This window comes from Sarcophilus harrisii, chromosome 2 (assembly GCF_902635505.1).
Source record: "Sarcophilus harrisii chromosome 2, mSarHar1.11, whole genome shotgun sequence".
NCBI classification, from domain to species: domain Eukaryota; kingdom Metazoa; phylum Chordata; class Mammalia; order Dasyuromorphia; family Dasyuridae; genus Sarcophilus; species Sarcophilus harrisii.
This window is the reverse complement of record NC_045427.1, coordinates 35,751,586-35,823,674: the sequence shown is the minus strand read 5'-3', so window position 1 is coordinate 35,823,674 and position 72,089 is coordinate 35,751,586. Positions and strand designations below refer to the sequence as shown.

General features: G+C 40.3%; 1 protein-coding gene across 1 annotated transcript; it reads left to right on the top strand.

Annotated features, from left to right (window-relative positions):
• The first annotated feature begins 37,357 nt into the window (after positions 1–37,357).
• On the top strand, positions 37,358–51,110 carry SLC20A1 (solute carrier family 20 member 1). Its single transcript, XM_031949893.1, has 11 exons — positions 37,358–37,446; positions 37,859–38,394; positions 38,551–38,691; positions 38,785–38,870; positions 44,160–44,256; positions 45,691–45,810; positions 47,115–47,381; positions 47,606–48,164; positions 48,263–48,448; positions 49,126–49,210; positions 49,991–51,110. Exons 2-11 carry the CDS (start codon positions 38,055–38,057, stop codon positions 50,150–50,152), a joined length of 2,043 nt encoding a protein of 680 aa, XP_031805753.1. The 5' UTR covers positions 37,358–37,446; positions 37,859–38,054; the 3' UTR covers positions 50,153–51,110.
• Positions 51,111–72,089: the final 20,979 nt, after the last annotated feature.

The window sequence follows — 72,089 nt, the reverse complement described above, 5'->3', positions numbered from 1 at the left end:
GCCTGAATACTCTGACTTTCTCAACAAAATGAGAGAAAAGGCCATTTGTGAGCAGAGAGGATGTTGGGGGAAAAAAGGAGTTTTGAAAGGGCTGCTATGTAGAATTCAATCAGGGATGATTAAGGCTTGCTGAGTAGCAACCCCATTAAAGTTAAATGGCTTTTGGCTTGAGTGGTGATCACCAACTTAGTCCTTGTCTAACTATGGTTGAGGTTTGTGGAAACTCCACCCCCTAAACATGGCATTGGGAATCTTGGGGCCTAATCTAAACATCCTGTGTGAGGGGGTAGGGGAAGGGTGTGGGGACCGTGGGTAAGTGTGTTGACGTCTGTTTGTATCTCAGTGGAGGAAGTGGGATCCCGTGGAAAGCAAATGAGATTTTTGTTTTGATTTGTTTTGTTTTGTTTTTCTTGATGGTTATTAGGTTTATGACAAATATTTGAATAAACAAGAAAAATTAAAAAGTAAAATCATGCATAAAACTACAAGAAGCACATTGATTTCAGAATCAGGGTTGGAGATCTAGGATCTGCTTTCTTACTGACTGGGTATCCTTGAAGAAATCACTCAATTTCCTTACCTGTTAAAAAAAGAAATAATTATTCATGTTTTCAGATTACCAAATCACAGAGATGGAAAATGAGAGAGGTCTTCAGTGGCCCCCCAGTTTAACCCACTCCTGAAAAATTCACTTGTGTGTCATGTTATCTTTTCCCTCATATCACAGTCTTCCTTGAGATCAAAGGACAAACAACAATAATCCTTCTCTACCCAGCAGCATGTAAGGCTTTCCCCAACATTGCCACGTCAAAAGAAAATGGCCATAAACTAATAGCTTATTAAATGAATTGCAATAAAAAATAATTTGTAGCAAAAGATTATGATAAATAAATTGCAATAAATAAAAGATTGTAAAATAAAAATAATATAACGTGGAAGAATTACATTGGTCTCTTCAGGGACTGAACAAAGTCCAAGTCTACAAGGTACCTTTGTCATTTCTCCTTGAAACTCAGTTTCCTCTTTTGTAAATAATGGGGGGCGGGGGGGGGAAGTCATACTAAATGGCCTCTGAGGTCCCTTCCAGCTCTTGACCTTTGATTTAATGTCTTTCCCTTGCACAAGACTTTCTTTTTTTTTTTTTTTATTTAATAGCCTTTTATTTACAGGATATATACATGGGTAACTTTACAGCATTAACAATTGCCAAACCTCTTGTTCCAATTTTTCACCTCTTACCCCCCCCCCCCCCCCCCTAGATGGCAGGATGACCAGTAGATGTTAAATATATTAAAATATAAATTAGATACACAATAAGTATACATGACCAAAACGTTATTTTGCTGTACAAAAAGAATCAGACTCTGAAATATTGTACAATTAGCTTGTGAAGGAAATCAAAAATGCAGGTGTGCATAAATATAGGGATTGGGAATTCAATGTAATGGTTTTTAGTCATCTCCCAGAGTTCTTTTTCTGGGTATAGCTAGTTCAGTTCATTACTGCTCCATTAGAAATGATTTGGTTGATCTCGGTTGCTGAGGATGGCCTGATCCATCAGAACTGGTCATCATCTAGTATTGTTGTTGAAGTATATAATGATCTCCTGGTCCTGCTCATTTCACTCAGCATCAGTTCGTGTAAGTCTCTCCAGGCCTTTCTGAAATCATCCTGTTGGTCATTTCTTACAGAACAGTAATATTCCATAATTTTCATATACCACAATTTATTCAGCCATTCTCCAACTGATGGACATCCATTCAGTTTCCAGTTTCTAGCCACTACAAAAAGGGCTGCCACAAACATTCTTGCACAAGACTTTCATCTACTTTCTCTCTCTATCTTGTTTGTACCCAAGTAAGTTTATTTTGTTTCTTCTCTTTGAGGGCTGGGACTGTCTCTCACCTTTCTGGAGACCTGGCAGATGAGAAAGCATTAATGGGTGCTTGTTGATTGACTGAGCATCATGATAACAGCTAGTATTTACATAGCTTCAAAGTTCACCAAGCATTTTAGTAGTGTTATCAGTAGAACCATCTTGGTTCTCCAGACTTAGTTGAAATATCTCAGCTTGCCCCCTGACTCGGCCCCTCCTGGCTCCTTTTGCCATAGCCCACTTCTTAGAACTTCCATGTTGGGGAAAGGCCCTGACATCCCTCAATCTCCGGTATCTCCACCATTTTCAGCTGTCCTTTTACTTGTGGTCTCTTTGTGTTTTGTCCACTCCCCCAGACACCTTAGAACAGTGGTTCTCAAACTTTTGTTTTCAGTATCTTTATCCTATTAAAAATTATTGAGAATCTCTCCAAAGCGTTTTTGTTTATCTGGATTATATTTATAGACATTTACCATATTGGAAATAAAAACTATTTTTGAATTTGTAGACCCTCTAAAAGTGTTTCAGAGATCCCCAGGATTCTCTAAACCATACTTTGAGAACCACTGCCTTAGAATGTGAGTTCATTGAGAGCAAGAACTGTTTCTGTCTTTCTGTCTCCCCATTACAGAGTAGCCAGGTGCCAGGCTTGGAGTCAGGAAAACTCATGGGCCTCAGACACTTACTATTTGTGTGATCGTGGACAAGTCATTTAGCCCTGTTTCCTCATCTGTAAAATGAGCTAAAGAAAGAAAGGATAAACCACTCCAGGTTTGGAAAACCCCAAATACGGTCATGAAGAATCAGACACAGCTGAACAGCTCCCTCATTAGATCATAAGCTCCTTGAGGGCAGGGATTGTCTTTTGCCCCTTTTGTATCCCTAGTGCTTAGCACAGTGCCTAGCACATAACAGAGACTTAATGAGTCTTTATTGATCAGTTGGTTGATTTTCTCTTTCTCCCCAGAGCTTAGCACAGTCCGGGCACATCCTTCTTGTTCAGTGGTTAAGTTGTATTCAGTTTTTCCTGATCTCATGAACCAAAGGGGCAAGGATAGTAGAGTAATTTGCCATTTTCTTCTCCACTAAATAAAGGCATATGGAGACCTAGTAATGTGTTAAAGGTCACACAATTAATAAATAGTATTTGAGGCCATATCTGAACTCAGGACTTCCTTATTTCAGGCCCAGTATTCTAATCATTGAGTCATCTAATTACCCTTTTGGGGAGGCTAATAAATGTTGGTAGTTCACTGACTGATACTTACAGCCACCTTAATCTTATGATCTTATGATAACCACATTATTTTAAGATCTTTAGCAAGGGGATCCCCCCCACCCCAAGGCAGTCCATTCTATTTTTTATTATCTTTAATTGTTAGGAAGTTTTTCCAAGCCTCAAGCCTATAACTTGAATCCATGACACTTCCACCCATTACTGCCTCTTAGGGCCAAAATAAATCCATTCCTTTTTTTCATAGGTCAACCCTTCAAATACTTGAAAAGTTACCATATCCTTTTCCTACCCTTTTAACCTTCTCTTCTCTGGCTAAACAATAGTTCTGATTCCTTTGGCTCCTGCTCACATAGCAGGAACTTCTGGCTGACTTCTTAAGGATTTCTCCAGTTTATCCAGGTCCTTAGTGTGATGTCCAGATTTGAATACAGCACTCACTAGAGACTGGTCTGATCAAGGCAGAACAAACTTCTGATTCTTCTTTTACCCTAATACCATATTAATTTTCCACTGCCAAATCTCAGTTTGTGATATAGCAATGTCAGTGGATAGAGCCCGAAAGATCTGTTTTCAAGTACCACTTCAGACACAAATCAAACAAATGATAACTTTTCAATGGCCCAGGCAACTCCCTCAAACCCTATATTGTACAATATTTTCTGATATGCAATGGTAGAGCTCCATAGCATTTCTACCAACAAGAAAAAAACAAGACAATGACACTGCTGACTTATATTGAGGTTGGACTCCATTAAAACTATCAGATCTTTTTCAGATGAATTGCTGTCTAGAGATGCTGCCTCTATCTTGTACTTTTGAAGTTAATATTATAAACACAAGTGGTAGTCCAGAAGACCTGAGGTCAAATGTTTGAACACAAATATATATTATATAAGTCTTTTTAAAAAAATTTAACCTATTTGAAATATTAAATTTCAATTTCCTACTCTTCCAAAATTGTTTTGAAGCCTGTTACCTATTGGGTCAGGTATCTGTTGTAGCTTTGGGTCATCTGCAAATTTGAGAACCTGTGTTATCCACATCTTTATTTAAGACCATGATGAAAAACTATTCAGCAGGACATGAGTCCAATAGAAGCAAAGATCTCTGGGCCGTTCTGATGGATATCTTCTTCTAAACCGAGATGGAACCATTAATAAGTACTCTTTGGATGCAGCCATTCAATCATTCCAAGTACAGTAGTGTTGTCATTATATATTCTTCATCTCTTTATCTTTTCCATATAAGCACAAGGTAGTTAGGTGGTAGAATGGGTAGAGTGCTGGACTTATTATTCCAAGGGAACATTTTAAGGGAATGATCTAAAAATGAATGGAGTTTTAGAAAGACTATTGTTTTATTAGTTGGAATGAAATGTTAACCCCAAATTGTATTTTGTGACCTGCTCCTTGTTCAATATTCGTATAAATATCAGCTTTAAGTTACTTTGCATTAAAGAAATGGCCAAGGGTCAAGGATAAGATGTGGTGGGGATGACAATGTCAGTTTGGACATTTTTCTCTGAAGCAGAAAATAATTGAATTTAGAATATCAAATGCTTTAATATGATATTAACGAGAAACATTTATTTCTGGCCAACCTAATCAAAAAGAGGGTTCAGAATTAATACTTTTTCTTTAATATTATCCATGTAACTTAGTCAATCTTCATGATTCTCCAATTTAATGCTTATTTACAACAGTAATTGCTACTGTTTATATAGCACTTTGAGATTTGTAAATACAATAACCCTGGGAGGTTGGTGCTATTTTTTTTTTTTTTACAGATGAGGAAATTGAGGCATGAGTTAAATGATTTGCCTCAGGTGACACAGCTAGTAGGGGCACCCAGATGGTACAGTGGATAGAGGGTCAGACCTGGAGCTAGGAAGATTCATCATCCTGAGTTCAAATCTGTTCTCAGATATTTGCCAGCTTGCCTCAGTTTCCTCAACTGTCAAATGAATTGGACAAGAAAAAGGCAAACCATAAAGCTTGCCAAGAAAACCCCAAATAGACTCAGACAAAACTGAAAAATGACTAAAAATAACAACAAACCTGAAAAAAAGAAAGATCTTATGAAAGGTAGCAGATTCCTGGCTTCATTATTTGCTTTCCTGGGAGGGGCATCTCCAAAAAGTTATCTTGCAAAAATTGTGTCAGCTGTGAAAATCCCACCTCCTCAGAGCCCCTGCCTCATCTGCTTGGAGAGGATGGATGAGGGTCATTTCCTACCCCAGGCTGCAGGACTTTGTTATACCAGCACTCTCTCTTCCCCTACCTTTCCAGTTTATTTAAGCATTGTCTTCCACCATTAGATTGTAAGTTCCTCGAGGACAGAGGTCTTAAACCTTTCTTCCTGTCTCCAGCTTTTAGTATATAGTATGTGCTTAATAAATGCTTATTAACTATGAAATATCATGAAAAAACTAATTTGTTCTATCTAGAGCCACAAGCCAGAGCTATGAGCATTGGGTGCTATTGAACAAACTTAGGTTCAATGGAAGGAAAAATGATCCCAAAGTAGGGTGGGACTACCCCTGGAGGTGGTGAATTGCCCGCCTTGGAGAAGATTAAACAAAGCCTGGAGGACGATTGTCATTAGGTTGTTGACCAGGTTTTCAGCCAGGTACATATTGGAGATTTGAGGTCACTCCCTTCCAGATCTCAGACTCTGCCTTCCTGTTCTCAGGTGAGCTTACTTGGCTCAGCCTGTGAACTGCAAGGCTGTTCCTTAGCAAGGCACACTTTGCTGAAGACTGGAGTTTAGATAATTCTCTGAGACCAGAGAAAAGGTTGATGCATCTCCTCCTCTCCTTGCTACCTATGCACCTTCCTCTCTTCCATCCCAACAGTCCCTTCATGAAGGTCAAGCATTAGCCCTGGTGGGTAGTTCCCAGGAATGGGTGTGAGCCTATGGTAACCCAACACTGTCAAAACAGACAGAACTAGTCCTTTGGTCTCTAAGCATAATTAGACAGACAGGAATTGGGAGTGGGTAACCACAGGGAAGTTCTGGAGATAAGTAAGGACCACCTTGGCCATTAGTCATATCATCAAGATACGCTATATTTCTCCATGTTTTTCTACCCATAATACCAACCATGGTTCTATGATTTCCACTAAAGAAATGACAATAGATATGATAGTATTGGGAAAATGAAGACCAAAAAATGGCCTAAGAAGGATCCTTATCCTCAGGTTTGGGCAGAGCTGTTTTAGATGTCAAAGAAAAAACATTAAAATATATTTTGTATTTTAGGCATGAGTTTGTAAAAAAAAACAAAAAACAATTTTATCTAATTTAACTTTAATATCAAAATAATTTCTTAGAAAAAAGGTAAAAAAAATGACAGTTTCCCCATGCCCTCTACCAAGATAATTTTAGGTAATAGTTATAGGACTCTCTAAGAATAAAATCACAATGAGTGAAAACAGAGCTTGGGGGTCAATATTTCATTAGTTGAATAACAAAGGCACCATCCTGTTCCCTTCTGGATCACTCCTTTCTGAGAAATCAAAAGGATCCTCCCAGAGTTCCTATCTAGAATTTCTTTGACTAGGAGGTGGAGAGGGTACCTCCCTTTGAATGGAATGAAGGACATTTTCCTATGATAAATTTTAGGCTAATCAATGGTGGAGATAAAGAAAAGGAGGCTGCCCTAAGAATGGTCAATATCCCAGTCACTTCTGACATGGGAAAGACATTATCTTATTTAGACAAAAAACTTCTTCTTCCCCCTGAGCTTTGTTTTCATTGTTTTTATTAAAAAATCTTTCACTACCCCCTCTTTGACCTATCCTTGTTTCAAAGTCTGGAAAGAACCATTTATAAGACCAGAAAAAATATTATTTCCTAATCTTCAGTTTCATAAATAAAACTTTTTAAAATTTTAACATGCTCCACACATGTAGAGCATAAACAATTGGGACTTTTTCCTTTCCCAATGAAATCAGAGTGAATCACAGGTTTGCAACTTAAAAGATCCTTGGCTGGCCATCTGTTTGTGTGTGTGTGTGTGTGTGTGTGTGTGTGTGCAATTTTCTATTATTATAAATACATATTATTGTATCATTAATAATCATTATTTTATTATATCATTATAAATCCATATTATGTGTATTTTCTATAGTCATAAACTCAACACCATCAAGTGCATCTTTGAGATTCCTTACTTCATTTTCCATTCTTTTTCCATTTCACAGATTTATCTGAAGTCAAGTGATTGGTCCAAAATCACAAGACTAGAAAGTAGCTCAGCCAAGATTCTGTATTTGGCCTCTGATTCCAAAGCTTATATAGTTTTGACTGCTTTGCTTCTTGTGATGAAGAGGTGAAGAGAATGAAAAGGGGAAGAAGGAGAGGAAGAACCTCCCAAAAGGCACCCATAAGTAACACTAAAAATTAAATCAAAAGCAACGACCAGTGTTGGGTCCAGAGGACAGATAGTGGAATGTACTTCCTGCTTTTACAGGATGAGCTGGGGGTATGGCCTAAAGTATTAAGTACTTTTTATCAGTCTAGGTCAGTGCATTGAAAAATTTCCTGTATTTTGGGTAATCTTTTTGGTAAGGGAGAGGACATGGGGGAAGGGAAAGTATTGGAAAGTTAGCTTTCCAATGCAGCAGTACAATGATCCAATCAGATATGGCCCATGGAGCTCCATTCTCTGAACATATATAGTCTCTTTCAATCCAATTTTTTTTTTCTAGCTGGAGTTATTCCATCTGGAATAACTGGAATGGAGATAACCATCAAGTTATTTCACTAGAGCATCCATGCCTTAACCTTTTGATCTCAGAATCCCTTTAAATTCTTAAAAATTATTGTGGACCATTTTCCTCCACCTGTTGCAAAAGTATTTGTTTATAAGGGAGTTAGATTATTTATCATATTAAATATTAAAACTTCTTGGTATCATGAAAATAATTTTGACAATTGTTTCCCTTCTGGCCACACTCATTTGGACTTCTTGGACATCTCCATATTGCCTTCAGAAATTTCATCTTTGGGAAACCTTATCATCTTGTAAGTATGGATATCTCATCAGTACCCTTTGCCCCTCTGATTGGAAAGTGAAGCCATGAGTTCCAAAGCCCCTATTTGAGGAGAGAGCTCTTGGGAACTAGCTCATTTCCCACCTAGCTGCACACATTTGGACTTCTTTGGACATCTCTATCTTCCTTCTTATGATGAAGTTGTGACTTGGATTTATCATGGAGATGAATCATATATATCTCTGCTGTCTCCTCAGTAATGTCCCTGCCCCAACCTGGGGTATGGTTAGTATATGTTGACCATCTTTCTCTGGAAACCACAGGTTCTCATGGTATCCAAGTAATGATGTCCAAATAATAATTTCCTAGAAGCCACAGAACCACGATGTGGAGGAAGAAACTTGACCTTGTCCTAATACTTTGTGTTTTGTGGATTGTTCAAGGTCTGGAGTAAACAGCTGATTCTAGAGACCTTAAGTTTTTCTTCTGGATTGGTGACTTGTAGGAGATCCAAAAGACCACAGTCTGGCATGGTACTATGAAGATGGCGGGGAGGGGGACCTTATAGGAAGGTGAGACTCATCAGAAGAAGAGATTATTTGATTTCTTAGCAACCTCCCATGCTTTTCCCTTGTGGGGGAAGGAGGCAAAGATACTGGAGTGTTTTGTCATTTCCTTCTTCAGTTCATTTTACATTTGAGGAAATGAGGCAAACAGGGTGAAGTGACTTGCGCAAGATCACACAGCTATTAATGTCTTCTCTCTTTTTTTTTTTTTTTAGTGAACTAAACCTGAACCAAATTATAATGTTCCTGAGGGATCCCCTAAGTTGGGGGCATAGGCCAAAGGCAAATTTTAGATGGGAAGGGAATAAATATTCATCAAGCACCAACTATGTGCCAGACACTATGCGGAGTGCTTTGCAAATATTATCTTATTTGATCAAGTTGGCTGACTCTTCCCGTAGCTTCAGTTCTGGGTCATAAGCTATAAACCTTCCAACCAACTCTACTTACTGAGCTCTGGAACAGTGAGAGAGAGAGAGAGAGATAGATAGAGAGAGAGAGAGAGAGAGACAGAGAGACAGAGAGAGACAGAGAGAGAGAGACAGAGACAGAAACAAAGAGAGACAGAGACAGAGAGAGACAGACAGAGAGAGAGACAGAGACAGAGACAGAGAGACGGAGAGAGAGAGAGAGAGAGAGAGAGAGAGAGAGAGACAGACAGACAGACAGACAGAGACAGAGAAAGAGAGAGAGACAGAGAAAGAGAGAGAGAGAGACAGACAGACAGACAAACTATAATCCTATTAAGGTACTGGCTCACCCATCATTGGATTAAATAGTTAAAAAAAAAAAACAAAACTCCAGCTCTATCAGGCGATTTTAGGGAAAAAACAGGGTCCCCAGACATGACTAAGGCCTGGTGCTGGGCTGAAATAAAACATAAAATTAAGCAGAAACTTGCCTCTTCCAGTCCACTTCAGCCTTGGAATCTGCTGGTCTCCCCAAAGGGCTTTCTGCACAGCTTTTTCAGATAGAGGAGAATAGAGTCTGGGATTGGAGATAAATAGCTCAGGTTTGACTGAGCCTTAGGAGAAAGTCTAATCCTAAGGGAGGTGAAACTTAACTCAAAAGCCACTATGGGACTTTTCTTCACAGGAAGCTCCCTTTCAGATCCAGGACTCCTATGTACTTAGAAAGCAGGGAGCCTGACCCTCCAACAGGCTTAAAAACTGGTTGAGCCACAGAGGATTCAGAGCAGAGAATCAGGGAGCTAGCTGAACAACAAGGTAGAGTGGAGGGGGATGGAGGGTTGGAGGAGAAAAGGGAGATCTGACAGGCTTGGAATGCTGCTTTCCTGAGACTGAGAACTCCTTGTCCATAAATTTGAGGTCAGCCTCTTCCCCATGGCTATTTATGTGAACCAGGCAGGGGAGGTGCATTTGCTCTCAAAGACCAGTTGTTGTTTCAGACTAAGACATTTGTCCCTGTTCTGCTTAGGAGAAGCTGCCCAGGGTGGGGATAAGGGGTAGATCCTGGGGGTGGAGTCCCTTGGACCAGTCTTTGGTCCGCCTAAGAGCTGAGTTGCAGAGTGTTCCCTTCCCAAAGGGAAAGGCTTTCCCTTCTCATGTCGGACTGAAAGGTTTTCATTCCCCTAAAGGCAGGACCACACCACTTAACCAGGGGCATATCCACTTTATTTCTGCAGAGAGTGTACTCTGGATGTTCCTATCCCACCCCTTTCCTAGCCCCTGGAGAAGTGGGTTAGGGAACTGAAAACAAGGCTGTCTAAGAAACCTTGGGCAACCCTACTCAGAAACAGGGCCAAACGTGGTAATGTGGGATTTGGCACCAGAAGGATCGGGGTGCAATCGGTCTCTGTTCCTTACTACAGGTGTGACTTTTCTAAAGTTACTGAACTCTCAGGGCCTCAGTTTTCTCATCCATAAAATGAGGCATTTCTGACAAGATGGTCCCTAAGGTTTCTCTAGTTCTATAACTCATGATCGGCTCCCAGGTGATATTTATTTGTTTCCCTTCTCGAGCTAGAATGTAGCAGAGGGATTCTTTTCTGTATAGACATTCCCATCACCCCCATTCAAAGCCTTCTTTAACCTCCCGTCACCAACCTCGGTTCACTCAATCTTCATAACATCTTTTGAATTAGTTCCCTTCTCTCCCTATACATTTTCAGTTATCCTACTTACCACCTTTTGTGTTGGGTCACCAACAGTGTGCTGATAAATGTTAATAAATGGCTTTCAAAGGGAAAAAATATACCCATCACCCATTTAAATGTTCTCTCTGACTATTCAAAAAATAATAAATCAAGCCCTTATTTATAACAAATCGATTTCTAAGGTGTAAATGATCTCATTAAAAATTTAACAATCACCTCCAGAGACCTTTAGAGTTAGATCCAACATATCTCTGTCCCATTTCCCCACCCTCCAGGAATACAATCCCAAACTTAAGGCATTCCACTTAAATACACTTTGCTCAATGATGTCTTCATTTCTATTTGAAAACCAAGGACAACTAATTCTGAAAACTGGCTCAGGAGCTTCACTAAATGTGGTGACCTTTAATCTAGATAACCAGAGGAAACAGTTACCTCAGAATGAAGGTATCTCCCAGAATTACCTGGTCAAGAGCAGCAGCAATCCTCCAGATACTGGGGCCCACTCTCTCACAAATAGACAGGTCAGTGGGTGGAGAGACCCATATGTTGGGAACACCTTTTTTTTTTTTTAAGATACCTCACACACACTGTACTAGAGTCCCTCTGATTCTCTCTCATGAGTTTCTTGAATCCCTCTTCTTAGGGCATGGTGTCTGTGCCGGCTAAATCCCTCTTCTGGGCTAGGTTTAGGGCCATCTTCTATCAACTCTGACACTCTGGTCCAAATGACTACTATGCTCTTTTGGAAAAGCACTCAGCTCTTATAGGGAAAAAGGTTAAAGTTGCAGAACCAGGAGAGAACACAATACATTATAATAGCAACATTTTGTGATGATCAACCAACTATGACTGACAGCTCTTCTCAGCAATACAACTATCCAAGACAATTACAAATGAAAAGTAATGAAAAATGCCATCTACATCCAGAGAAAGAAATGGTGAACTCTGAATGCAGCAGATCAAATCCTATTTTCACTTTTTTGTGAACATAATTAATATGGAAATATGTTTTACAAAATTGCACATATATAACCTATATCAAATCCCTCACTACTTAAGGAAAAGAGTAGGGGAGAGAGAGAAGGAAAAACATCAGAACTCAAAATTTTGTAAAAATGAAGGCTAAAAATTGTCTATACGTGTATTTTTGGGGAAATACAATTTTTTTTAAAAGACTGGAGAATGAAATTTGGGATTGTACTGAATTATATTGTCTTAATTCTAGCAGAAATATCTAGGAGTCTCTAGATTTGGAACCAGAGAGCCATTCAGTGATATCCTGGGGTGGGGAGTGGGTAGAGTCATTGAGTCATTGTCCAAGAGAACCTAATGACTATATGAGTCATGTAAAACTCAAAATTATTTTGATTAATAGACATTGAAAATGGGTTACTAAGATTGAAGTAGACTTGATATTAGTTATGCTGGTGATAATAATTGTACTGCTTTGGTCTTTTGTTTTATGATTTCACATGTCACCAAGGTAACCAAGAAGACTTAAGCATAAACATCATAAAACAAAAGACCAAAGCAGTACAATAATTAGGTCTTCTTGGTTACCTTGGTGACATGTGACTCTCTCTTCTCAAAACTAGTCCAGTATGGACCCTCTAAGTAGTTTGATCTGTAACTTGACATTAATGCAATCTGACAATGTAATTATGATTATGAATTTGTGAAAAACTTCACAGATTTGACTTATAAATGATTCACAGAGGGAGTGGCTTGCACACTCTTTCCATAAAGCAAAAAAAAAAAAAAAAAAGGAGGGGGGGAGAAGCTGGAATTGAGTAAATTAAGGGGATTAGGATAGCAAGTAAGTAATTAATATTGGGAATCGAGTGAACCACACTGCCTCTATCTTGTGACTCAATCCTAGAACTAGTTTAGTATTTATTCAGTTATGAGTCTAGTCCAACTTGTGTCTTGTGAAAAAGCTTTATTCAATTGTGAGAACTGAGAGAAAACCTTACTGCATTGTTTGAACTTAGCTCTGTGTAGCTGAACTGAACCATCTCTACGTACTGTTTAGAATCCCTTAACCAAAGGTTATGCTGACCAGAAACTCAGAGCCAAAGATTGGTGTAAGCAGTTTCTTAACAATTGTACACAAGTGATCCATATGTCTTTTCTGAAAACTGGTCCTGTACTGATCAATTAGTCATTGTTTTCATGTTACCAGGTATTTGGGAAGTGGGACATCTTTGCTGAATTCAGGAAATTGCACCTGTTTACTACCCACCTCAATCGAAAGACCCTTAACAGATTTTTCTGACTATTCCCACAGCTGCTAAACTTGTCAGTATGGACTCCTGGATCACCTGAAGAAGGTGTCTATTCCAAAGCAGATGGCAGAACTCTTCCAGGATCTCAAGGTTCATCTAATACAGATCTAGAAGCAGCCAATATACAGATGAGACAACGGACTCAAGGTTCTAGATGAGAGTTAAGTATACTGGCCTGGCTTTTTTTCCCCTCTTTCCTTTTGTTATATGTCCAACCACCAAGGTCTTGATTTAAGCATGTATTAGTATTTTTTCCCTCCTCATTCTTGGCTTCCCCCTCCTATCTTCTGCTTGTATTAGACGATGGCTAGACAAGACCTCTTCTTCACCCTATAGTTTCCCCATGTCTCAGCATCTAGAGTCTAATGTCCCTTAAATAGGAACCCCCCACTAGGGGCTCATCTCAATGGCTTCCTTTGACTTCATGGCTATGATATTCCATTGATGGGAAGAGGGAAAGAACAAGAACACCCCCCCCCATACCTTTGCTACCAGAAACCCTTTCAAGAACTGGCTCCCTCTCAGCGCTCTGCTGCTGGACTTTTAGTAGGATTGTTTATTCTGATTATAAATCCTTCACCCTCTGATTTATCTATTATCAGTGAGAGGTTTGAAAATTGATCCCGAGGTAGAACAGGATCACACCAATTGCGAATTACTTTGGAATAATTTAGTGTTATTTGTTGTATCCCTTAATAGAATGTAAGGTTTAGGGTATCAATTGTCCTTCATCTTTGCATCCCTAGCACCCCTCACAATGTCTGACCCATAGTAGGAGCTTAATAAAGTCTTGCTGAACAAGTGGAAATACTCAGGGGATAATAAATCTAGACATGGAAAGGACTTTACTGGTTATCCTTTTCAACCCATTCATCACTTTACAGATTAAGAAATTGAATTCCAGAAAGAAGTGTTTAGCATGTAGTAGGTGCTTAATAGGGGTAGCTAAGTGGCAAAGTAGAGTATAACAATGTAATAAACAATATTACAACAATAATATAATAACTCTGAAAGACAGGAATTCTGATCAGGGCAGCCTAGTGGCTCTGGAGTCAGAAGGACTTGAGTTCAAATGTGACCTCAGAAACTTACTAGCTGTGAGACCCTTCACAAGTCACTTAAGCACTGATTACTACCAAAAAACCCTGAATCTTCTAATGACAAATTAAATAGTACTCATAATGAAACATGCTACCTACCTCTTAAGAAGGTCAAGGATTTAGAGTGAAGATTGAGAATTTTTGTTTTGTTTTGTTTTGCATATGGCCAATGCAGGATTTTTTTTTTTTTGCTTGATTCTATAGTTGTAATATGGGTTTTCTTTTTCTTTCTATCTCAATTATAAAAGGGAAATTTTTGCTGATTAAAAAGAGATAAAAAGCTTTCTAGCAATGAAAATTTTTCTAATAGTATACTATTAGAATTAATATCAGATTCTTTTTGTACAGCAAAATAACGGTTTGGTCACGTATACTTATTGTATATCTAATTTATATTTTAATATATTTAACATCTACTGGTCATCCTGCCATCTGGGGGAGGGGGTGGGGGGTAAGAGGTGAAAAATTGGAACAAGAGGTTTGGCAATTGTTAATGCTGTAAAGTTACCCATGCATATAACTTGTAAATAAAAGGCTATTTAAAAAAAAGAATTAATATCAGAATTATATACTATTATAACTACATATTATTAGTATTATATATCAATTGATATTAAATCAGCTTCTTGAAAGCAGAAGTTTTTTTTCTTTTTTGTCTTTTTATCCTTTTGTCTAGCACATTATCTGGTATACAGTAGGCATTTAAATGCTTGTTGGATTAAAAAAAGAAAATGGGAGAGGGTATTTTGAAGGAGAGAAGAGGATAAACTGGAGTTGTTATGAAGATTAAGTGAGATTAATAGGATACTCTTTTGAAAACTTATATAAATATAAAATATTTTGTTTTTGTTTAATGTTGACTAAGTCACTTTCTGAATATATTTTTCAACTTTCTCATTTTTAAAATGAGGGAGGTGGACTGGATGACCTTTCAAAACTACTTCTACAATGACCTGAGTCTTCTGTCCTAATTATTCTTCATTTAATTCATATTCGTTGTATTATGTTCTCTTTTGCATTTCTTTGCTTCCTGCAACACATTCTGGAAAACAGTTAGATGTATTATTCATTTCTGTCATAACCTTTTCTTGAGGTCCTACTGAAACTTTTAGGGGCTACCCATGTTGTTGTTCAGTCATTTTAGTCATGTCTGACTCTCTGTGACATTACCATGGGTGTTTTTTTGGTAGCAACTTGACATTTCCTTTTCTAGCTCATTTTACAGATGAGGAAATTGAAGGAAAGGAGGTTGCCTATACTCTCCTCCCTCCTCTTGTTCAATAAATTCCAGTGGCTCCCTATCATTTCCAGTATCAAATACAAAATCTTCTGTTTGGAATTCCAAACCCTTCATAACTTAACTTTGGTCTCTAGGTGATCCAACACCACTGGTCTCTACCCTATTTGACCAAGATATTCATCTCCTGCCTCCAGACATTTTGACAGACTATCCCTCATGCTTGGAATCCTCCCACTCCTTATCTCTGCCTTTGAGCTTTCTTCATGTCCCAGCTAATATCTTACCACCCAGAAGTTTTTCCTAATCCCCTATTACCTTCTCTATATTGATTATATTTAATTTATCTTGTACAGGTTGTTCACTTATCTCTCCAGTTAGACCGTGAGTTCTTTGAAAAAAGCCTCCTGTTTTTTCCTTTCTTTGTATCTCCAGAGCTTATTACAGCTCCTAACACACTTATGGTTGAGTCATTTTGTATCCAAATCTTCGTGATCCATTTGGAATTTACTTGGCAAAGATACTTGAATGTTTTACAATTTTTTTCTCCAAGTCATTTTACAGATAAGGAGACTGAGACAGAGTTAAGTGACTTACCCAGAGTAATGCAGCTAGGAAGTATCTGAGGCCAGATTTGAACTCAGGAAGGTGAGTTTTCCTGACTCCAGGTCTGGCATTGCGTCCAATGCCCACCTTGCTGCCCGCACATATCAGGTGCTTAATAAAATGTTGGACAGGGCTTCTCTGACGATACCAAATGCTTGTCCCTCTCTCACAAAACCACTTTGCATTTTGTATATACTTACATATATACATGTTGTCTTCCTCAACAGAGTAATTATAACAGTAATCATTATTGATATACTGTGTTAAGCCTATACCACCCAGCTACTTCTTGGAGACATTTAGACTGTGCTTTTTTGGAATACTCCTGTTCATGTCTTCTTCATTATGGAAAATTTCTTTGGTAACAGTTTCTATGACGCAAGAATGCATTACTAAATGCTCATTGTGTGCTTGGTGCTGTAATAGTCCTTACCTGGAAAAATTCAACACCTCCAAGATATGTCATAGGAGAATGAAAATAGTCAAATAGTCAAATGGGGAAACATTTATATAATTTATAGAAATTATATATGTACATAGATAATATTTATGAAATATTAACATTTATATAATTCTTTAAGAAAGGTTTGCATGATTTGGAATTATGCTCAAAAAGCTATCAAACTGTGCATACCCTTTGACCCACCAGTATTTCTACTGGGCTTATATCCCAAAGAGATCTTAAAGGAGGGAAAGGACCCACATGTGCAAACATGTTTGTGGCAGCTCTTTTTGTAAAGGCAAGAAATTGGAAACTGAGTGGAGAGAAAGGAGGGAGGGAGAAAAATTTGGAATATAAAGTCTTACAAAAACAATGGAAACTGAGTGGATCCCTTGGGGAAGGGATAAATAAATTATGGTATATGAATTATATTGTTCTATAAGAAATGATCAGCAGAAAACAACATAACATTCTCATGCTTTTTGATGATATTCACTTGTATTTTGTTTTCTCACTCATTTTCTTTCCTTTTTGATCTGATTTTTTTTATACAGCAAGATAATTGTATAAATATGTTTACACATGTTGTGCTTTAACATATATTTTAACATGTTTAATATATATTGGATTACTTGCCATCTGGGGAGGGAGTGGGGGGAAGGAGGGGAAAATTTGGAATTCCAGGTTTTGTAAGGGTCAATGCTGAAAAATTATCCATGCATATGTTTTGAAAATAAAAACTTTAATAAAAAAAGAAAGGTTTGCATATGTAAATGCAGAATTACAGTTATACTACATGTACAATTACAGAAATACAGACAAGGCACTGTTAGAAATGGCAGAAAGAGATCATTGTCCTCAATCACATGAGTGATAGGAGACTCAACACATTTGTTTGACTGGTTACAATGTGCACTCAATTAACAGGTATTTATTAGCTGTCTACTCTGTGCCAGGCATTGTGTTTGGTATTGAGGATAAATACATGAAGAATGAAAGAACTCTCTTATGTCTGAATGTTAATTCTAACGAATAATAATGTATAAGGTTTTCTGTTGGACATTGACAAGTGCCTCACTGAGCCTCAATTTCCCCATTTGTAAAATAAGGATGACAAAACTTTTACCCACCTCACAATGTTAGGAAGAAAGTGTTTTGTAAGCCTCATGACTAATCTACCTATATACATGTGTTATTGTTTATTACAATACATGTGTCAATCAATCAATAGTGTTTATTTAATCAACAGCATTTATTAAGCATCTTCTATGTGTTGGAACCTATGCTAGAGACCAAAAGCAAAACAGTCCTTTTTCCTCAAGGAGCTCACTTAACAGAGAAACAACAGATACACATAAATAAATACCAAATATATGCAAGGTAACTACAAAATTTCTTCGCAGGGACACTAGTGAGAAGTGGTATTTAAACCGAACTTTATAGAGATTCTAAGAAAGCCGAGGAGAAGAATTCTAGGTGGGAGATGGATTGTCTTTTATGAGGACAATCTGTTGGAACATAAAAGTGTGAAAGGGAATAATATATAATGAGACTAGAAAGGTAAACTGGAGCCCCACCATGAAGGGCTTTAGATACTAAAAGGAAAAGTAGATTTTCCAGAATCAGTAAGGAGCCACAGAGCTTCTTGGGCAGGGGAGTGACACGAGCTTTTAAAAAATCTCCTGTTCAATGAGAGGATCCAAATCAGTTCCAATTGATCTGTAATGAACAGAACCAGCTACACCAAGAGAAAGAACACTGGGAAATGAGTATGGACTGTAACATAACATTTTTACTCTTTCTATTATTGTTTGCTTGAACTTTTGTTTTTTTCTTCTCAGGTTATTTTTATCTTCTTTCAAAATCTGATCTTTCTTGTGTAACAAGATAACTGTATAAATAAATATGTATACATATATTGTATTTAACATATACTTTAACATATTTAACATGTATGAGACTACCTGCCATCTAGGGGAAGGAGTGGAGGGAAGGAGGGGAAAAGTTGAAACAGAAGTTTTTGCAGGGGTCAAAGTTGAAAAATTACCCATGCATATGTTTTGTATATAAAAAGCTATAATAAAAAAATCTCCTGTTGATATCTTTTATTTTTATATTCCTTCATGTATAAATATATTTATTCTCTCTCTCCTAATCCAGGAATCAATCATCTCGTAACAAAAATTTTAACCAAAAGAGAATTAAAAGTTAAGATCAGCAAAACCAACCAACATATCAGCAGAACTGGACAATATACACAATTTATACATTATTCCTTTTGAAACTTGAATCCTGAGCATCTTGCTTCTTTGACCAATCTTAAGAAAGCATAAATGCTCCTGAGCCAAGAGAACATTGTGTACAGTAATAACAAGATTATGTGATGATCGATTGTGATGGGTTTGTGTTTTCTCAACAATTTGGTGATTTGAGGCAATTCTAATTGACTTGGGATGGAAAATGCCATCCACACCTAAAGAAAAGTAAGGAGACTGAATGTGGATCAAAGCATAATATTTTCACGTTTTTGTTTGTTTGTTGTTGGTTGGTTTGTTCTCTTTCTCATGTTCTTTTCTCTTTTGGTCTGATTTTTTTTTTTTTTTTTGCACAACATAACATATATGGAAATATTTAAAAGAATTGCACATATTTAACATGTACTAGATTATTTGCTATGTTAGAGAAGGTGGAGAGAAAGGAGAGAGGGAGAAAAATTTGGAATATAAAGTCTTACAAAAACAAATGTTGAAAACCATATATGTATTTTGAAAAATAAAATATTATTTAAACATTTTTTAAAAAGAAATGTCTGTTCCTGACTTAGGACTTCCAGATTATAGTAAGACCTTCATTCTCTTTGTATATGAATGAAGAGAGGTGGTTCTGGGATTCTAACCCAACTATTAAGAATCTTATTGCACCTTATTTAACTCAGGGGTGGGTCTCCTGGTTTCCTTGGATTTCCTTCATATCCAAGCTGATATCCTATTAACCCTCTTAGTAGAGAAAGCATGTGATCTGGTCCAAGGATGTCCCTTAGTGGTACAATGCTCCCATAAGGATAAGGCTCTATGGTAATGTCACCAGACCCAAGCATTTTCCCAGCACAGGTTTGCAAAGTATGAAGTAACTTTGTTAAGAGAATAGAATATCGGCTTATATCCCAAAGAGATTTTAAAGGGAAAGGGACCTGTATGTGCATGAATGTTTCTGGCAGCCCTCTTTGTAGTGGCCAGAAACTGGAAACTAAGTGGATGCTCATCAATTGGAGAATGACTGAGTAAATTATGGTATATGAATGTTGTGGAATATTATTATTCTGTAACAAATGACCAGCAGGATGATTTCAGAGAGGCTGAAGAAACTTATATGAATCTGATCCTTAGTGACATGAGCAGGAGCAGGAGATCATTATATACTTCAACAACAATACGAAATATGATCAATTCTTATTGACGTGGCCATCTTCAGCAATGAGATGAACCAAATCAGTTCCAGTAGAGCAGGAATGAACTGAACCAGCTACACCCAGAGAAAGAACTCTGAGAGATGACTAGGAACCACTCCATAGAATTCCCAATCCCTCTATTTTTATCTGCCTGCATGTTTGATTTCCTTCACAGGTTAATTGTACGCTATTTCAAAGTCCGATTCTTTTTGTACAGCAAAATAATTGTTTGGACATATATACATATATTGTATTTAACTTATACTTTACCATATTTAACATGTATTGGTCAACCTGCCATCTGGAGGAAGAGGTGGGGGGAAGGAGGGGAAAAGTTGGAACAAAAGGTTTTGCAATTGTCAATGCTGAAAAATTACCCATGCATATATCTTCTAAATAAAAAGCTATTTAAAAAAAAGAAAATAGGATATCACCCCAAACATTGTTCTGCTCTCAATCCTGCAACACTGTTCCTCATCCTACCTATCTCTGGTACTTTTTGCATGACTATCCCTCAGTTGTTAACTTAGCCAAGAAGACTTAGTGATCTTATAATGTTCATCTTGAGAATCCAGGTTGTGTTTTCCATTTTGATGGCTCTTCCTTTATGAAAGATGGTGAGTGTTACACTAGAATCTTTGTAGGATCTACACTGGAGCCTCTGTTCTCTGACCGTAACATAGTTTAAGCACTTTTATTGCCCCCTGACCTAAGAGTACTGAGCTGATCAGTCTCTCTCAAGCTAGTCACTTTGCTGCTGAGAAGAGTGCAAAAACACAGAATCATAGAATAGGAAGGATTCTCAGTGGCCATCTAGTCCAACCCAAATATATCCATTTTTTTGAGCAGCTCATTTATTTATGTACCACCTGGTACAGTGAGTGGAACACCAGGCCTAGAGTCAGGAAGACTCGTGAGTTCAGATCTGGCTGACACTTATTAGCTGTGTCACTCGGTAGTTCTGAGGAAGGAATGTTTTCTGGAACCAATTTTACCCATGGGGGAAATTCCTCGTTCTCATCATTAGAAATCTTCAGCTAAGAATGAGTGGATTTTGAAAAATGTTTTTATCAGTATTTACCATTTACACTGACTCTCACTAGGCTTTGGGTATTTGTCAAGCCATCTATTGCAATGGGGATTCTTAACTTCCTCTGCCAGGGGAGACTAGGCCCGGGCCATTGTTCAGGATTTTGCTTACACAAACGGAACTGACCCCATCTCTTGTGAAAATGCCTGAGCAAACGCACTGCAGAATTAGCTGCTCTAACAAGTCCTTCTCACATGCTTCATCTCCGTGATGTTCCACAATCTACTGACCCCTCTCTTCTCCAATGGCTCTGGTTTTAAAGGACAGCATCCCGTTCCCTACAGATGCTGAGGTTAATACATGGCTGAATAAGTCTCAGGGGTCTGGTGACTGAGGAAGGTAAGCGGCTCCTCCCCTGGAGTTTCTGCCGCCATGAATGCCTTTTCATTCATAAGGGGGCCATTATGGCACACAAGGGATAATTGACTCAATTAGGCAGCAGTTTATTGCTTCAGGCATCACCCCAATAGCATTGCACAACAGCTACTTGTCCAACTTGTCTAGCTTTCAATTAACATGAGTTTCAAGCCACCACTTTTGTTGGCTGTCCGTTCGCTTATACTCCTTTGAACACTTGCCAATTAATTTTGTTAATATGCCCAAAGCAGATCATTATAAACACTGTTTTTCATTGTTGACAAGCCACAATTACCTTTTTTTATACTAAAGTTTCCATCAAGGAAATTGTGCTCAGATATGACCCACTTGTCTGCATAAACTCTGATAAGGGGTCTCATTTCATCAATTCTGTTCTCTTTCAAGTGTATTTTTAATCTTTGCATCATTCCTCTGTTCCAAGATCCATACCATCCTCAAAATTCTAGCCAAGTTAAACATGAATAAGGATATGATTGATGAATTTTACTCTGAAACCCATTTAAAATGGCCTGATGTTCTCCCTTTGGCTTTGTTCTATCAACATAACAGACCACGGTGGGAATTACATATTTCTCCTTATGAAATGTTTTTTGATAACCCTCTTATAAATGTAAAACCTTTTCCTTTAGAATATACATACTTGTTTTGAGGGGGAGGAAGGCAGGGATGCTTCTGTTGCTTCCTATTTGAATAGATTCGAAAGAACAATAATACAAACTAAATCTTTAGACTTTTCATTACCTGACTTCTGTCTTTGTGACACCATTTACTTCAGGAATAGGTTAACTGATGGCATTTGATGTGCTTGGGAAAGACCATTCCAGGTTCTAATGACCACTTGCACTACCATCAAGGTTGGGGAAAAGGACTCGTGGATTCATTGCTTACATGTAAAATCTGTGCCATATTCTAGATTATGACACTCTCTCAGATCCCTCTGGAGGTTTTTCTAATCCTAATAAGACTTTTCTAGACAGGAATGCTAGTATTCCATAGGAGGGTTCCATGGTCCAGATGAAAGGAAGGGAATCAATTTAAAAGATATCACAGAATCACAGAATAGGAAGGATTCTCTGCAGTCATTTAGTCCAACCCAAATATACCCATTTTAATGAGCAGCTGGATAGTACGGTAGGTAGAGCACCAGGCCTGCAGTCAGGAAGACTCGACTTCAAATCTGACTTCAGACACTCACTAGCTGTGTTACTTAGTAGTTGTGAGGAAGGAATGTTTTCCTGGACCAATTTTACCTCTGTGGGGAATTCCTTGCTGTCATCAATGGAAGTCTTCATCTAAGAATGAGTGGATTTTGAATAATGCTATTATTGGTATGATTCCAGATAAGTCATAAACTGTATCATGCTGAAGCAACAGAGCCACGGAGACTTTATGGGAAACTTAGTAAATTTATTTTTACCATTCTGATGATAATAACATATTTTCTATTAACTCAACTTTTTTATATAGCTCTTAATATTTCCAAATACATGCAAAGATAGTTTTCAACATTCAAAACTTTGCAAAATCTTTTGTTCCAAATTTTTCTCCCTCCCTCTCCCCTAGACAACAAGCAATCCACTATAGGTTAAACATGTGCATGTCTTCTATACATATTTCCATATTTATCATCTTACATAAGAAAAATAATATGAAAAAGCAAAAATAAACATAAGAAAAAACCAAAAAGGTGAAAATATTATTCACATTCAGTCCAGTCTCCATAGTTCTCTGAATGGATGCAAATGGCTCTCTCTATCACATCTATTGGAATTGTCTTGAATCACCTCATTGTCTATTGCAATTGATTATCACACAATCTTGTTTATGTTGTGTACAATGTTATCTTGGTTCTATTTACTTTGTTTAGCATCAGTTCATGTAAGTCTTTCCAGGTTTTTCTGAAATCAACCTGCTTGTCTTTTCTTATACGAAAATAATATTCCATTACATTCACATACCATAATTCATTCAACCATTCTCCAACTGATGGGCAGCCATTCAGTTTCCAGTTCCTTGCTACTACAAAAAGGATGCTATAAATTTTTTTATATGTGTCGTTTTCCCTTTTTTATGATGTCCTTGTGATACAGTCCCAGTAGAGACACACTGGATCAAAGGGTGTGCACAGTTTCATAGCCCTTTGAGCATTAACTCAACTTCTCAAAAAAAAATAGTGACTCTCCCTCAATTTTTTCCTTTGCAATAGTCACCTATAATGGCCAAGATCTAATTTATTACGGTATACAGGGATTTCTGAGTTACCATGGGGTTGTGAACACTAATTCCTAATCTGGGAATGACTGCAGTGATAAATTCTATTAGGAATTTGTCTGGTGAATTTGAAAGACATGATCAGGATACAGCTGCAGACATTCAGCTCACCATAGCTGCTATCTCTGGCTTACAGCAGAACTTGGCTCTGTAGCTCATATAGCTATAGAAAACTGAATGACACTAAATATTCTCACTGATGCACAAGGGGGATCCTGACCCATTACTAATCAATCCCGTTGGTCCCATATTAACTATTCAGATGACATCATCATGAACATTTGTGAGCTCCAAAGAATTTTGAATGATGCTCATCAAATAGCCCATGAAACCTATGTCACCCAGGTATTTGGAATTGGTGGGACCTTTCCTCTTGGTTTTCTTGAATCACCTCTCTGCTCTAAAGTAGTAGAATTTTATCATTTATTTTATATATTATATATGGATATAGTATTATATATTATATATTTTTTCATATAGACTAACTATTCTGGGCATTATCACCCTTTTCTGGCTGTGTATTGACTGCTGTACTACATGTGTCTCTAAAATGACCTCAAGGTTGATTTTGATATTTGACTATGAATAGTTATTATTTCTTTTTATCTCCAAAGATGCAATCTACCATTTGCTATGGTCTTGCCTGCTATGGTGATGGATTGTGAAGAGCTTCAGCTATCTGAATTCCAGGAAAATCTGGTAGAAATCATTACTTCTTAGGACTCTCTTCTCTGAGGTTGAAATCCAAGGATCAGCAGAGTGCTCACCTAAGTTTTGTTCTTTCCAAGCCCATGCATAAGGACTCTGAATTGTTCCAGCAGGACCATTGTATGATTTGTAGTTACAAAGCTACCAAAGATCATTTTAAGGGAAGGGTCCCGAGTGTGCCTCCTATAGATGCTTCTTTAGAAATCAGATCTTAAAAGGAAATGGAAAAAGTCAATTTTGTAAGAGTTCTACCAATGATTGTAAAATTACAAAATTAAACAAACTTGTCCAGCTTGTGGCTTTAAACAGTGTTATCAAGCTGATATGGCTCCTCTAGACTTTAAAGCCCATCTGGGGATTCTTCAGCAGGAAATTGAGTTTCTTCCTCAAGAAAAAATAAAGTTCATTTCTTTACTTGTACAGACACAAATTAATGAACTGACTCCCTTCCTTAATCTTTTGCCATCCTTGAGCATTCCATAACAAAAGAGAATAGTATATGGCTTCTTTAAGATGTCTTTGTATTATGACTAGTTTTGTTGTTCATGTTAAATTCTGTATTTTGCTTTGTTCTCAATAACATGAGGTTTCTCCAGTCATCGAGAAATAATCCTGTCAAGACATGCCTCCATCTGGCTTAGAATTGTAAATCAAAGAGATGCCCATCAATTGGGAAATGGCTAAACAAGCTGTGGTTTATGATTGTGATAAAATATTATTATGGCATAATAAAAATATGTATTTTTAAAAGACACGATATGGATGACAGGCTATCTATGGATGCCTCCCACTCCTAAGAAGACACTGAAAGGTTTTCTACCTCTTCAGAATTTGAATCTAATGAGCTGGTCTATACTTCCGTCTTGCTACTGCTTTTATCATTCTCTTTCTCTTAAATTTTTCCTGTGGTGTTTGTGGAGATTTTGCTTTTGGGCATCTTTATGGAGTTTTTACTTGTTGTAGGAAAGGAGTCTCTTATTCAATGTCTTATCTGGACTGGAAATTCCATTATTAATAAGAGAAACCAGAAGAAGTGTTCAGCATGCCATTTAAAAAAATTTTTATTGGTTACATATGAAAAAGTAAGATTGAGGGGCCTGATTCAGCAGGTCTTCTGAAAGAAGTTGATTAAGTAAAGGCCATGTTCAGGCAGCAGGATCTCTGTGTTAATCAAGATTGGCACCAATCTCTCCCTATAAACAGAGAGAATAACTATGGCTTGAGGAAAATTCAATGTCTCTTATCACAAGTCCAAGTTGATTACTTTCTCTGGTTTATCCATGATTGTTTTTGCTCCCTTCAGAAGCAGACAAATGCCTTGGTGCAAGTAGTTATGCAAACTTTGGAATCATAAAAAGCATTTGATATTCTCTGGGCTGACCTGCTCTACTGCCAGGATGATACCTAATGCTTTTTTTTGGTCAATTTTAATCTCTGCCTGGTTATCCTAGGATAATGGCTGCTTCAAGCCCAAATACTCAGGGAGATCAGTTTGTTTCTGCTATCACCACCTCCTGTGAGCCTTTATATCTATCTCTCACCATGGCCCACCAATCCTTCATGCCTTTTGGCTATGATGTAGATTGTCAGCATCCTTTAACCTTTGATAAGAGAAAGGAAGAGAATGCTCAGCAGAATTCTTTACCTTCTTTAATTCAAAAGAATACCTTTGCCTTCTACATTTCAAACCAAATTTCACTCAAGCACCTATCTGTGTGTGAGAAATTTCCTGCTAGTTGTCATTTGGGGATGTGCTGCTTTTTTTGGCCACCATCCATTGAGAAAAAACTAATTCCCGATGTTTGCAAGGCAACAACTACCCTATTCAACTCTCTGCTAGGAGACTAGGAGATACTGCTCAGCTTGCTGTTTGAACAAGTACCTTCATTTGGACCTGTGCTTTCCTACTAGGAAGTTTACATGCTCACAGGTTCTTTTATGCTTCTTCTAGTTACTTCTATAATGAGTTAGATGACCTTGATACTTTAAGCATTTCCTTTACTATGTCCACTCTACAGACCTATGAAAGTTAATAGTAGACTTTATTTGTTGACTGGTGTCTTTGCAGAATTTAATTATGGTTTGCCTTATTCATATATCTCAGCTGCACAAGTCTGACACAGGAGAATGAAAGCTCTATTCCTTTTATTCATCCTTCCTCAACTCCCCTGTGTCCCTCCCCTTTCTTGTTTTGCCTGATTTACCATGCTCTTGGACCCAATAGGCTATTGATTTTCCTTCAATATTGAGACCATCTCACCTTGTGGCAATGAAACAGTTTGTTTTTGTTTCCTGTATGGGGCCCTGTGTCGTGACAGCTGTGGGTATTTCTTTAAAACTGTGGCAAACAAAAAGAACAATCTCAGAAACAGGAACAATAATGACGGCATCATTATCCTAACTATCCCCCTAAATTGTCCAGCATATGAATCGAAGAAATGCTACCTCAAAGGCATGAGTATATCTGGTTATACAAATGCATGATAGCTGTCAAGTGTCTTCCATATCTAGATGCCATATCAGCAACGCCACCTGATAAACAAGTGCCTGTTTATGAACATAAGGAAGACAGTCCCATTTCTTTCCTCCAGCAGTCACCATACCTTGGCCCTTGCCCACCTGAATCTCTACCTTCACAAGTAACTGCAGAACCACCTGATATAAGGACCCCTGTCTGTGCCTCTGCTTCTTATCTTCTGTGTCCACTTTTCCTTCATATATATACACCAGCTATGAATGAGTTGTACCATTCCTCCACTCAATGTTCCCCCTTCGCTTTTACTTCACAAGCTCATGAAATGTCCTATACTTGAATACAACTTGCCCCCTTTGTTGCTCAAACTACTATGATTCCCAGCAGAAACCTGTGCTGTTCTATGTTGTCTGTAAGAATATTGCATTCTAGCACTAAAATGATACTTGTATTTGCAAGAACTGTTTCAACTGGTTCCTTGAATACTATGTCTCTTTGGTGCAATGTAACATGTATATTAGTGATAATTGTGATTCTTCTCACTCTATCTAGATTGCCAAGCTTGTTTCTTCAGAAGATATTGGACACTTGTTCTTCATGATCCATTGTGATGTGTTGTGTATCACTTAAAAAAAAATAATGCATGTTTAGCATAGGATTTAACTAAGCCTAATCATTGTAACCTAATTAAGTTAAAAATCATTTCCTTTTCTATAGCAGCTCTTTTTGTGGTGGCAAAGAAATGGAAATTGAGGAGAAACTGAAGAATGGTTAAACAAGTTGTAGTTTGTGACTGAAATAGAATACTATCCTGCTATAAGAAACAACAAGCAGGATGCTTTCAGAAAAACCTGGACTTACATGAACTGATGCAGATTAAAGTGATTATAGCCAGGAGTGCACTGTACACAGGTATAGCAATACTATACAATGATCAATTAAGAATGACTTAGCAATCCAATGATCCAAGACAATTCAAAGGATTCATGATTGAATCCATATCCAAAAAAAAAAAAATAACTATAGAGTCTGATTGCAGATAGAATCATACTATTTTTCACTTATTTTCGTTTTTTTTTCTTTTGATCTGTGTCACAACATGACTATTATAGATATAAGATTTGCATGAATGCAAATGTATAACATATCAAATTATGATTTCAGGGAGGGAAAAGGTAAGGAAAGGAAGGAAAAAATTTGGAACTCATAATTTTTTTTAAATGAATGTTTAAAATTGTATTTATGTGTCATTGGGGGGAAATAAAATATTTTCAAGACCCCAAAATTATGGTACAAAGGAGAACATGAAAAAAAAGTCAGGATCTTTCCCCCCTTGTTAACATTCAGTTGGGGATTATATACTCTGTTATTTTGCATCATCCACAGAGAACTGCCCTTAGTGTCCTTAGGCCTTAGTGAAGGGGGGAATTATGAGAATAATTTTGATAACCCTTCTCACTTTAATCAGTATTTGATAAATCATTATGATTTAGTGGGTATTATTGATTGTATTAGTGAGTTAAGTAGAACAATATTAAATTTAATTTAGTTATGCTAATGCTATAAGAATAAGAATCATAATTCACTGTATATATTCTCCCTAATAATTTTGAGCTCTGCCACAGTTGCTCTTTATTGCAGATTGGATTTTTGTGTGTATCCCACACTTCTGTCTTCGAAAAGAGCAGAGGGAGAGGCCAAGCTGGATTATTAAAATTACACAGTATTCGGTGATGTTTATGTTAATGTTTTCATTTGCATTATTGTCACCTGTAGATATTGATTTCTTGGCTCTGTTTACTTCACTGTATCAGTTCCTATCTTTCCATGTTTTTCTGAATTTCATAGTCATTTCTTACTGCATGGTGATATTTCATTGCATTCACAACACACAATTTGCTTAGCTCTCCCCTAATTGAGAAGCACCTAGTTTGTTTTCAGCTATCTCCAGAAAGTATTGTTATCAATATTTTGGTGCAATATGGGATCTTTATTTTTTCGATGTTCTTGGGGCATATGTCTAGCAGTCAATTTCCTTACTTCAAAATCAACTTTCACAGATAAGCAGATTGCTTACCACAACTGGGTGGGCATAAGCAAGTGGTCTGGACCCAGAATTGATGGGTTTGGGATCCAAATGTGTGTGTGTGTGTATGTGTGTGTATACACAAAGCTATGTAAAAATGAATATATATGTATATGTTATTTATATTTAAATATATTATATATGTAAATATATATATATATGTTATATTATATTTAAATATAATTATTTTTAGGTCTTCCTTTCCACATTACATTATCCCCCAAAACTGAGGAAACAGCATGTTCTAATTGGGAAGATCTAACTAGGGAAACCTCGTACTTGAAATACAGATAACCTAGAACTCATTGGAATGAAGATAGGTGAATTCTGAATGGATGATAGTCATAGATATAAGCACTATCTAACTTCCCTTCAGTACTCCCTTTAGCCCAGCACTTACTTCTTAGCAAGAGATATATAGTTTTCTGACATAAGTCTGTAGAGACCAGAATCGGGCAAGGGATGCTGCAGTATACCCACCTGCATACCAGCCCACTAGAAACTAAGGGTTTTGAGGGCAAAGATAGTATCATTTTTATTTCCTCTCTGCCTAACACAGTACTTGAAATTCAACAAACATTTAAGTATAAAAACTATTCCAGGAACTGTACTAAGCTCTAGAGATACAAATAAGGGCAAAGAAACCTGTACCCTCAAACAATATGCAAATAACTATGTACCAAGTCAGTCAATCAGCCAATAAACTCTTATTAAATGCCTCCTATATTCTAGGTACTGTGCTAAGCACTGGGGATATAAAAACGACAGTTCCTGCTTTAAAAGAGTTCATATTTAATAGAGAAGATAACAAGCAAACGTGTACAAACAAGCTATAGACACGATAAATAAACAAAAGAGCACAACTTCTGAAAGGGTTGAGAAAGTATTCCTATGGAAGATGGGATTTAAGTTGGGACTTAAAAGAAGCCAGGGAAGTGAATAAGCAGAAATGAAGAGGGAGTACATTCTAGGGATGGGAAACAAAGAGAAAATGAGAGCTGGAGTATCTTTTTTTTTTTTTTAATAGCCTTTTATTTACATGTTATATGTATGGGTAACTTTATAGCATTGACAATTGCCACACCTCTTGTTCCAATTTTTCCCCTCCTTTCCCCCACTTTCTCCCCCAGATGGCAGGATGACCAGTAGGTGTTAAATATATTAAAATATAAATTAGATACACAATAAGTATACATGACCAAACTGTTATTTTGCCATATAAGAAGAATCGGACTCTGAAATAGTGTACAATTAGCCTGTGAAGGAAATCAAAAATGCAGGTAGGCAAAAATATAGGGATTGGGAATTCAATGTAATGGTTTTTAGTCATCTCCCAGAGTTCTTTCGATGGGCATAGCTGGTTCAGTTCATTCCTGCTCCATTGGAACAGATTTGGTTGATCTCATTGCTGAGGATGGCCAGGTCCATCAGAATTGGTCATCATATAGTATTGTTGTTGAAGTATATAATGATCTCTTGGCCCTGCTCGTTTCATTCAGCATCAGTTCGTGTAAGTCTCTCCAGGTCTTCCTGAAATCATCCTGTTGGTCATTTCTTACCGAACAATAATATTCCATAATATTCATATACCACAATTTATTCAGCCATTCTCTAATTGATAGGCATCCATTCATTTTCTAGCTTCTAGCCACTACAAACAGGGCTGCCGCAAACATTTTTGCACATACAGGTCCCTTTCCTTTCTTTATGATCTCTTTGGGATATAAGCCCAGTAGAAACACTGCTGGATCAAAGGGTGTGCACAGTTTGATAACTTTTTGAGCATAGTTCCAAATGGCTCTCCAGAATGGTTGGATGTATTCACAGTTCCACCAACAATGTATCAGTGTCCCTGTTTTCCCACATCCCCTCCAACATTCTGCATTATCTTTTCCTGTCATTCTGGCCAATCTGACAGGTGTGTAGTGGTATCTCAGAGTTGTCTTAATTTGCATTTCTCTGATCAATAGTGATTTGGAGCACCTTTGTATACGACTAGAAATAGTTTCAATTTCTTCATCTGAAAATTGTCTATTCATATCCTTTGATCATTTATCAATTGGAAAATGGCTTGATTTATTATAGAGTCAATTCTCTATATATTTTGGAAATGAGGCCTTTATCAGAACCTTTGACTGCAAAAATATTTTCCCAGTTTATTGCTTCTCTTCTAATCTTGTCTGCATTAGTCTTGTTTGTACAAAAACTCTTTAGTTTGGCATAGTCAAAATTTTCTATTTTGTGACCAGTAATGATCTCTAGTTCTTTTTTGGTCATAAATTCCTTCCTCTTCCACAAGTCTGAGAGGTAAACTATCCTGTGTTCCTCTAATTTATTTATAATCTCATTCTTTATGCCTAGGTCATGAACCCATTTTGACCTTATCTTGGTGTATGGTGTTAAGTGTGGATCAATGCCTAGTTTCTGCCATATTAGTTTCCAATTTTCCCAGCAATTTTTGTCAAACAATAAGTTCTTATCCCAAAAGCTGGGGTCTTTGGGTTTGTCAAACACTAGGTTGCTATGTTGTTGACTGTTTTGTCCTTTGAACCTGACCTATTCCACTGATCAACTAATCTATTCCTTAGCCAATAGCAAATGTTTTTGGTAACTGCTGCTCTATAATATAATTTTAGATCTGGTACAGCTAAGCCATCTTCATTTGATTTTTTTTTCCCCATTAATTCCCTTGAAATTCTTGATCTTTTGTTTTTCCATATGAATTTTGTTATTTTTTCTAGATCATTAAAATAGTTTTTTGGGAGTCTGATTGGTATAGCACTAAACAAATAAATTAGTTTAGGTAGTATTGTCATCTTTATTTGCTCGCCCTATCCAAGATCATTTAATATTTTTCCAATTGGTTAGATCAAACTTAATTTGTGTGAAAAGTGGTTTGTAATTCTGCTCATAAAGTTTCTGGTTTTCCCTTGGCAGATAGATTCCTAAGTATTTTATATTATCAGTAGTTACTTTAAATGGAATTTCTCTTTGTAACTCTGACTGTTGGATTTTGTTAGTGATATATAAGAATGCTGATGATTTGTGTGGGTTTATTTTGTATCCTGCAACTTTGCTAAAGTTGTGGATTATTTCTAATAACTTTTTAGTAGAATCTCTGGGCTTCTCTAAGTATACCATCATATCATCAGCAAAGAGTGATAATTTGGTTTCCTCACTGCCTACTCTAATTCCTTTAATCTCTCAACTCTTATTGCCAAAGCTAGCATTTCTAATACAATATTGAATAGTAACGGTGATGAGCTGGAGTATCTTATAGCTAGGAAGCCATTGTCACCAGACTAAAGAGAGGATGAGAGGAGGGAGTGGTGGTTGTGGTGGTAAATGTAAGAAGAAAGGAAATGAGGGAGAAGAAAAGTGATGTAGGTTTTGAAGGCTTTAAAGGCCAAACAGATGATTTGTATTTGAACCTTGAGATGATGTCATCTATCCTTCATATTTGAAGAGGCCCAATATCACATGATGAGTGAATTGCATAAGAGTGAGGCAGAGTTGCACAAAGTTATCACTCTCTTCTGGAGTCATCAGAAGTCCAATGGAAAGACAAAAATCAGGATGACTGGTGATGGTCCAGAGGCCAGTGGATGACCTTGTGTCTAATGTCTGACCAAGTTCCCTAACACCTGAATCAGCTACTTTTGTGGCCACTGGAACAAACTGTTCTCATCTATTCATTCTTCTTGGATGGATGAGCAAAAAAGAGCTCAGAAAGCCTCACAAGTCCTTGAACACTTATATAACCCAATTCTGGAGGTAACAGGGAGGAACTGGAGTTTGAGTAGAGGAGATGATATGGTCAGACCTGGTTTTTAGGAAAATCACTGAATGGAAGAAGAATCAGAGGGAGAAGAGACCTAAGGCAGGCAGACCCACTAGCAGATTATTTTAATAATTCAGGTGTGAGGTGATTAAGGTCTGCTCTGGGGTAGAAGCAGTGTCAAAGGAGGAAAGGAAGCAAATAGGAGAGATGCTACAAAGGTGAAATTGGACAGATGAGAGCTACAGAGGTGTTAAGGATGGGAGAGATTACGAGCATTGCTGTTACCCTCAACAGAAATAGGGAGGGGAGGTAAGAGGTGGGAAGGATTTAGCAAGAAAAAGTCCAGTTTCGAACATGTTGAAGTGAAGATAAGCACTGTGATGTGACTTATGGTATAAGGTTTGGTACCAAATGATGGCATGCACCCAAAGTTGGGGTCGGGTCATGTGAAGAATTCACAATGGCCATTCTCTTTGGCAAAAGGTAGATTTATTTAGGGGAATTACAGACAAAATGAACGGATACAATAGATACTGGGAATGGTAAATATGAAATAGAGTGGGAGAGCGTATGAAAGACAAGTTCCTCAGTGGAGCTCACAATTACAAAGTAGAAATGAGGTACCCCATGAGGTTGGGACATAACCCCAGCTGGCAGGTCAAATCCCAAAAGGGACTCAGCATACCAAGAATTAATTCCCTGCAAGGAGGAGAAAGGGGGTTGAGAAGTATAGTAGAGTTAGGGGAGATCATTTGGCAAGGGGAAGGGGAAAGACACAAGAAAGAATGCATGACACTGACCCAAAAGAAGGTAGCAGCAAAGTCATGGGACATAAGTTGTTTTTATAGAGAAAATTTAGCCTCAAGGTCTTGATATAACTTGGGTTTCTGAATGGATTTCCTTTAGAAGGAGAGACCAAGGAATTAAACTGATCTCTATTAGAATCTTCTTCCTGCTAGCCTAAAGGGCTTCATTTTTTATCCATTCTTCTGCTAATCACACCTAACATGGCAGACCTCCTCACACAGAACATAAACCAGGAATAATCAACAGAAAGAAGAAATGAGGTGAAAAAGACCTGGGATTTCATATAGTCCAATGCCATCATTTTACAGATGAAGTTAGGTTAACATCTAGGTGAAGGGACTTGCCTAAGACTAGGCAGTAGCCAATGATAGGATTAGGATCCAGTCAGTTTTGGGGACTCTCTTTGTAATGCCAAAAGAAACTGAGCAAGACAGAGATTAGAGACCAATTCAATAGTTTATTAAATGGAGAGAAATACTGGGACCAATGGATCCCAGGGCTAGATGAGACTGTCATCTCAAAGAGTCCAGCCCGGAGTATCGGGTCAGCAAGCCTTTTATGACATAATGGAGAGACCAAGGTGGGGATAGCCTCATAGATGGAGGTTACTGATATTCTAATGACATTAAGGAATGTCTATAACACCTTTATCTTCAACCATTAAGAGGGGACGGTCATAACCTTAAGGCAGAATACGAAATAGGACAAATGGAGGAACTGGTCACCCCATTAAAAGTGACCTTTGGCATTACATCTTCTGGCAGTGCAGAAATTCTCTATAAAGAAAGTTACAGACCCAAAAACATAAGATTGATAAAAGGTTTATTATGGGGATTGGAAGTAAGGTTAGAAATCCTGACAGAGATGCATAAAGTCTGGTTAGGGAAATAGGTGAGGATAAAGAAAGGATAACACTGGAAAAGAATATTTCAGTGGTCAGAGGCTCCTTGGCATCCCAAGTATAACATAGCTGGTTTGTTTGGAACCTCTGTGGAGAGGGTTTTAGTTTGGCTCTTTTATACTGAATGTCCTAGTGGGGGCTGGGACAGCCCAAGGTGGCTCAGACCCAGTGGGGTTGGGAGAACCCAAATCTCCTATTGGAATTCAAAGGGATGCTTTTTTGACCAGGATTTGTAATTGAATCAAAGGCTCTGGTAGCCAGGAAAGATACCTTGTCTGGGGAGGATATGCATCAGCTAGGAGAGGCTGAGAATCTGAAAGGAATCACAGATCAATAGGAAATAGTTTCTTAAAGGGACCACAACCCGCTTCAGAAGTATTTTGCAAAGTTAAAGTTTTACAAAAAACTAAGGTTGGTTATAATGTTATAAAGATGGTCATCGGTAGAGTGGGGATGGGGGTAAGGTGGTGAGTTTATTAAGATTCTTCCAAGGCATGTCCAATACCTTCAATACTTCAAGAGAAGAAAATTAAGGTATTGCAGAGGGAAATGATTTAACCAAAGCCTCACTGACTTAGATAGGTAGGAAAGTTCTAAGTTTGATCCCTGGTTCTGAGATTTATTAGCTGTGTGACTGTGCAAGTCTTGGAGGCCCGTTAATGTTTGGGTCTGAAATCAGAAAAACAAGTTCAAATGTGACCTCACTTAGTAGCTGTTTGTTCCTGGGCAGGTCATTTTTTCCGCTTGCCTCAGTTTCCTCATTTGTAAAATGGGGATAACAAAAGCATCCATCTTGCAGTAATGTTGTGAGGATCAAATGAAATAATTGTAAAAAAAAAAAAAAAGTTTTAACAGTGCTTGATACACAGTATGTGCTATAACTGATGCTTATTCCTTTTCATTAATTGATTTTTCTTCTCTGAGTTACTTCAGCATTCCACAGTATCAAAACGCATCCACTTTAGTAATTCTTTCTGCAATACTGTCTCCTCCCTGCAGAATCACAGGGGGAATTGGTCCCAGATTCAGTGAGCCAGGTTTTATTAGTAGCTTAAAGTTTTAAGGGATGTGTACACAAAGAAAACAAAACCTTCCCCCTCCTCCCCCCAACGCAGCCTTCAAAGAATTCTCATTTTAATTGGGGAAGAAGTGCAAAAAATATATATATATATATTAACACTAGATAGGGAAGCCAGAAAAGCACTGAGGGTAGGAGCAGAGAAGAGTGCTTTGAAGGAAGCTACAGAGAGAGGAAGTGGGGCATAGGGGGCAGCCGGAACAAAGTCATTGGGTTGGGAGATGGAGAGTTCCCAGCGAGCAGTTACCAGACAGTCATTTTGTATTTTTCCCTCTGTTTCGTCAGGGGCGGCCAAAGAATACAATAGTCAGTGGCCAGCCCAAGGCTGGATGAACTCCTTCCTCTGCACCCAGACCGGTCCACAAAAGGTCGATAAAGATCTATTTCCTGGACTGTATTCAAAGGTAGCGCTCCGGCCACCTCCATTACACAGATTAGGGAACCGGATGGAGGAGAGGAAATCGCCCCCGGGGCCTAGAGCTGTCAATTTCTCACGGTTCTCCCGGCTTCCTCCCAGTCCGGCCTAGCGGCCTCCGGGTGCGAGCACCCTCTCCCTCCTCCCTCCCCCCGGCAGTGTCCTGGGGGTGCGAGCACCCTCTCCCTCCTCCCTCCCCCCCGCAGTGTCCTGGGGGTGCGAGCACCCTCTCCCTCCTCCCTCCCCCCGGCAGTGTCCTGGGACCCACAGTAACTGAGCCTCGCCGTCCGAGCCCCATTTTTATGAGGGAAGGTAAATACCTCTAGTGGGTAAAAATCCCCTTGCCCTCTTCTTACGGGGAGGGGCAGGGGGCGGGGGATCTCCCGCCCGCGGCAAATGCCCCCGGACTCCCAGCCTCTGCGAGCCCCGTTTTATGGGGGGAGGCTAATAACCCTGGCGGATAACCATGGCTGCCCCGTTTTTCTACGTGGGGGAATCAGTGGATCCCTCGCGGATAAGGGATCTCACCCGCACCCCCCCTGCCCCCTTTTTGCTGGGGGAGGGATGTCAGGGCCTCTCGCGGATAAGATTCCGGCCATTTTTTCTACCTGGGGGGAATCAGTGCCCCTCGTGGATAAGGGACTTTCCCCGCATCCCCTTTCCCCCGGGGGGGGGGGGGGGGGGGGAGGGAATGGCCCTGGCGGATAAAGAACATCGCCGGCTCCTCTCCTCCGGAGGGAAGGAAATGCCCCTTGCGGGTAGGGCACCCGGCCCGCGCCCCCTTTTTCTCCGGGAGGGGCAACGCCCCTCGTGGATAAGGGACCTCACGCGTCAGCTTTTTCCTAGGGGACGATGCTCTTACCCGCGTCCCCCTTTCCTGGGGGGGGGGGCAATGCCCCCAGGGATAGGGCAGGCGCATCACAGAGAAGCCGGTGGCCGCGAGAGCAAGGCCCAGACTCCTGGGACCCGGGACCCGGGCGGGATAGGAGGTCGGCCACCGGGGGAGAAGAGCGAAGCGCCGTCTGGGGAACTGCTGCGCGGAATCGTAGCCGGGCCAGACCAAGGCCGGGCGGGGGTGGGGGGGAGGGGCTGGAATTCCGCCGGGAATTCTCCTACGGGGACCCCGAGGAGAAAGGTGATTCACCGGCCTCACGTGGGAAACACCGGGACCAGGAGGGGGCGGGGGATCCTCAGCCGGAGGGAGGCCTCCGCTTCCAGCCCGCCAATCGGGAGGGCCGGCCAGGTCACGTGGCCCAGAACGCTCCGAAGCGGAGAGGTGCGGGCCCCCGGGAGGAGGCCGGGGCGGGGCGCGCAGGGTCACGTGGGGGCGCCGGGCCGGGTATAAGGAGGGCGGCCGGCGGCGTGCGCCGGTTAGATGATGGCTGACCGAGCGCCGCGCGTGGCTTCCGAGTAGTTGCTGCGGGGCGCCGCCGCTCGTTCCTGGCGCGGCCTGGGCTCTCCGAACAGGAGGCTTCGCGTCTCTTCGCTTGGTGCCGGGGTTTCTGACCAGAGCCGTCCTCCCGCCGCCGCCGCCGGTTCTCCTTGGTGAGTAACGGGATCGGGGAGGACGGTCTGGTCCCGGGCTGAGCCCGGATCTCTGGCCTTGCCCATCCCCCTCGGGGAGTTTCTGGCGGCTCCCTCCCCCTCCGCCTCGGGCAGCGCGCGCGGGAACCCGGGCTTCCTGGCCGGTCCGCGCGCTCTTTCTCTGCTTCTCGCGGTCTCCCGCCCCTCCCCCAGCCCTGCCCCTCCCTCTTCCCGCCCCCTCCCCCGCGCGCGCGCGCGCGTTCCGCACAACGGTCGCTAGAGAGGCGCGCGCGGGCCTCCCCTTCCCCTCCCCCTCCCCGGGAGCCGCGCTTCCCGGCGCCGCCACGTGCCCGCGCCCCCCGCCCGGGGCCCCCTGGGAGCGGGCCCCCCGGGAGCGGGCCCGGCGCTACGGTGGCTTTTCCCTCCCCCGCAGGATGCCCTTGAACCCTGCCATGGCGCCGTGTCCCCGCCTCAGGACTCCCCGGAGCCCCCGGAGCCGGCAGCAGCGCGCAGTGCCCCCGTGCCGCGTATAGCGATAGCCCCGCGGCGCGGACCCCGGACTGTTTAGTGTATGTGATTAGTGTTTCTGGTCCCGCGGACGCCTCCCCCGCCGTCCCCGCACCGGCGCCATGGCCGCCACCCTGAGCCCCCTGATGACGCTGGTCACGACCGCCGCCCCCGCGCCCCTCTCGGACTATCTGTGGATGCTCGTGCTGGGCTTCGTCATCGCCTTTGTCCTCGCCTTCTCTGTGGGCGCCAACGACGTGGCCAACTCGTTCGGCACGGCCGTGGGCTCGGGCGTCGTGACCCTGCGCCAGGCCTGCGTGCTGGCCAGCGTCTTCGAGACGGTGGGCTCGGTGCTGCTGGGGGCCAAGGTGAGCGAGACCATCCGCAAGGGCCTCATCGACGTGGACATGTACAACTCGACGCAGGAGCTGCTCATGGCCGGCTCTGTCAGTGCCATGTTCGGTGAGCGGCGGGCCGGGGCGGGGGGAGCCCCAGCACCCTGGGGTGGCGAGGAGGGGGGTCCCAAGGCTTTGGGGTGACCCGCACTAGAAGGGCCGGGACCCTCTCTTCCATTGCCCTGGGGGGCCCAAAAGGGTTGACACCCCCCCTCTGTTTCAGGGTCTGCCGTGTGGCAGCTAGTGGCTTCATTTTTGAAGCTCCCAATTTCTGGGACCCACTGTATTGTTGGAGCGACTATCGGCTTCTCTCTGGTGGCCATGGGGCAGCAAGGGGTCAACTGGTCTGCACTGCTGAAAATTGGTAGGTGAGGGCGGGAGGCGCGGGATGTCTGCGGTTCCGGAGGGGGGCTGGGGGACGAGGGCTCATCGGGTGCCTCCTGTGCTCTCTCCCCAGTGATGTCCTGGTTCATCTCCCCACTTCTTTCTGGCATCATGTCTGCAATTCTGTTCTTCCTGGTTCGATCCTTCATCCTCCAAAAGGCAAGTAGCCTCACTTAGAAGTTACAGCTGCTAACTCCAGATCTTCCTCAAGAGGGGGATTGTCATCTTGTGGTGTAGGGGCAGTGGGATCTTTGTGGTTTTTGAGTGAGGCAGAATCTGACTGGAAAACGGTTTAAAAATTGAGAACCAGTGAGCCAAAAACATTAAATTAAGTTAGATTTAAAAGGCATAATTGTCCTTTGCAGGATGACATTTGGCCACATGCACATTACTATTTTCATAATTTACTAGTTGATTATGTCCAGAGTATCATAGAATATATGATCAATCTAATCCAACTTTGACAAATAAGGAAACCGAGGTAGAAAAGGGCCGTGTCATTTTCTGAGACCCAGTATGTTGGGTTGAGGGATAGAGAGGATCTGAATTTGAGTTTTCAAACTCCCCAGTTCATTGTGTTTTGTTTTACTTTATCACATAGCTACCCCTTGTCATCATTCCCCCAACCCTCTTTCTAAGATTGAGATTGGTTCAATCTCAAACCCAGTTTCCAGTGGAGTTAAGTTTCCCATGGGCTTGATTATGAATTCTGTTGCTGTTAAATCAGACCCAAATAAGCAGAAGCAGTTGGGGATTGTGGTTGGCTCTGTCTGCAGTTACATTTCCTTGAACAATGTTATCTTCTCTGAGTATTTTGTGCTCTGGAGTGAAGTCCTGAATCAGAAATTGGAGATGAGGAAAATAAAATCTATTAGGTCATCTAGTCCCTCAGGAAGCAGTGCTGTGAATTCTGTTTGTTTGGCATAAAAGTAACTGTAGGAAAAGATCTTGTGCCACTTTCCTGTGGAAACTTTGTAACTAGTAAAAGTGATTATTGTCACTCAGTTTCCCATATGAACCTTGACTGTCCTAAGTATTAGGTGACTGGTTACAAACAACTAGGGTAACTTAGCAACTGAAAACTAGCACATGCTGATTCAGACTGGCAGCCAGCTTCACTTAACCCGGTTCATGAAATGTTGCATGGAATCCTAGTGTTCATCCATAGGTAGAGTAAAAAGGGATCTGGGAAATTATATCAAATGTTTAAGTTTGTCATAAAAACACTGAATTTTTCCATCTGCTCCCACAATTCTCCGATCTACTTTATTTAGAAGGTATTCTGGACGTTGTCCATTTGAGTTCTCTCTCTAAATGTATGGATAGATCCCATCTATTCCTTAGATAAAAGCCTCTCATAATTTTTACCTTACTGTGAAATCAAAACAGTATGATCTTAGTCAGAATCTGTGATTGAGTAAATTAGTGTTTTAGTCTTGAGATGAAGCTTGTAGTTACTTCTCAGAGTAGTCTTAATTCTAACAATTTTTGTTGGTTTTTGATGTTAAGATTATCTGGGTTAGGTTTCCTATTCATTGGAAATTTGAAATTATTCTTTTTTCATTCTATAGGTCCTTTTCAAAATACCTTTAAAAAGGGGAAGCTCTGAATTACAGATTAATTTCTGTGCATTTGGAGACATGAATGTACAGGGAAGTAGCTCTTGTGTACTTCATAGGATTGTAGGAATCTTTGTAGAATTACCATTCTGTCCTTGGTCTTGGTGTGGTAGCTGAGACAATGGGAAACTCCTCATCACTATTACAGTGATGCTTCAGAGTGTGGTTTAGGCACCCATTCTTGCCCTTCTCAAACAACAGTCCACATAAGTTAGTCATAGGAACTGGGGTTTCTTCAATGTCAGAGGCTATTTCTAGAGATGAGTATATTTAAAATATGATTTCAAATAAATAGCCCAGGTGGGAAGAGTGAGAGAACAGAGATGGCATTTTCTGTGAATGATTTGGGAAAATGTAACCTTGTACATATTTTGTAGCTAATCTGAGGGATGGATGACTTCTCTCTGGATAATACCTGATGACTTAAAGTTGAAACAGTGAGATTAAATTGGGAGCTTTCGGTAGATATAAATTCTAGCTTTTTTTTTTTTTTTTTTTTTTTTTTTGGTCTTTGGCTTCCCTAGGCTTAGAGAAGTAAAGTCTGCTTATGCTTTTTGGGTGTCAGAGTACCCATGTATTGGACTTCTAAGGTATCTGATTTTGTTTGGCTTTGGGAGCATAGATTTCTGTTCATCTGACTAGTTTCAGAACCTGTTTGGATGTTGTGGAGTTTACATCAGATAGCCGGCTTAAGTAGTTTGCAGGTTGTTTTCTATTTGGTAAGAGGCTTAAAGTTAGATTTAACTGAAGCTTCAGTAAACATTCGAGAGCCTGCTATTTCTCGAGTAATGTGTTAAGCAGCTAAAAACATGTTTCAGTAGTAGTTCAAGGGCAGGTGGGTTGTTAGAAAAACTTTTTTTTTTTTTTTTGGTTAAAACATTGTGTCTTTTTCTTTGGAATCTTTCCCCCTGGAGTAATCAGTGGGTGACAAGAATGCACATTGTGTAAAAGCGCTTCATTTTAACATTTCTCTTCAAATGATGTGTGCATGGATAGCAGTCACACCCAAGAGCTGGGTTCTTGAGCATTTTGTGATATGGACCCCCCTAGCAGTCTGAAATCTAGTAATTTCTTCTCAGAAAATTATTTTAATGCACAAAATGAGATAGAAAGGATTACAAAGGAAACCCAGGCTAATGGGAGTGGGATTGTATAGTGCAATTTCCACAATAGCTTTGATACATAGTGGTATAGTGATACCAGGTGTTATAGCAAGAAGGTCAGTTCTCTCGCCTCTAGGAACCCACATTTAGACACACCTTAGTTCGTTTAGGAGTTGAGTGACTTTGGACAAAGGTTCCTGTTTGGATGATTGAAAAAATTAGATGTTGGGGGAGGTTTCCATCTTGTTTAGATATGCCATGGCTTCTACATGCCTCCTGGCAATGTGGCTCCCACACAGATATTACATGGTCTGGGAAGATTGAGGGATGGAAAGAAAACCTTTCCACACCTGACTGCCTTATGAGGAAGAGGAGAAACACTATTCAGGCCTTGGCTTGATTAAGGAGTAAGGAGTTGGTGAACTAGAGAAGCCATTTTGTTTTTCCTGTCTGCTCATTTCTTTACAAACCTTTTTGGAAAGGAGAGGGATGTAAAACTCAAGATTTTGAAATAGAAAGTAAGCTTGTGTTTTCAAGGTTAAGTTAGGAATTCTCTTCATAGTATGTCATTCATGCTAGTACAGGAAAATAGTTTAATTATTTCATGGAGTAGGAAACAGAGATCTGGGTCCCCTGACCGAGTCTAGAGTTGGTTACAGCCACAGAAGAGGCTCAGGTCGTTTACTTTTGTGCCAGCTCTGTTAGGGGGGAACATTGGTGCACATGAATCAGATGAATTAGTTGGTAAGACATGCTAGCCTGAGACGGTTCATTTTTATTGATGTTTGGTGACGCTGCTGCCCAGAAAAATCTCCCTCTGAGTGACTTCTGGGATTATTGGCCTTCTCGTGCTGATCTCCATAGATAAGTAGGTGGAGGTATAGATATAGACGTATGTACATGTAAAACGGCTATAGCATGTAGATCTCAAAGTATAAGCAGTATTTAATAATGAAGAATGAAATAGGGACTGGAAATTGCTTCTGTGTGTAACAAAATGATGTTTTTATTTGTAACCCCATTTACTGAAGTTCCCATTGTTTCCTGTTGCCTGAAGAGGTCTTTTTACTAGGTGGTCCCTTAGGGTCTTCTCAGCTTTTGAGTGAAGTTCCTAAAATGCCTCTTATCTGGTTGGTTGTCCTAGATCCAGCCCACAAGATTCCAGCAAATAACCTGGAACAAAACTGGGGAAAGCTCTGATTTTTCTCTGTAATTGTGCCCTATTAGCTGCATTTCTGTGTAAACTCTAAATTTTATCCGAACATTTGCAGTCCTTAATTCTCTCTGAAGGGGAAATGAAAAATTTGTTTCAGTTAAATTTGCTTTCCTAGCGCCATCTTTCCGCATAGGTGGCATGGAGCTGACTAGTCTTATTTGTTACAGTCAGACATTAATTACATCGAAAACCCAGCTCAGATATAAAGGAATTAAAAAGCCAAGGAAGGTGTACATAAAAAGCATTTGAAATACTTTTTACTAATAGAATTTATGCTTCAAATTGGTTGGTTATATTTCCAGGTAACAACTTCTGAATTCTATCCAATGTGAAACTCGCCTAGTAAAAATCAATAAAAAATATCAGTACTAGAACAGTGGACAATTCTTTGATATATGGTCCATTCCGTGCTTCTTGGCAGATACAGAATGAAAAGGAACCAAAGAGAAAACTCATTTGAAGGACTTTGGACATATCAATCTATTTTAATTATCATTAACAATATTTTTAGCTGCTTCCATTAGGGGCATTCAGATGTGCAAAAGGATTGTTTCCATTCTTGGCAAATGGAGTTTCTAACCTGAAATTTGGGGTTTCTGTGTTCAAGATAATGTTGTAAAGTACCTTTCCACCATCAAAAGTTCACATGTTTTGTGATCTAGTGGCATGAATTTGACTGTTAGTGTTTAATTCTTGAGCTAGTTTTTTTTTTTTTTTAACCATTTAATAAAGTATCAAATTAAGGTCCCTTTTCTGATTCTTGGGCAATGGTTACTATGGATAATTTGACATAATCTTATTGTATGATGTTTTTGTATATTAAATTATTTTGGGAAAGGGAAACAATAGGTAGCAAAAAATGAAAATGGCATATCTGCTTTTTCTCATTTCAAAATCAAACTTCTGAATTTACCTGTTTTAATAGTCCTTCATCTTGATTCCTGACTCAATGATATTCAGGCTGGGGGAAATAAGTTTTGTGGAAATCAAGAGAACATTAGATAATAATCACTGACTACATCATACTTCTATCTCACTTAGCAAATTTTTTATATGGCTCAGAATTAATATTAGCTGAAAACAAATGTCTCTAGGCCTAAGCAGCTACTAAAGACATGAAAAGAATCTGCTTGACAGGGAGTATGGTTAGTCTACATTCTATTTCTTTTTAACAATTTTAATATATTCCAAGTTAGAATGATTGCTAGGTCATTTGTGTGGCAAGTGAAAGCAGAAAAAGCAACTGCTAATTCCAAGTTCTGCCCTACTTTTTCATCTTTAATGTGTGGGAATAGGAAGTGGAAATTGATATCCAGACTGCCCTTTAGTCTTGTAATTTGGTCAGGTCATTGAAAGAGAGAAGGTTAAGTGAATTTCTCATAGACATAGTTAAGCCAGAGGAAGACTTGAACTTGGGTCTTCTTTCTTTCCACAAAATAGTTCAGGATGAACACCTTATAAGTGGGCTTCAACTTTGTTGAGCTATTTAACCTTAAAATTTGTTTTACAGAGTGATCCAGTTCCTAATGGCTTACGAGCCTTACCAGTTTTCTATGCCTGCACAATTGGAATTAACCTCTTCTCCATCATGTACACTGGAGCACCCTGTAAGTTCAGATGAAAATATTTAAATGTGAAATTTGAACTTGGTTACAAACCTTGCATTAAATGCCCAATTTACCCCTTTTTGCTTTACAGGACTGAAATCTCCTAGAAGGTGGCTGGCCTGTGCCCATTACAGAAGGCTGCAGGCTAGTGTACGCTGAGTTAACCTAGATAGTTTCCCAACCAAAGACCTGCTCAGATTCTAAATCACTCCAGACCTTTCCTCTTTAGTCTTCACAGGAAACACCGATAATATGGTCTTCTCCCTCCCTTTCTTCTCCTACCTATACTAAAAAGTACTGGAATTGATCAGGACCCTGGCTGCTTACTGAAGAATACTTAGCCTTATTCAACCTTGGATAATCAGTCTTAAGACTTGAGGTGTTGGATTTTCTCATTTCGGCCTCAAGTGGAATTCAGTTACCTTGGTTCCGTTCCCTAATTTTAAATCACTCCCCTGAATCTACTTGACTAAGAAGAGTTGGGATCTTTGACAGCTGGTGTGAGTGCACTTGGAAGAGGAATTCATGCAGCAGAGAGGAAAACTATTGTGAGACTGCAAAGATTATGGAATTGTTGGCTATTTTGTTTTGGCTGAGGCAGAGGATGAAGCTGGAATGTCTAACTTAGCCTCCCATGAAACATACTAAGGGGGCTCGTATTGGGTTAACTTGTTTCATAGTCAGATAGGAAGGGGAAGGGGAGTGTGTTTAGAAATCATTTTTGCTAAATTCAATGGATCTACTTAAAAGATCTTAAAAGTAATTGTGAAAACCATGTGCATCTTTTAGAGTGATTTCTTCAAATCACTACATGAATTTTTTCTTTGGAGGTAGGGGGAGAATCTTTTTCATGGATTGGCATTAGTCACAAATTTTGGCAATACCGGTGTTACTGTGTATTACAGTTTTTAAAAAAAAAAAGTTTTAAGTAGAAAAGATGGCAAGAGAGAATTAAGTGAATAGTCCCAATTTAACTACTTGTTTTCTAGATGAAGACCAAGATGGGGATATAGAACATATGAGATTTTAGGGACTTTGGCTCAAAAAACCCGGAAAACTAAATCACAAGAAAATAAGTAATTTGTTATTAGATCTTAAAATGATAAAATTTGTCTTTTGAGGAGAGACAGAAGGGAAATGGGAACTGTAAGATGTCATGACCCCTAGGTCATTTTGATCGCAGTATTGCCAGCATAGTCTATCCCTTCTCTGCTAGCTCCAGGTCATCCAAATTCTTGCAGTCTTGAAGTCTGTTCTGAAGAGCAAAAAGGAAGAATCAGCTTCAGTTTGTCAGGGTTTTCTGTAGGCTTTTAAGACTTGAATTGTCTTTGTTCCAGAGGTCAGTTCACTCTTAACCCAGATTCACGCTGAGTGGCCTGTATTGAAGGGGGCTGTTGCCCTGGGGTTTTCAAGATCCCTTATTTTATCTCCTAGTGCTGGGCTTTGACAAACTTCCTCTGTGGGGTACCATCCTCATCTCGGTGGGATGTGCTGTTTTCTGTGCCCTTATCGTCTGGTTCCTTGTCTGTCCCAGGATGAAGAGAAAAATTGAACGTAAGTAATCTGACATGAAGTGAAAAATGTAGCTCTTTAGACTTGTTAAATTTTAAAACTTTGAGATCCAGTAGGACTTGATGTTCCTTTGTGTTTTGGAGAGCTTTATGTCATTGTTTTCACAAAGATTGGAAAATTCTGAATAGTTCATAGGAAATTCTTGGGTGGTTTAAGAAGATACTCAATTTCTGAAGGGTTAGGGTGGGAAAGGGAGAAGCAAGTTCTTCCTTATGAATAAGAGTTAATAGTAGGGATAGAGAAGCTGAAAGGGAGCCCTGGGAGAAGGGGAGACCTACTCTTTTGGCAGTTGGAGCCTTTTAGTGCTGCCAGTGATACAGGACTGGTTTCATCCAAAGAAATTAAATGGCATAAAAGCAGATTACATAATACAAGTAAGGAATAAGGTATTTAGTAGCAAACTAAATAACTAAGCATCTTGTGGTTTTTTTTTTTTTTTTTAATCTAAATGATATCTTACCCTTGAAGATATCCACAAGCCCAAACCTAGACCTACTTGTCTTTAGATTTTTTGTGGCGTATGAAGATCTCCATTGTCTCGGTTTGGGGAAAGTGGCATGATTTTAAACAGTTCAACTCAGTACTTAGTTATATGACAAGCCTCTTATAAGTTGTTAGTAGTTTTGAGGTCCTTGGGGTTCTTTCCCAAGTGATTGAGGTTTTTCCTTTCTTTACCTCTGACAGAAAATTTAAGCTGTTGGGTTTTAGAGCAGTTTATTCCTCTCCAGAAAATACATGACGCAGACTGCAGCAGTGTGAGCTCTGCGTCACTCCCTTCTGCAGACCTGAGAAAGCCCAGGGGGAGGGCAGGCTCAGCTCGGATCGGGTCTGGCTGACTACGCCAGGCCTGATGTGTCCCGGCCTAAGGAGCATTTATCTTAGAATTTAGGTAAAATTAGGTAAATCTTAAAGTCAGGTTTTGTTTTTAGATTAATTTTGGTGGTCTGACAATTGTAGCTGAGTTTTCAGCTTTAAACCACATGAATGTTCAGGGACTTAAGAAAGTAGTTGTAATCATGGTATCTGAATGAAAATAGAAACTTGAAGCCTTCTTGTTCAGCTTCATTTCAAAAATGAAACTAACTGAATTTAATAGAATAATTGGTCCCCTGTATTAGCTCCTGAGATTGTTGCTTTTGTTGGAATAAAGCTAGTGGTTGGTAGTTCACTTTCTTTAGCTCACATTACATACACACATATGACCTAACTTCTGAATTTATCTCAGAAAAACAATATTAGATCGTAGGAAAGGTTGATGTACTTTAAAATGCCTTTTCTTGCTATAGGAGAAATCAAATCAAGTCCTTCTGAGAGTCCTTTAATGGAGAAAAAGAGTAGCTTGAAAGAAGATCATGAGGAAGCCAAGCTGTCCCTTGGTGATTCTGAAAACAGGAATCCTGTTTCTGATGTGGAAGCCGCTACTGTGCCACTGCGAGCTGCAGTGGAGGAGAGAACTGTCTCATTCAAGTTGGGAGATCTGGAGGAAGCCCCAGAGCGAGAGAGGCTTCCTAATGTAGACATGAAAGAAACGAATATTGACAGTGCAACGAATGGTTAGTTTTGTGGTCTCAAAATTGACTTTTTTTTTTAAGTAAGGGAGGGAATTAGTATAAGAGCTTTTGCAAGTTTAAATGGGGAGGGGATGGCAATAGAGACATTAGTGTTAGATATTCTAGTTTTGTAAGAGCTTTTGCGAGTTTAAAATGGAGAGGGGATGGCAATAGAGACATTTCATGTGTACACACATACACATATAAATTCCTTTTATCCTGTTTAGGCACAGTACAGTTGCCCAATGGAAACCTAGTCCAATTCAATCAAACAGTCAGCAACCAGATGAATTCCAGTGGCCACTATCAGTATCACACTGTGCATAAAGACTCTGGCTTGTACAAAGAGTTACTTCACAAGCTGCACCTTGCCAAGGTGGGAGACTGCATGGGGGACTCAAATGACAAACCCCTCAGGCGTAACAACAGCTATACGTCCTACACCATGGCCATCTGCGGCATGCCTTTGGATTCATTCCGTGCCAAAGAAGGAGAGCCGAAAGGGGAAGAAATGGAAAAGCTGACCGGACCTGCCTCCGACTCCAAGAAGAGGGTCCGTATGGATAGCTATACCAGCTACTGCAATGCCGTTTCCGACATCCACTCGGTGTCTGACGTGGATGTGAGCATGCAGGCTGAGCGGGCCCTCGGAGACAGGAAGGGTAGTGGGGATTCTCTTGAGGAGTGGCGGGACCAGGACAAGCCAGAGATCTCCCTGCTCTTCCAGTTCTTGCAGATCCTCACGGCCTGCTTTGGCTCTTTTGCCCATGGTGGCAACGATGTAAGGTCAGTTGGCTTGTTAGTCTACCTAGCATAAAGACATGTGTAAGCAGCAAAAAGATTGGCCTTTATAATCCTGACATGTTTTTCTGTTTATCTTCCAGCAATGCCATTGGACCTCTGGTCGCTCTGTATTTGGTCTATCAAACTGGAGATGTTGCTTCAAAAGTAGCAACCCCAATTTGGCTTCTGTTGTATGGTGGTGTTGGTATATGTATTGGTCTCTGGGTCTGGGGAAGGAGAGTTATTCAGACCATGGGAAAGGATCTCACACCAATCACACCCTCTAGGTAAGAAACAAATGAGTGGTTATCTCTAGAGAGTTGAATTTGTATAGTGTTTTATTACTTTATCATTCTATTGTTTTATAGTAGCAAAACCATGAGCCTATCTTTAGGGTTAAATTTCTAATATGTGGTCTTTAAAATAGTTCTCTTAGAATGATCTTAAGTGAGCTAGTCAGCTCCACTGGCCAGGTGGCCAAGAAACTGTCCTGTGAATACATCAAGACCCGAGATCTGGTAGATGTGCCAAGAGTGCATTTTACAAAATTTTACAAAAGTACAAGAGTACTTTTAGTTTGGACAGCTGTGTGTCCAATTTTATTTGTTCTTACCTGGGAGCTAGATAGAACAGAGTCCTTTGCCAGACATTTTGAAAAGCAGCCCGAGTTTGCGGTAGTATCTAACTCCTGGTAGAATTTAAAACATTCTTTAGACACAAAGTGGAATAAAAGGCTCTCCTGTTGAAGGAGAGCACTGAGGTCATTGCTCTATGCTAGTTTTTATAGGCAAATTTGAATTATAACAAAGGAAGCCTGCTTTGCTTGTGGAGGCCTACCTTGTTATCTGATAGGGCCCTTTTTCTGTCCAGAGCTGGATAGCGTAAACTGGTAATTGGAGAGGAGATCTGGACCTGGGTCTGGGTTCCTAGGCTCTCTTGATAAACAATCATTTTGTGTCAACAGTGGCTTCAGTATTGAACTGGCATCAGCTCTCACCGTAGTAATTGCGTCAAATGTTGGCCTTCCCATCAGCACGACTCACTGTAAGGTATGTACCTGTGGTAAGAGGTAACCTTTTGAGCTCCGTCTGAGCAGTTAAAATGGACTCATCCACCTTGTCATCAGATTCACTCACATTGTAAACTTAATGAAACAATCATTTGAAATCTCTGCATTTGAACATAGTGGGTTGTGATAGGAGAGCAGGTCTTGGCCAGGTCTTCTTGTTTCTTCTTGCTGTGAGATCTCATTTGCAAATTTAAAGTATCCAACTCATTGTAGGAAGAGCTCCTACTTGTCCATGTAGTGTTTTAATGTTTTGTAGAGCACTTAGCATAACCTGTCTGATAAGATTTGTGGTGGATACTGTTATCCACCTCCTTTGTGCAAATAAGGAAACCGAGGCACAGGGATTGGCCTATCTCTGGAGTCAAGCACAGGAAAGATCAAATTGATCATCTTAATAAGAGGAAGTAGCGTACAGCTCTGCCGACCATATGTATCAGAGAATTAAAAGTCAAAGCCCACCTTGGGTTGTCTTGCTGTTCAACTTCTTCCCAGTACAAGGGATAAGCCAGTGGCAGTGGGCCTAGTCTCCGGGTCCTTGGTCCTGATGCAGGTACTTGCCCTGCTCTCCGGCAGTGTGCTCTATGACTTGACTGTTGTTTTGACTGTTAAGACTCTTCTGGAACAAAAAGGTTTCAGGGGGCCATCCACTCCTTTAGTCTTCAGATGGGAAGGCTGAGGTGCCCTGGAACTTCAATGAATCAGTATCAATTATTGTGGAAATGAAATTTGTCAAGAGCTAAAGTTGTGGGTTTCCTTGCAGGTGGGCTCTGTTGTTTCTGTTGGCTGGCTTCGCTCGAAGAAAGCTGTGGACTGGAGACTCTTCCGAAACATCTTCATGGCCTGGTTCGTTACTGTACCAATTTCAGGAGTGATCAGTGCTGCTATTATGGCCCTCTTCAAATATGCCATTCTCAGAGTGTGAAGCCATTCAGGATCAAGTTCCTACCACTGCTTGGGACCATACTTACACATTCCTGCTCCCTGAAGAGTGATTAACAGTGTTGCAGAGGACTCCTCCAAAGAAGAAGTCTTTAAAATTTGGGGGGCAGTGGGAAGGAAGTGTCACTTGTGCTATACTTGCTTTTGTGCTAAATATGACTTGTCTCAAAATTAGCTATGTAAAATAGCCAGGTTTCCACTGATTCTCATTAAGGTCCCCTTTCCTTCTGGGCTGTGAATTACTGTACATATTTCTCTACTTTTATATCGGGCTTCAATTCCATTATGTTTTGATGTTGGTTGTCATTGATGATAATTCCTTGTCATTTTGAGGACCATTCAGAGCCAGCTGATGTATGTATCAAACAAAACAATAATGATATAATCTGCTCTGTTCGGCTCACCAGATGTGAACAGGGGCCTCCCTTAAATATTTTTAAATGGAAAATTCTCCAAGGAAAATAGTAATTTATATTCTGCACTAGTCCTAAGGTAGTAGCAAGTTCCACGGCATAGATGGAATGAATGTTCGTGAATTCGGGGGAAGTGAAGTGACTGGACCTGCCTTTTGTCCTTCATTATAAAAAGTTTCACTAACTTTGTTATTGCTGAAGGACAGGAGAGAGCCTTCACAATTCTCCCAAGGCAAACTTTGCATTTCTTGAACCTGTTCTAAGTACTTGATTGGTGTCAGAGCTGGGGAAACACTGAAAAAAAGTCTTTTCTGGTTTTGCATTGAGTGTATGTAATTATATATCCCCTTTCCAGCACCTGCTGTTTCAAACCGATCTCTCGTTAACCTCCTTGGTCTACCTGCAGTGTAAGATGGATGAATGGGGTTGAAAATGAATGACAAACCAGTTAAATGGGACATACTACAGCAGTCCATGCTCATCTGTCTACCTCTAAATAAAAATGCCTATGATTTTTCTAGAAAGTTGCTTCTGTTTGCCATTCATGGTGGTTTTTCCCCTCTGCCTGCACTGCAATATCCTTGTGTGTGAACTCCCTCGTACTGAATATATGTGGATCTCAGCGCCAACCCAGCACACCCCAGTCGTGTACTGAGCAATAGCCAGGCTCAAGCCCCCGGCAGGGACCTGCTGTGGAAGGGGTGGGGAACAAGTGGGCCCCTGGGAGCCCAAGGGAGATTTCCATTACACGGAGGTCTCAGATTTGACCTGCAGACCAGTATCGGGTTTGTGTTTGGTTTTGCTGTGGCTCTGGAAAATAGGGTGTGCAGTTTGAGTTACTTGTTGATTCTTCTCTCATCCTTTCTGGGGGAGTCTAGAGCTGATAAGAGAAAGGCCACCTCCACCTTCAGAGGGTTTTGACAAATACGCCTTTTAAAGAAAAGTCAAGAGGGGTCTTTGCCGTTTCCTGTCTGTTCCCCTCTTCTGTCTTCCCCTATCTCTTGTCTATTGTGTGTGTGTCCAGTTGGCCCACAGCTAGCCAGAGGGACAGAGCCCTGGGGGTTCAAATAATCCACCTGGAGTGTTGCTAGGCCAGTGAGGGCTCAGCACTTGTCAAGAATTTGTTTCTTGGCTGGTGGGAATTGAAGGCTTCCTTTTTCACTTGGGTCACCCCCGTCACCTCGGAGGTGACAACTGCTCACTGCTACAAAGGACAAAGCTCAGGCTCACTTGAACTGGGGCTTCAGTGCACTTTTGAAATCTTAATGGGCTAACCACCTGGCTATAGTGAAAGCTGGTCTCCACTGAAGCATTTGTTCAGGGAAGATGGGCATGGCCCCAGCTATTTTATCTGTTCTGCCCTGTTTGAGTTTGCATTACTGAAAATCCTTCATAAAGCTGTTACTACTGACTTTTTCTGTTGTAGGTGGCAAGACCTGCTAGAGCAGGTTCCTTCTTAGAGGGGGAAAGGTCAGTCTGAACCAAATGTGAATGAATGATCCAACCACTCCTTCCCCCTTTGACCTTGCACTGCCTATTTTATTCTCAAGTGGTTTTCTAGAGGTTATCATAAGCCGATCTAAATCCTATTGTGTAAAAAGGAGTTGCATTGTTGGTTTCTGGGACATTCCTACAAAATATCTCCTGCTTTTGATCCTCACACAAATATTTGAAACTCGATGGTGATAGCTGGTGACTCTTAGTTCTCAAACAGATCCTTCCTCAATGTCCTTACTCTGATAATAGAATGGGAACGGTTTTCATGGACTCCGGAGGCTTCTTGGGGTTAACTCAGAATACCCAGAGCCATCAGCCGTGATCCATTTTTGTCCTATATGAAGGGCGTGGCTCTTAACCAAGAAATCTTGTTCATGTTCAACTACTCTTAGGGTAAAATCCTTAGATCTAGCCCTAGATAGACTGGGAGCTAGGGGGCTTGCTATTTCTAGAAGTAAGCAAATGCTCACTAATTGCAGGCTTGGGCTGAATGTCTCTGCAATGTTTCCCACTGTGATAATTGGAAAAATATAATTTTCAACTAATTCTCTGTCCTGCTTTGCAAAATACCAGCTGGCAGCTGGGCTGCCAGTTTGCTTCCTGAAGTGACTTAGCCTCTTTTAGGCTTGCTCCCAGGACAGTAGGTCTTTAGCTGTGGAAGGGAGAGCCCCTATTGATGAATAAAGGACAGTTAGAGAGACTGGGCTAATAGAAGCATTCAAGCGCTCCAAACTCCCATCCTTGTGAGGACTGACTAGCTGATTGAACTAAAGTAGGCCCTTTCTAAGAGTCTTGGTTCATATCTGGCTTGGACATCTTCCAGAAAGTTAATAGGGATCTAAAATCTGGACAGACTTTTTCTTCCTGTTTGGAGGTTAGGGTTATTAGGCCTGAATCCTTACAACAACACAGCAGTTATGTTCCTTCTACCTTTAAGGAATATAACTTTTAATGCATGTTATATAAAGGCCAAATGGACTTCTGGCAAGCATGGTGATGAAATATACAACTCAAGGCTTCTTAAAATGCATCTTTCTTTTTCTCTAATTTTTTTGTCCGGTCATCCTAAGTTGTGTCTGACTCTCTGTGACCCCGTTCTTGGCAGGGATACAGGAATGATTTGTCATTTCTCCAGCTCATTTTACAGATGAGGAAACTGAGGCGGACAAGTTTAAGCGACCTGCCCAGGCTCACCCAGCTAGTGTCTACAGCCACATTTGAACTCGGGCCTTTCTGATTCCAGACCTGGTGCTCTAACCACCACAGCACACAAATTTTCTCCTTATTTTATAGATAGGCAAAAACTAGAGAGTAAGCAGAGATATGAACCTGGGCCTCTTCTGATTTTAAGGGATAATGGCAAGTTTTAGATTTTTATTTCAAGATCACTCAGATGCTAGGAGCTGAAGCTTTTTGCTACTTGGGCACCTTAAGGAAATGATCCCAATTAAAAATCACTGTCAGCCCCCTAAGGACACCTTTCTTTAGTGGGTAACAGCAAATTTTGTTTCATGCTTGCCATGAACCTAATGAGACTGGCCTTTTGTGTCCAAGCAGGAAAACCTTCCTAACTTTGAGCCATCCAAAAGTGGAAGGAAACTGCCTCAGTTGGGAGTGGGCATTCCTTCCCTAGAGAATACATGCAAAGAACAGGCTATTTGAATATTATTATTATTATTATTCAGTAATAATAGATTCTATTCTAACAGAACAGAATATTGACTATTTGAGGATGTTCGAAGACCAGTTGAACGAGGGTTTTGAACTAAGGTTTCAACCCTGACATGATGATTAAGGGAGATTCTAGGTGAAACATTTAACTTTTGTGTACCTTAGTTCCTATTTTCTAAAAAATGAAACTGTTTCTGTCATGGATATCAAGATTTTAAAAAAAAATTTTTAATCCAACAGTTCCCACTTCTGAAAGAAAAAACATTGACAGTATTAACTTCAATATGTGAAAATATGAAATAAAAATAAAATATTGAAATGAGACCTGGAGAGATTAGGATTATAGCACTCATGCTGGTGGCAAATAGCAAGATCAAAATATAAAAGGGGAAGGATAGGTTTGGGTCTTGATATTTTTAGGCAGTTGTGCACAAACTAGAAAGACTAATAACATGCCTCTGGGACAGTTGATTTCTCTAGAGCTGGAGATGGAAAAACCAGAAGGGAATATATATTTTAGTTACACAGTAACCCTGCATTGAGAGTTGTCAATAAGGAGGAGACAAGGACAGGAATGTCAGGAAGGGCAAGCAGTCCCTATTTGCCAAGCCTAAGAAATTCCATCGCTATGCATCAGTGTGATTGCCCTTCCTGAGGTGAACTGGGAGTTTGGGAGGCAAAACAATTAGTCATAGCAATTTAGGAGAATTGTAGTTTTATGCATTGTCTTAGGCTGCAGCAGCTAAGGCAGAGAAAGTGTGTCGACCTTGTAATGTACAAAATTTTTCCTTGTGTGGCGAGCTATCTAAAAGCATAAATGGGATTCTTTAAGGGAGTAGTTGATATCCTCTAAAGGGATTTTCCAGCCATAGATGTCCACTTCAAGGCCAGTTAGAGGGAATTCCTGGTCACGTTTGGTTTCAGTTGGGTAGCTTCTGAAGTCCCTCTAAATGAATCAGATAAGGGGAAGAGATCTGGATTACTAGGTCCCTGTCTAAGCATTTGATGCTTTGAGGATCCCAAAAGCCAATAAAATGGTGGTGAGGTAGAAGAATAAATCCCTTTCCCATGAATTTTGAAGTTTGCAGATAAGATTTATGATCAGACAAGTAGGGACAGTATCTGTAAAACCTTCAAGTTTGTAAAAGAGCAAACTTTTGAGTATACATAAATGGCCAAAGCTACTGACCAGAATGGCATTTGTTGGTAACTGAGTAAGAGACCTTGCAAGCCTCATCCTACTTTGACCTTCAGGACCTTATCTGAGGTGAAAGAGTGCACTTCATCCCAAGGCTCTTGGGCTTTTAGAAAGCCTGTTTATTGGGGCATGTTTCTGTTGTTCAATTGAAATCCCCCTTTGCCCCAATTGTTGATACTTTATTTTTATCTTGTTAGATTTGGCCTACCATGTACATGGACCCTTTGGCAATCTAATGAGGTCTATAGTGCCCCCTCAATGCATAAAATGTAAAGGATTATAAAGGAAGCCGATTATACTGGAATACAGTTTTTTTCAAATTATTTTTAAAAAACAACAAATTCAAATGCTGTGGATTAAAAAACCCCTCTACAAAAGCAATTGTTTGTTTTTCTGAGACAAAAAGTAGTAAATTTACTGAAGCAGATTCAGTGTAGCCAGTATGGTACAGGCCTGTGAGGTTGGAGTCTTGTTCTTGCAAATTAGCAATGTTGGAAAAATGTCAACCTTCTCGGGAGATAGAGAGGCAAATCCTCCCATCTAAAGAATCCATTCCTTTGGATTTCCATTTATGGGAAAAGAGAAAACAAAGCAGAAATGGGAAAATGGATAGGAGAAAGGACAGAGGTAATACTTGGGAAACCTGAGAGATGAGGTGGAAAATGATTAACTTAGAAATCTTTCCCTACAACATTTTATTTGCAGGCAGGAAGATGTGTAACTTTATTTTTGTTTTCTTTTGTTTTTTGGTAGCATGTGAAAGTAGCAGATAGATCAAATCAACTTAGGAGCCAGTCTCGTCTCTCCCAGAATCCGTTACCTTAAGTTGTGATTCCGATCAACCCTACAGGTACCTTTGGCCTGTCAATCAAGGCTATTGCTTTGATCAGTTCCTCCCTGGCAGCCCTGGATACCAATGTACAGGGAGCCAGTGAAGGCTCTCTGTGAAAGGTCAGCTGCTGTGGCAGCAGACCATCCTGCATCATCTGCGCCATGTACAAAGCTGGGTACTGTTCAACTTGTTGCTGCAATAACAGCAAATTACACCCCGGCTACAGAGCATAAAAAGGCCTTCTGTGTACTGTATAACCTTTCCTGAGAATCCAGCTAAGTGTTGGTCAGAACACATAATTAGGGCTTCAATTCTGCTCTGCTTTAGGGTCCTTGTTCCTGATCACATGCTTCCTTTGGGCTTTTGAGAAGAGGCTGATTGACTAAGGGTCACCTTTTGGGTGATCTTGGTGATTAGGACTGTTAAACCAATTGTTTTATGCTTGAGTAAAAAAAAAACCAAAAAACCCTAAAAAAACAAAAACACCAATTGCCTTCTACTTCCAAACTTCTGCCAAGGTGAGTAAGGAACCTTACTTAAAGGAGACAGTGTTCCCCAAACAACTGTAACTCTGTTCTCTCCAGCTCCTCGTCATTCAATAAATATTCCTTTTACAATTTACCAATCGTCTCCCTTCCCCAACCCTTTGAAGAAAAAGTGTAGTACAAAATTTCTCCCTCAATTTGAAGCTCCAAGGCTAACCTTGCATTTTAAATGGTGGGCTTCAAATCTAATCTTGTCTTTGGTCTAGGATTTCCTGGTTATCTCAGGGATTTATAATTTTACCTTTTCCCAGATCTCGGTTTTATGTACACTCTCTATAGAAGAGTACCAGTGGAGGCTGAACAGAGGTGGAAGCTAAAAAGACAAAACTGAGGAACTTGCTCCATTCACTTAGGGATGGGTCTAGTTAAACCAGGGGTTTGAGCCTCCCTTCACAATATAATTACGTATTCCAGATACTGTCAGTGCCTTGACCTACTGTAGTTTGTAGATGTGACTCTGTCCTTGGCTATCTATCCTATCCCAAGCTGGAAGGTTGCTGTCCAGAATATAACTATTTCTCTACAGTTTCTAAACAGTTCCCTGAAATTGAGTGTATACCCATCAGTTGGGGAATGGCTGATTAAGTTATGGTTTAACAATGTACTGGAATATTTTTCTATATGAAATGATGAACAAGCTGATTTCAGAAAAGCCTGGAAAGACTTACACGAACTGATGCAAGTGAGGTGACTAGAAGAGAACATTGTACAGGGCAACAAGATTATATGATAGGTCAACTGTGATGGACTTGGCTCTTTTCAACATTGAGGGGAATTCCAGTAGACTGATGGGAAGAGCCATCCGCATCCAGAGAGAACGAGTGATAGAGACTGAATGTGGATCAAAGCATAGGATTTTCATCTTTTTTGTCATTTCTTTGCTTGTTTTTTTTTTCCTCACTTTTCCTCTTTTTGATCTGACTTTTCTTGCTTGGCATGATAAATGTGGAAATATATTAGAAAATGGCACATGTTTAACCTATACTGGATTACTTGCTATCCAGGGGAGGGGAAAAAAAAATTGGAATGCAAGGTTTTGCAAGGGTGAATGTTGAAACCTATCTTTGCATGCATTTTGAACAATAAAAAGTTATTATTTAAAAAAAGAAAGAAAAGAAAAAGTTCCATAGTTGGTGTAATTCCAAGCTTGGAAAGTCCCAACCCCTGACTAAGAATATCTTATTCCATACATAATGTCTGAAATTCCTCCTTTTGGAAAAAAATATATTTTAGTTGATTAAGGCATGTAAGGTGGGAGAAGTCAAGAAATGAATCCTTATTTTAAAACCCTAATTTTTAAAAACTCAGCTCTAATGACTGGACAGGATGTCTAACTTTGTTAGGGATAAGAGCATGATAGGAAGATGGGGTAATGTGAAAGTATGGGACAGATCAGAGACAAGATGCTAAAAGGGAAAAAATGACACATTGAAGTTTCGTATACATATTTTTTCCAGAAGTAATTCTGCATCCCAGGTGGCTTAAGTCATCTCTGTGAGAGTTCACAGAATTTTAATCTAAGGAAGAACTTTCAAGAGTTTACCCAGTTTCGTTTCCCAGGCCCTTTTTCACACAGAGTTCTATTTCATCACCTTAGCTGGGCTCATACATAGTAGCTTCTTCCTCCAGCTCCGTTTTTCTTTCTCTCATCTCCTTAATTCTGCTAACTCCCCCTCCCCACCACACAGTAGTTTATTTTTCCAAATATATGTAAAGATAGTTTTCAACATTCATTTTGGTAAAATTTTGTGTTTCAAATTTTTCTTCCTCTCTCCCTTATCTCCCCGCCCTCTCCAAGTCAAAAAACAATCTGATGTAAATTAAACATGCGCAATCCTTTTAAACACATTTCCATACTTATCACGTTATGCAAGAAAAATCAGACCCAAAGGGGAAAAAACCCATGAGAAATAAAAAGCAAATAAACAGATGAAAGAAAAAGGTGAAAACAGTTTGCTTTGATCCATATTCATAATCCATAGTTCTCTCTGGATGTGGATGACATTTTCCAACACAGGTCTATTGGAATTGTCTTGAATCAATGCATTTCTGAGAAGAGCCAAGTCCATCACAATTGATCATCACATAATCTTGGTGATGTCTGTGTACAACGTTCTCTTGGTTCTGTTCACTTCACTCAGCATCAGTTTATGTAAGTCTTTACATGAACCATCTGAAAACTACCTGCTGCTTCGAAGGGGAATCTTGATCCCTAGCCTGAAGCACAGTCAAGCAAGAGAGAGGGAAAAAGGAAATGAGAGTCGAGAGTCGAGATGTGGAGGGATGATCCAGAAAGCTGGAGGAGGAACACCAATTAGGCATAAGTACAGAGTTCACTGTTGACACAACAGTACCACAACCCATTCAATCACTGGAAGATTGACTACTCTGCTCCCTGAATTCTCAACCTTGCCTATCAAGCAGTCCTTGGGTTATAAACTCCTTATGGGGCAGAGACTTTTCTTTGCTTCTTTTTGTATCCCCAGGTGCCTCATAAATGTTTATCGATTGATTTTATTTTACAATTTGAGCATGAGGCATGCACTTTTGGTAGGCTTTGAGCTCCTGCAGAAAAGGGGATTAGTCTTATCCAACATTGGTATCTCCTATTTTAAAAAGCCTCACGAGGCATTTTACTCAATAGCTAAAGTTTAGAGGAGAGGAGGAAGACCCAAAGATTAGATCTGGTAAAGCTTCTCTCCTTAAGGACATTTGTTCAGAGGAATATAACAACTGTGTAACAAATGTAATTAGAGAATTAAAATAAGCATAATATGAGGTCTTTGTCAATGCTGGAAAGCTGGGAAGGTTTCAAAGAGGAAGTGACAGCTGAGTTGGACTTTAAAGGAAGAATGGGGAAGAATTAAATCATGAATAAATTGACTAGGGTATTAGAACAGCAAATCTTTGGGAGGAGAGAGTCAGGCAGTTTTCCTAAAGCATAGAATTTAATGTAGTAGTGGACGGGGTAGAAACATCTATTAAGTGCCTACTGTGTGCCCAGCTGGCACTGTGCTATGTGCTTTATAAATATCACATATTTATAATAAATATATTATAATAATATAGTAATACAATATAATATAATAAGGCTGGGAAGGTCAGATAGGGCCAAATTTTCGTATGGTAGTTAAACTACAAGCCAGGAAAATAGAATTTAGCTCAATAAACAACAGAGATCTAGTGAAAGTAAGGAGGGGGAGAGCATTGCGGGAGTGATGGGACATAGTCATTCCAACGACTCTCCTAGCAAGTTAAGAAAGCATGAACTAGAGAGTGACTTCCAGAAGACTTGGAGAGTCTTTCTAACTGGAAAGGGTCACAGAGCTCATCTAGCTCAATTCTGATTTTACTATTGACTTTCCCAAGGTCATTTCTATGATCTTGGGTAGGTATCAGGATTCCAACCCAAGCTTTGTTGACAGCAAATCTAATGTCCTTCCTGCTATATCACATCACCTTTCCAAGGAGGAGATAACAAATGGTCCCCTGACCACCCTTATCCTGGTTATACTTTCTTGCTATGGCATTCATTCCCCACTTTCCCAGGAAGAGAAATCAAATGATCAGGACTATTGTTTCTGGAAAGAGCAAAAAGGGCTGACTGCTGTGGCTTCTAAAAGCCCCTGACTCTAACCCTGTCCTCATCTCCCCTTGGGTGTTATCTCCCTCTATCAGAATATAATACTCTGGAGAGTAGGAACTGCCACATTCTTATACTCAAAATATTATCTTTGGTTCAATGTCCGATTCCTCTTCATTCATTTATTGGAAAGTCCTGAAGGACTGGGAATGTAGAAAAAGAAAGAAAGAGATTGATGTGATTTGTAAGGTTGTGGATTTAAACAGAGCAGACAATGTCCTTAGATAAGTTGCTGAATTTGAAAAGCCCCTGGTTGGTAATCTAGAAGCTGGGGATGGAATGGGAGTTAGCAATTATTTGTTGTGGAATCTTAACCCTCCATTTGGGGTTTTCTTGGCAAATATACTGGAGTGGTCTGCCATTTGCTTCTCCCGCTCATTTTACAGAGGAGGAAACTGAGGCAAACAGGGTAAAGTGACTTGCTTTACTAAATGTCTGAGGCTGGGTTTGAATTAAGGTCTTTCAAACTGGGGGAGGGGTGAGGAGGGTAATTAGAGAACATTTTATCCCAACCATTCCCTTACATCTCCTTCCCACTCCCCATCTCCCCCCCACAGAGCACCAGTTTTCGAGTGTCAACATCCATTAAACTCTTGGGTCTTTCTTCCTATTTTTGTTTTTGGGTTCTCTTTGCCTATTTTACCATCTGGTCCGAAGGAATGGGGCCCTCAGTCCTTATCAGGGTCCCCTTTCTGCTATCTTCTTCAGGCAGCAGGCTGCCTACCCCACCCAGTGACATGAGGACCCTCCCTGAGCTTTCGCTTCCCCAGAGTGTTGTTTTCCACTGTTTAAAAGTCGTTTGCTTCGGGGTCACAGGGAAAACTGAGGCAGACAGGAGCTCCTTAATCAATAAAATCAGTTTTACTGAGGAACAAAGTCTTGGTGACGGTCGTAGTATTTATTGGTGGTGGTGGTGGTGGTGGTGGTTAGTACTAGTGGTGGTAGTGGTAATAGTAATGGTGGTAGTGGCAGAATTAGTAACAAATGATAGTGGTGATAGTGTAAATGTTAGTAGTAGTTGTGGTAGCGATAGTAATAGTGATGGTACTGGTAATAAATGATAATGGTGGTAGTTAGTGTTAATGTTAGTAGTGGTGGTAATGATGGTAGTAATAGTAGTAGTACATTTAGTAGTAGCATTTATGCAATGTACCCAGTTCTTATTTAACAACTATGGCTGTTCTTGGCAAGCCTTGTATGATTTTTCCGTGCAGATATTTAACTAAGTCTACCTTTTCATCTTACTTGCTGAGCATCTTTTTCTTGATTCTGTACAACTGGATGGTATGATGGATAGAGAACTGGGCTTGGAGTCACGAAGATCTGAGTTCAAATCCAGCCTTAAATACTAAGTATGATCCTGGGCAAGTTGCTTTACCTATTTCTTCATCTGTGAAATGGGGATTGTCGTAAGGATCAAATGAGATAAAAATGCCAGGTAAATATTAGCTATTTCCCCCCCCCCCATTTTTCACTGCTTGACCATTTAGTGATAATTCAAAACACCATCTTAACCCTCTAAAGTATGGAGTACAAATATTGTACCCATTTTAAAGATGAGGTCACTGAAGACCAGATAGGGTAAGTGGCTTGTCCATAGTCACATAGCAAAATAGTGGGGAATGCCAGGACTAGATTTAGATATCCTCCCTGAAAGCTCAGAGCTTTTAACAGATTATTTAATTTTATTTAATGTCAATTTATTAGTATTTGATTTATAGTTTTATTAGATATCATTTTATTCACCTCCCAAGGGTCTTTTTCTTATGATGAGATGTGTCAGGAGTGGGGCATCCCAATGCATTGGTATATCCTGCTCTGAGTCAGGAAGCAGAGTGGGGAGTCTGAAAATCCCCAGAAAAGGGGCCTCCCAAGAAATAGTAGCTCCAATAATGCAGGGGACATGTTATCGCACTTGCACTTGCAGTCACAAAACCTGGCTTCTCATCCTGGGTCTGTCACCAAGAGCTGTGAGACCTCGGCAAATCACTGAACATTGTCTGTGAACTTTTCTGATCTGTGAAATGGGGGAATTGGGCTCATTGTGGGGCTAGCATCCATTCTCAGTTTGGGGCACCTCCTCTGCACCCAGCTTAAGCTTGAAGGTCTTTAGCATGGTGATAGCCATGCTAGCATAGCAGGGAGACATTTAGACAAGCTCACACACTTAGTCACCTTATCCATCCGTGGAAAAGGGGTCCCTCACTGTACAGAGGAAGGAATGAACATACTGTTTGCTGGTTGTTGAATTTAGAATTCTCTATTTCTTAGGATAACTGTGGGATAAACCCCAGAACCCTTTGCTCTCCTTTGAAGGGAAATGCATAATATCCACGTGTCCTCAGGGAGTATATTTGTCTCTCTCCGTATGCCCCAAATTTTCCATTAGATTGTAAACCCCTGAAGGCAGAGGATGTGACTCCTCTATGTATATATGTGTGTGTGTATATATATATGTATATGTGTGTGTTGTATAAATATGTATATAAGTGTGTTGTATAATATACGTATTTTTGTGTCTATCTACATCTGCCAGAATTGGAGAGGAAAAATCCCAATAGGCAGGAAACACCATTTGGAGGGGGATGGTTGGATGGAACCTTGGGAGGCTGATTCCCAAGTCAGCGCAGCCCAGGGAAGGTCAAAATCAGGAGGATTTAGAGAAGGGCAAGGCAGATTTACCGCTTTACAATAAAACAGCCCCTGCTTTGTCTCTCTAGTCCTGGATATGTCTCCCTGGTGTGGTGTCCTAAAACTGCAGTGCTGGGGGGAAAAACCCTCCTCTGACTGTCTTCAATGTCCTCATTCCCTAAGAGCTCACTTTGCTTTGCAAACGTTTGCTTCAGGGTCACAGGAAAAACGGAGGCAGGCAGGAGCTCCTTATATTTGACCAGTAAGGGTATCCAAATTACCTTAAAAAAAAAAAAAAAAAAAAAAAAAAAAAGCTCTTAGAAACAGGATTTAGAACTGGGAGGATGTTGGTGATGATTTAATCCAGGGATGCTTAAGCAGATTCTTCTCAGTAAGAAACCCCCAAACCCCAATTCTTTTAAAGAATTGAAGGAGCTAATAAATTTCAGTTAGAGGTGAGTGAAAGTGATGATGATGTCATTCCCCCCATCCAGGTACACAGCTCCCCCCTCCAATCTGTCAGCTTCCTGGGTCAAGAACCCCCGATTTACTCCAGCCCCCTAGTTTTACACGTGAGGAAGCAGTCAGAGAACTCGTAAGGAAGGTTCTCCTTTAGATTCCGCGAGCTCCGGGAGCCGGAATGAGCCCCTGGGCCCGGTTCTGTCCGGATCTCCCCGCCTCTGGCTGCTCCCAGCCTCAGGTCGCCGCCACAGCCCCAGCCCGCCCCACATCCTTTGTTGACTGTCCCGGGAGCGGGCCTGATCCCTCCGGCCCGGCCTAATCCTTCATGGAAGCCGGCACCCCTGCCAACCTCATCCTTTTTGTCTGCGGATCACAGCCAGCCCGGCCCCTGCCTCTGTCACCACCTCCTCCCAGAGATCCATGTGTCCTCAGCTTAGCGGCGGAGCTCCTGCCAACACAGCCCTCCCCTCTGGTGCCAGTCTCCCCCCCCACCTCCAGCCCATCTGCTGCCAAGGCTAATGCCACCCCCTGAGGCTTGGCGTGCTTCTGGAAATCAGCCTCAGGACACCCAAGAGCCAGAAAAACAGACAAAGAGCTCTGGGAATAAGGCGAGAAGCTCCCGGAAGAACAACTCCTTAGGGGCCAGAGGGCGGAAGCCATTCCCAAGCTCCCTCACCCTGTCACCCACCACCCATGCCTTCTGGGCAGCACTGCCTTCCACCTCCCCACGGTCACTGCCCCTCACCCGGACTGCTGCTAAAGTCTGGTCTCTACTCAGAAGTCAAAGGGACCCAATGGCATCACATCCCACAGCCCTTAGTACCTCAGCAAGTCCAGGGGCTCTCAATGGCCTCCTGGATCCTCCACTTGGCACTCAAAGTCCCGCCTAACTGAGTCCCCTCAGGACTTTCCTGTTCCTCAGGGTTTTCTGCAACGCTGGAACAACCATCTCTTTGCTCTTTCTAGTAAGACCCCTCCCAGTCCTCAGCTTTATTCCCCAAGTCTGGAACTCTCACTCTCCTCAAATCTGCATCTTCCCTTGCTCCCTTAGTTTATTGATCTGTCCTTTGTGACCCCATTGGGGCTTTTCTTGGCAAAGATACTGGAGTCGTTTGCCATTCCTTTCTCAAAGCTCACTTTACAGAAGAAGCAACTGAGGCAATACAGGAAGAAGTGACTGGCAAGGTCATAAGGCTAGTAAGTGTCTGAGCCTGGTTTTGAACTCAGGAAGATGAGTCTTCCTCCAGACTCAGGGCTTTGTCCACTGTGCCACTAATATTCACCTGGCTTAGAGTAGATGCTTATTAAATGTTTATTTATTGACCCTGCAAAGTCGAGGAAATGACCCCTAATGAGTTGTTAACTGAGAGGTCTTAGAAAAACTCCCCTTTCTTCTACTTAATATTAATTTATTCAACAAATATTTTAAGATCCCCCAGCATTCTGTAAATAGATAAAATAAGACCTTCTCTGTCCTCAAGGAGTAGATAGTCTAATAAAGGAAAAGACAAAGGATCTTTGTTTAGAGCCGAGAAGGAACTTTTTGTGTAAAATGACTAATACAATTCAAAATTAGAAAAGAGAGACACAAAAACACAGGTTTTTTGGTCTGATTTTTCTTGCTCAACACCACAAATATGGAAATAGGCTTAAAAGAACTGCACATATTTAACCTATATGGGATTGCTTGCTGTCTTGAGGATGGGGGAAGGGAGGGATAGGACAAATTTGGATCACAACGTCTTACAAAAAGGAGTGTGGAAAACAATCTTTGGAAAAACAAAATACTATCGAAAAATTAAAAAAAAACACACACACACACACACACACACAAAGGTATAGGGCAATTTAGAGACTGTACCTTTGCCCAAAAAATGGGGTCACAAAGAGTCAGCCACAGCTGGAAAAACAACTAAACAGCTATGACATTCCAGATAAATGGTCATCCAGACTCTCCTTGAAGTCCTCCTGTGGCAGGGAACTCACTACTGCTTTTTAACAGCTGGAATTGTTAGGAAAATTTTCTAAATCTGCCAGTTTGCAACTTCTTTCTTCCTTTTGTTCCTCGTTTTCTTGCCTAGACTAAGACAAACAATTCTAATCCCTCTTCTACACAATGCTCTTTTAAATGCTTGAGAAAATCATCATTTTTTCCAATTTTCCCTTCTCCACACTAAACTTATCCATGCGCCTTTGTGTTAGGTGATAAAGCAAAATAAATAAACATGTTTTGAAAATGAATTTTATTTTTTTTCTTTTTTTTTAAATTTAATAGCCTTTTATTTACAGGATATATACATGGGTAACTTTACAGCATTAACAATTGCCAAACCTCTTGTTCCAATTTTTCACCTCTTACCCCCCCACCCCCTCCCCTAAATGGCAGGATGACCAGTAGATGTTAAATATATTAAAATATAAATTAGATACACAATAAGTATACATGACCAAAACGTTATTTTGCTGTACAAAAAGAATCAGACTCTGAAATATTGTACAATTAGCTTGTGAAGGAAATCAAAAATGCAGGTGTGCATAAATATAGGGATTGGGAATTCAATGTAATGGTTTTTAGTCATCTCCCAGAGTTCTTTTTCTGGGTATAGCTGGTTCAGTTCATTACTGCTCCATTAGAAATGATTTGGTTGATCTCGTTGCTGAGGATGGCCTGATCCATCAGAACTGGTCATCATCTAGTATTGTTGTTGAAGTATATAATGATCTCCTGGTCCTGCTCATTTCACTCAGCATCAGTTCGTGTAAGTCTCTCCAGGCCTTTCTGAAATCATCCTGTTGGTCATTTCTTACAGAACAGTAATATTCCATAATTTGAAAATGAATTTTAACAATTATTTCACATGTAACTGATGATAAATATTTTTAAAAGTTTGATGAGGACAATACAGCCTCGCCCAGAAGAGCATCTGCATTCCCTGGGAAAGACTCTCTTCCCACACATTATGCACCTTTTGGATGCAAAAACTACATTGCTGGGAAAGACTCTTTTCCCACACCCTATCTCAAGTATGTTCCTTTCGGATGCAAAACCCAAATTGTTTTGTTTCTACATAAGTAAGCCTTGAAAAAAATGTCCCTTTGCAATTCTTTGATACTGCCCACTAAGAGAATATCTTGGTGTCTCTCTCTTTAATAAAGTGTCTTTTCTTATCACAGCCTTTTGTGTAGCTTTTCTCACTTCGAACCTGCCCTAACTTGGTGTTTTGGAGAACTAGGAGACCTACCCATATTCCTGCCACGTTCCATACCTCATCAAGTTCATGATTAAAAAACAAAAACTTCTTTTTTGGAGAACTTTTGAGGGCTGTAGACATCAGAGAATATGTCTAGTTCTCCATCTTGTTGCTCACTGTTCAGGTTAGTCCCTGGACAGTTTAGGGATGCTGTCCTCGGGGGGGGGGGGGGGGGGCTTATTTCCCATCCAAGGAAGGGTGGAGGAATGATATATTTAGAGACTAGGGAATTCAGAGTCCCCTCAAGTTTTTGATTTTTTTTCTGACCTGACTGTGTCAGGAACCTTCCTTCCCAAGGAAGCATTTCTGTTTGTCTATGTTCTCCCAATGAGGATATGGTTCCCAGAACTGATCACAATAACCAAAGGACAATATGACTGGTACAGAGTGCCCTGACCCTCAGATCTTTCTCAGGGTAGATGCTGTGATTGGCCTTAGTGTGACCAAAGATGACACTGAGAATCTGCATGTCCTAGGGGAATCTCAGACTGGCCTTGGGAATCGGGAACAACTGAGTTCAGTTTCCAGCTCTGATATTTATTGGCTGTGTAACCTCTCAGTGCCCCAGGCAATTAATTCTCTAAGTCTAATAAATTTAGAGCAGATTTGAAAAGTCACATTAACGTCATTGCTGCCTATCTTGTAATTAACCCATAAAGAGCTCCCAGTCCACTAAGACTCTCAAAGCCTTTTCTTGTAAATTGTTATTTAGTCATAACTCCTCCATTTTATTTTTTTTTAGTGTTGGACTAAACATTTAGATGAATTAAATTTCACTATATTGAATTCCGCTCACTATTTTAAACTCTCAAATTTTTGAGTCCCACTTGTCTTTTCTCTCAGCTTCCTATCACTTAGAAATTTTGTTTTTTTAGAGTCAATAAAGAGGCCAGTAAGTGTTTGAGGTTGGATTTGAACTCGGGTCCTTCTGACCTTCGTACCAATGCTCTAACTGCCCCCGAATGCAAATTTGCTGTACATCTATTCATCTAAATTATGAATAAATAAAATTGAACAGAACAGTTAGTCAGTGGATAAACATTTATGAAGCACCTACTGCCAAGCACTGTGCTGAGGGTTGAAGGAGTACATTTGGGGAGACAACATGCTAACAACTACAGTACAAACCAAGAATTGAGTTCTGAAGCATTTCACTGGAGACCTCTTTTTTTTTTTTTTCCTGAGTTTACTGACACTGATGTAAGAATTTGATTTGCTTGATTATATTTGTTACAAGATTGCTGCTTTTCTTTTTCTTTTTCTTTTATACTGGGGATTAGGATGGGATGGGAAACAAGAAAAATATATGCTTGTTAATTGAGAAAATAAAATGAAAGTCAAATTCATATTGACCTGTTAAGCTATTCTTTCAGTTCAATATCGAATGGGTCCAGTTTACATCTTAAAAGAATCAGCTGTTCAATCAACATTTATTAAGTGCCTATTATGCAGCCAGTCACTATGCTAGGTGCTGGGGCTAGGCAAAAAGACAAAAGACACTTGCTGAAATCACTCCATTTGGAATGGGAAGGAACATCTAAAATGACCAAATTCAACTTCTCATTTTGTCGATGAAGGAACTGTAGGTAGACATTCTCTTGTCTTTTCCAGTCTGATGACCTAGTTCAAATACGGCTTGCCCCAGGTCCCAAAACTCATTAATATAATTGCAATTATGTGGCTGTAATTTGATGTGTTATAATTTTCACACAAGAAGCAAAAATCTAAGCAAGTTTTAGGGAAAAAATCTTTTGGGTGTAGATTCCCCAGAATTCATTTCTTTTGCCCCACCAACACCCTGACTCGGAGAGACTAGGAAAAGACTAAGTAAGGCTCATTGTGGTTTCTCAACTGCAACCTTCTTGAAGTTAAAGACGAAGAAAAAAATCTTTTTTTAAAATAGTTCTGATCAGTGCAGTGACCCACTAGCCATGAGTCTAGATAATGAAGGATGCTAGTTCTTTAGATTAATTACCTACTGAGATGATGCACTAGATAGAGTGCTAGGTCTGGAGTTAGAGAGTCCTGAGTTCACATTGGACCTCAGTCTACCTTGGTTTCCTCAACTGTAAAATGAGAGTAATAATATTAATACACAATTGTGAGGGACAAACTAATTTATATTTGTAAAGTGGTTGGTACATTGTAGGCACTTAATACATATTTATTCCCTCTCTTCTGACAGATAGATGGTGGACTCAAGGTGAAGAATGGGTATATTTTCAGATACTGCTATTTTATTTTGTTTGACCAGAGATACTTGTTATAAGAGTTTGGTTTTTTCTTTTAAAAAATGCAAGAGAGGAAATGTGGGAGCTGATAATAGAGTTGCCTTAAGAAAGAAAAAGAAAAGAGGGTCATTGAAGCATTTTTAAAAGCATTTGCAAAAGAGAATAGGAGGAGATCAGAAGGGAACACAGACAAGCAGGACAGTTTTGAAATTATATGTTGAATGTATTAGATACTTGTGTAATGGAAGCTCAGATTGTCAAATATGGAGATCCTACTTTTGGGAGAATATAATTTGTGTTTTTCTTCTATGTGGTTGAGAATAGCTTCTTTAGATTTTCTGCATACCCAGAACAGGATGCTCCTTTAATAAATGTAAGACTTAGTATCTAATCAATTTGTGAATAAATATTTATTAAACACCTGCTATGTGCCAAGCACTGTGCTATGTGCTTGCGGATTCAAAGAAAGGTAAAAGGCAGTCTCTCCCCTCAAAGAGCTCACAACAGAGTGGGGGAGGCAACATCTCTATGTAGAAATAAGATATCTGTGAGATAAAGGGTTCTTGCAGAAGAGGAGATTTTTAGAGGGGACTCAATGGAAGCCAGAGAAACCAGAGGCAGTGAGGAGAAAAACATTCCAGTCAATGAGGATCAGCCAGCGAAAATGCTTGGAGCCAGGAGAGAGAGGGGTCTCCCATCCCACCCTCATTTTAGTAGTGTAGAAAGAATACTCAAGGAGACTGGGTTTCAAAAGTCAGATCTTGTTATCTGGCCTAGACCTAGAAAAAACCAGCTGTGTGACCTTGAGCAAGTAACACCCCTTGTAAAATAAAACTATGGGGCTAACTGATCTATAAGCTTTCTAACATGGCATTCTTCTGTATTCCAAAATGGTACCCTCCTTAATCAAAAGTCCCATGCCTTGATTTCAAGAAGTTGGAGATGAGATGGGACTAGACCCATGATTTCATCCATAGGGAGACTCAGGCCAGTATTGACCTGTATCTTCTCTGAAATTGATAGGGACTATAAGATTTAGCCAGGATCACTCAATCAGTGTATGCTAGAGGTAGGCCATGAACCCTAGTGGCCTTCTTCCCTTCAACTGGCTCTTGATTCACTAAGCATCTCTCATGAAGCTGTTAGGAATTAAACAACCTGTTTAAAGCAGCTAATATGCAGGTGTAAATGGGGCTTTAGCCTTCTCCTAGGTATGCACATTTTCAAGGAGAAGTTCTTAATGAAGTTTTAATTAGATCGGTTCTAGATACCTTTTTGACCAGAGGCAAAACTAGGGTGGGTCCACAGAGACTTTCTCCCAGGGCGCCATCAGGGCAGACACCCTTCCCAACTGTTTGCCTGATATAATTCAGGGGTTCTATTCATCTAATGTCATCCCACTACACATCCCTCCCACTTAGATCATCCCCAATTATCTTGGTGCTCCCTTCATCGCATTTGAATTGTCCAGAGTGAGAACTCCAAGGTGTAACTGTTTTTTGGTTCTTGACAATCCCATGTCCTTTCAAGTTAGAAAGAGAAATGGACCCTAGCACCTCCTTTCTGAAAGGCTGCCAGGGGTAGTTTTAAGCCAGAGTGAAAGGAAGGTGTGCCAGGGTAGAAGTTTTTTTGTATCCTGTGCTAGATTCTGCCAAGGAGTGCCCCTTAACCATCCCCTTCCCAAAAAATTTTGGGAGAAGCATGGAGCTGTTGTGATCCCACTTCTGGTTCAGGGTGAGACACAAGGTAATCAGTCCTGAGATGTGCATCTGTGCACTCACATAAAACTCCCAGACTCACAGAAACTCAAGATAAGCAGGAGGAAGACATGCAGGTTTTGTTCCTTTAGAAATGGAAGAAACACAGTTCCTATCAACCTTCATAACCCACCTCCTGCCACCTCCTTATCCCATTCCCATCTGCTGGATATACCCATCTGTGGACACTGACCAGATTGGAATTGGAGGGATAGCCTGGTCTTTTGGGTGAATTCAGGGCACTGTTTAGGGTGAGGTGGCAGATAGCTCTGACTCAGTCTCTGGGCTAGCCTAGGTTACAAGGCAAGTCTGTCCCCTGCTAATCGCACCCTTTCCTTTCTGTGTCCTTGGCACCTTCTCCAGGACTGCATCACAGGGCAAGACTCTTTCCTCATTGCTCCTAATCCCAATCTTACCTTTTCCCTTGGGTCTTCCTCCAGGTCTGAGGTTAATTTTTTTTTAATAGCTTTTTATTTACAAGTTATGTGCATGGGTAATTTTATAGCATTGACAATTGCCAAATCTTTTATTCCAGCTTTTCCCTCCTTCCCCCCACCCCTTCTCCCATGTGGCCGATTGACCAATTCATGTAAAATATGTTAAAGTATAAATTAAATACAATATAAGTATACATGTCCAAACCATTATTTTGCTGCACAAAAAGAATCGGATTCTGAAATAGTGTACAATTAGCCTGTGAAGGAAACCAAAAATGCAGGCAAACAAAAAGAGAGGGATTGGGAATTCTATTTAATGGTTCATAGTCATCTCCCAGACTTCTTTCGCTGGGTGTAGCTGGTTCAGTTCATTTCTGCTCTATTGGAACTTATTTGGTTCATCTCATTGTTGAAGAGGGCCACGTCCATCAGAATTGATCATCATATAGTATTGTTGTTGAAGTAAATAATGATCTCCTGGTCCTGCTCATTTCACTCAGCATCAGTTCGTGTAAGTCTCTCCAGGCCTTTCTGAAATCATCCTGCTGTTTATTTCTTACAGAACAATAATATTCCATAATATTTATGTATGAGCTTAATTCTTCATAATGTTATTGGAGGAAGCTGGAGAGATAGGAGGGCTGTCATGATGGAGGAATTTGAAGGGACCTTACTGGCCCTCTAGTCCAATCCCCTCATTCTTCCACATGGAAAACTGAGGCTCAAAGAGCTTACCTGCCTTGCCCAGCATCACACAGTAACTCAGAATCTGATTAAAATCCAGACTTCCTAACTATAAGGCTGGCACTCTGTCCATTAGGCTATATTGCCTCAGGGGTTATTTGATCTAGTGGATAGAGAAGGGTAAGAGTTGAGATGAGCTATTTCCAAGCAATGGAAGGACTATCTGGTAGAAAAAAGATAATATTTGTTTTACTTGTCCCCCAGAGGACAGAATGAGGAGCACTGGGTGGGAACTGGAGAGAATGGATGGGAATGATAAACAAAACAAAACAAAAAACGATTATTTCAACCTGATATCAGAAAAATGTCCTACCAGCTTGGAATGGGCTTCCTTGGGAGCCAGTGCCTTTGCTCTCCTCAGCAAAGCAAAGACTGAGTGTCCACTTGGAAATGCTGCGGGAGACTTTTGGGGTCAGGTACATTGCAGGTTGAATAGATAATATTCTAAGGTTTGAAATGCACTTTATATGCAACCTCACAACTGCCTGTGAAGTAGCAACCACAACTAGTACTATTGACCCTTGACAGATGAAGACCATAGAGATGAAGGGATTCACTGTGGTCATGCAGATAGGAAGTGACAGAGGGAAGATTTGAATCTGGCTCCA

Coding starts and splice junctions, on each gene's coding strand:
- SLC20A1 (XM_031949893.1), top strand. CDS start 38,055: ATGGCCGCCACCCTGAGCCCCCTGATGACGCTGGTCACGACCGCCGCC. Junction 47,382..47,605: donor TATTGACAGTGCAACGAATG/GTTAGTTTTGTG, acceptor TATCCTGTTTAG/GCACAGTACAGTTGCCCAAT. Junction 48,165..48,262: donor CATGGTGGCAACGATGTAAG/GTCAGTTGGCTT, acceptor TTTATCTTCCAG/CAATGCCATTGGACCTCTGG.